Genomic DNA, 61,789 nt, shown 5'->3' on the forward strand with positions numbered 1-61,789 from the left:
GGGCAGTGCAAACCCCACACAAATTGTCTTATACTCAGGCACTAGTATAATCTATTCCTTGGAAAAGGAATATTCCCAGGTTTCCTACCATGAAAAGAGGAATTCTGGTCCTGACTTATAGAGTCTTACTTGAGTGAGACCTCCAAAGATATTGCATATGGGCAGAGAACTCAGTCTCTAGAAGACCATGTTTCACAAAGGGCTGCAGACTGAACCGGGCTGCTGTTGGCTATTTCAGGTATCTTCTTTCTTATCACTGAGAGACCCTAAATTGTCCTGAGAGAAAGGTGAGTCCTGGGAGATTTACTCTCTGGTGTTGGGTAGGGAAAACCAGGAGCACTCCTTCCCCTCGGGATACAAGAGAGAGCTACAGTGTTTCAGCTGGTACCCTTTTCTTCCCTCCTTGGGAGGCATGCGCCCTACTCTGTGTGCAGATGGAGGAATTGTTTCTCAATCCCTCTTACCTGAGCGCTGCAGAATCTCCTTCCCTATCTCCAGGTGCCTGAGTAGCCAAGCAATGCACTGGCCCTCAACGAAGTTTCTCCTGAACTCTGCTGCACGATTTGCCCCCCACTGTTGCAGGTGGATCTGAGCCTGAGCGTCCGCCACAGTCCAAGTTCTCATGTCCTCGTTCAGGCTGATGTAATCACGGCCATCAAAGGCATGTCTATAGTGCCCACGGAGGAAGAGTCGGTCTGGACCCACGTCGCAACCAATGAAACACTGGAAGGTATGAGAACCTGCCGCCACCCCCCAAAGTCAGCCCTGTCTACAAGGCTCAGCCCACCCACAGAATTTCCACCTAAAGTGAACCGGAAACCAGGTCTCAGTTCGGTGCTCTCCCGGGCCCAGGGTCTCTGTGGGCCCCCGCAGCCTTGGACCAAACTTAGGACCTGAGATCTGGGACAACTTGGGCCAGTCGGTGAAGACATACAGGGGTCACTCACCGTCATCGCTCTGGTTATAGATCTGGACTGTAAATCGCAGACTTTCTTGAGCCGAGCGTGATAAAACCTCCATATGCCTTCCCTCCTGTTCCCAATAATCCCGCCCCATCTGCTTCGCCCATGGCACTCGCGGCTCCATCTTAGTAGCCAATTCACTGTCGAAGAGCAGGATTTGCGTGTCGTCCACATAGCCAGCGACGAAGACTTGGAGATCTCGGAGACCCGTTCGAGACGCGGTCGCGGTTACTAAATAACTCAGCGAGTGTGAACCTGGGGACGGCGCGCAGTGAGACTAAGACCCTCCTCCTGGTACCCTAGGCAGGTACACGGGCCAAGAAGGGATCAGGGCGCAGGGCTGGAACACTGATGAAGAAGGGCGGGAGGGTCAGGGTGGGTGCTGGAAAAAGGTTTTTGGGATGCTGCCCTGGCCGGGAGCCCTGGCTCCTCCAGGCAGTGGCCCTTTCCTTCCTGACCCACACTCACCAGCCCCAGTCTGGATCTCGGTCTGGGTCAGACCCAGGAGTACTGAGAGCAGCAGGAGGGTGGGACTCAGAGCTGCAGACCCCATACTTGGTGTCTAGAAAACCTGGAGGGATTGAGACTTTGTTCCTCTCTGTGGGGTTTATAGCGTCGCGCATTGTGAGGGAGGTACCACAGAGAAGGTGAGTGGCTTTCTCCAGAATCCTGCGGTGTGAGTGAGAACATGTGTCCAGATCGAAGGACAGGACAGCTGACAGGGGTTGAAGGCTACAGAAAGGAATTCAGAGGCTGTGAGGGAATTCCAAACCTAAGACTTCCCCCCTCAAACACCTTGAAGGCAAAACCTCAGACCAGGGACTTATGGAAACCTCTTCCTCATGTAATTGGTGCTCTTTGTCACATCTACTCTCTCTGAGTCCTGATCAAGAGGAATGTCAAGATTCTGAATGTTTTGGTTTCAGGATCTCTTCTTTGTGCTTGTACATTATTAAGTACCTCAGAGTTTTGTGTAGGTTAAATCCAACGATATTTACTGTGTTAAAAGCTGCTCATGGTATCCGGCATCTTTAATTACAGCACTTAAGAGGCTGTGCTGAGGTAAGAGGTTTGATATATGTTTAAGCTACATGACACTGACATTTAAGAAAAGATTTTTTATGTATGTATGGGAGTGCGCATGCACGCGTATGCACGTGTGAATTTGTGTAAATATATGCCATGTGGCATGCCATGTGTGTGAGTCAGATTTCCTAGAACTGGAATTGCAGGTGTTTGTGAGCTGGGTGCAAGAAACTGAACTGGGGTCATCATAATGAATTTTGCCTTTTGCCTTGACTTGTACAACTTTCCATGAGATTCATACAGTGATTCCTACTGTATTCTTCTTTCTTGCATTTTTCTGAAATGCCCTTACTGATCTGTTTGTGCCGAGCCTTGTGTTATTTCCGTGTGCCAAATGGGTCTTGTGTTGTCAGCTTCTAATTGGAGACTGCCTTCCCACTCTGTGTAAGTTTCTGTGAACAGTGCAGTTTTGCACATTTGCATGGAAAATAATGTGAAGTAATAAAACAATTGAAAAGCAAAACAAATAAACAGCAACAACAGAAACAGTGTAAGCAAAGCATGATGGGGCATGCCTTGATCCCAGTACTCTGAAGGCTGAGACAGGCAGATTACCATGAATTTGAGTACATAGTGAGCTCCAGGACAGCCAGTATATGTGTGTGTGTGTGTGTGTGTGTGTGTGTGTGTGTGTGTGTGTGTGAGAGAGAGAGAGAGAGAGAGAGAGAGAGAGAGAGAACACCTTCCTCAAAAATATGAGGCAAAGAGACAAAAAATATCAGCATGCCAGAGTTCCTAGTTCCTGGACTCTGTCACTTCCCCTATCTCAAATTTCTCTACAAGTTTCACACAGAAGTTGGTAGCTGAGAAAAGGAAACTCAGACAAATAATCAATGGCAATAAATCTTCAAGCAGAGAAAAGAGTAAGTTACAATGTGACTAAGTAATCAGAAAACAATAAATCTAAGCACATTTCATCGAAATCCCATTAAACTAACTACTCCTAAAATAATTGAGTTACAAATGGTTTAACCTCATTTGTCTATTGAATATATATCTGTGTTTTAGGAAATACAGACCAAATCTCAGTATGATGACAGAGACTTGAAATCCCAGCACTTGAAAGGTGAGGCCAGTCTGACTGGTGTGTGTGTGTGTGTGTGTGTGTGTGTGTGTGTGTGTGTTGGACATTGCAAGGAGGGGGATCAATGATTAACCCACCAAGAGAAAAACACAAGGAAAGTGTTTCAAAGTTTTATCTTTCTGGGCAGTGGAGGCACAGACCATTAATACCAGCACTCAGGAGGCAGAAGCAGGCGGATCTATGAGTTCAAGGCCACCTTGGTCTAAAGAATGAGTTCCAGGACAGCTGGTCTAAAGAGCAGTTACAGAACAGACATGGCTACACAGAGAAACCCTGTCTTGAATAATAAATATAATAATAATAATAATAATAATAATAATAATAATAATAATGCAATAGCCTTATCTTTAGGAGGATTTTACAAAGAACACTATGAGAAGGGAAGTAGATGGAACCTGATCCATGACCTTGGGAAATGTCTGTCTACTTCATGGTGCTGTCTGCCTCTGGGGCTTGAGAAGTGGCCTGGCAATCTAAGGTCACTTGTAGGGCTGGCCCTCCAGTTGTCCTAATCTCCTTTGCTTTGATCCATATGAATCCAGGAGGATACTCTTCTTTCATTTGATGGGTGGTTTAGTGGTACTACATAAACTTCTTTCTGAGATAGGAACTCTGGGGGGAAAACCAATTTTTTTAGCCTCTCAACTATGAGGAGCACATATATCCTGTTTAATAGAAGATATACGGAAGACAAAATGTTAAAGGTCACAGGAAGTCCATTTGTCCAGACTTCTGCAGCATTTATCCTTTTCAGACTGTGGAACAAGGATAGTATTAGTCAGAGATAAATACAGGCTTATGAATTGGGTACAAAAACAATGGGGGCATTTGAGGATGCGTGTTTAGTATTTGCCAATGCATATATTCTTTTCCGGGGGGAGTTTCAAGGTAGAGTTTCTCTGAGTAGCCCTAGCTATCCTGGATCTCTGCAGACCAGCCTAAACTCAAACTCAGAGATTCTTCTGCCTCTACCTCTGGAGAGCTAGGATTAAAGGCCTGTGCCACCATCACCCAGCAGTTTTAGTTTCTTGGCTGTAGCAATCTTAGTGGGAAGGTGAACAACCTGTAAGAGAGCAGTCATGATGACATCAGCTGGTACATGGAGTACCAGCTGAAGGCAAGACTATGTAGGTACCAGATTATGCAAACTTCTTGGCAAACTTCATACTCATTATTGGAAGTAAATCTAATAGTGTTCGCATTTTCTTTTGCCAAAATAAAAGTTCTAGAAAGAGCAATATTCTTAATAGCCTTAATAGTCAGAGCATTCAGCAGGTCGAATCACTGGGAGAGGAAAGGAAAGAGTTAACTTCCAAAATGCTTGTGGCCAAGGATATCAGCTTTACCAAGCTAAAGCTGTTTGATTAACTCTAAAGCAAGCTTCTCTGACAGGCTGACTGCGTCTGCTGTGCTAGCCAAGCCACTTATGCTAATTGGAAATTAAAAGATGATCCTCCCCCACTTTATCCCAGCACTCAGGACCTATTTCTTCAGCTAAATCTCTCTCTCTCTCTCTCTCTCTCTCTCTCTCTCTCTCTCTCTCTCTTTCTCTCATCTCCCTGTCTCTTAGTAAATGTAGCCAAGGAACTCCCTGTTTTGTTTACAAAAGTCGTGAGCATTTCAGAAGTTCCCATTAACTCTATCGGGCCCCCGTCATAAAAAAAGGGGACACGGTTCTTCTGTAATTTGGGAAATTCCAACAGGTCTTTCAATCCATTTGGAGACGTCCTTGGATTAAAAGTTTGTTTTGTTTTTAAATCAGAACACTTTCTTTTAGAGTCTCTGCCTTTTTTTCTCCGTGCTCCCTGCTTAAAAATCTCACGTTTTCACTTGATATCTGCCCGCATCTCCATCCCTCCCCTTTCCTTCCGATTTCAGCGGGCTGGATCAGAAGCCGCAGGGTGCCGGCAGGCCTCTGAAACTTGAACTTCTCATCTAACCTAGAAAAATTTTCCTCTGCACAAATTGGAATAAACCTCCCCTACCCCTGTCACTCATGGAACTATTATTTTGATTTCTTTATTGCACCTATTTTATTTCATGATACACTATAAAAAGATTTATAAAATTAATAGTCTCCCTATATATTATATTTATGATTAAGAACTTTTTTTCCGTACTAAAAGAACCTCAATTCAAAATTGTTATTTTTAAGGCTAAACCTAACAGGGATGAAACATAAAGTTCGAAATTTATAAAAGCAACTAAATTAAACTATAAACTGTTAAGAATAAGTTTACTTGAATTGTAAACTATTAAAAATAATTAAGAATATAAGTTAACGACTAATCATCTAGCCACTAATTTACACTACAAACTCTTAAGGATAAGTTTTATTTAAATTGTAAGTTATTAAAGATCATTTAAAAATACAAACTAATTCTAGATCATCTAATAAATTATCAGATTCTCTAATGTATTCAAAATATATTTGTAAACATGCTAAGTATTAATATGATCAATTCCTTACTCAGCCTCCTGGCTTCAAGAATGTTTAAACTTCTTACAATGGACAAAATTATGCCCTTCCTTGAATGCTGCTACAGCTCTGTTTGTGCTGTGTACACTTTCAATTCCTTTGTCTGGTAAAATGGTGGGGTCAATTCCCCAAGTTACTCCTATACAGAAAAATCTCAGATCTAGATTTAATACCTAAAGACCATACAGACCTCTGGAGGGGGCTAAACATCTTATTAGCAAAGGTGATTTGAGGTATATAAGGAAAAAAATAAATAAAACTCTAATAAGATACTAATCTGGCTCTCAAAAAATGTCACCACTGATATCATAGGTACAAACTCAGGATTTTATATTCCCTCTAGTTATTTTTTAATGCAGACTTAAAATACTTCTTACAATAAAAACATCGTCCCACTCTATATACATATCTACTCCTCTAGACACACACATACACACAAAATTAAGATGTTACTGCTTTATACATTTATTTATTTATTTATTTATTTATTTATTTATTTATTTATTTTTCAAGACAGGGTTTCTCTGTAGTTTGGGATCCTGTCCTGGAATACACTCTGTAGACCAGACTGTACTCGAACTCACAGAGATCTGCCTCCTTCTGCCTCCTAAGTGTTGGAATTAAAGGCCTGTTTCGCCCCTGCCAACGATATTATTGCTTTTAGTCAAAACTATTTTAGGTTTCCAAACTTTTAGTATGACTCCAAATATGAGTCTCCTTACCTCTTCTACAGCATGGATTTCAACACAGCTACAAACAATAGTAATGCTAACATATCTGACATTTTTGCCTCTTAAAGACGATTCTTAAAAGTTTCAGGAGATCAACTTGGATCCACCAACACCCACAGGTCAAGACAGACTTGAAAAAAGCACTGTCAATCTATGGTTTGTTTCCCCACAGGTCTGTTTTCTTGGGTGAGTACCTCTCCCTCTCTGCCTGATTATTGGGATAACCCTCTCCTATCTGCTGGAATCATGGAAACTTCCTAATGCACACCTAAGAAAAAAATTTCACCCTTTAAAATTCCTTACCATCATGTTCTGACCAATAATATATATTTGTTCCAGCAAATTTCTAACTATTTAAAAGTTTCAGACTACTCTGCTGTCTTCTGAAGTGTTATGACACCTGCCCTCCGCCCTGCAGTTCATAATTTCTTTTCTTTCACTTATTTTTTAAAAAAGAAAACAAGCTATCTTTTTTCATTTTACATATCAATCCCAGTTCCCACTCTCTCTCCTTCCACTCCTCCCACTCCTTCTACCTACACCCCAACCCCACCCCCATCCACTCCTCAGAAAGAGTAAAGCACATTGCTTTGGGGAAGGTCCAAGGCCCTCCCTTTGGTACACCTTTAATATCACTGTCCCTGGCAGAGTGTCCAGCACTCTGCACTAACACACACACACACACACACACACACACACACACACACACACACACACACACACACGAACACACACATCTTTGCTTGACAGCCTGCACACCAAGGAGCCTCCCAGCTGCCCCTTGAAGTCCTGACTCACTCCCAGCTGTGCAGGCTGCAATTTCAACTTCCCTGTCAGCCAGAGCTCTACGTTCAAGAGAAACTGACATTTTTATAATTGTCAATCACAAAATGTTAGTTTAAAATGTTTATTACTTAGAAACATAGAATACAATGCACACTTTCTCTATTTTCTAGACTCCACAATAGTTTAACTTTATAGCCCCCTTTATAACCCTTTATAGGTTATCTCCTTAGTGGATAACAGAGTGGCTGGAACTTCTTTACAGCTGCAGCTGCTCCACTGATTAGGAAGCTGATAGATTTATTACACGTGTGCTATCAGAAACTCTGTTCCTTATCATTTACTTTAGAAATGAAATGTAAACTGCAAATGAAATTTATATTGCCTAAAGAATTTCTGTTGAATATATATTAGTTGTGTTTGACAAAGAGAGGGATGGATACAGAGATAGAAAAAATGAGAGTAACCTTCAGTACACATGTGCATCTCATTCTGTTTCTAAGCCCCTCAGATAAAAAAAAAAGTTATTCCTAAATCCTGCTACTTTGTAGCACTCTTTTGACAACCCTGGAGCAGCCTGGAAAGCTGGTCCTTCTGGTTGCATTAGCAGGGGCTGACTCCCTGGTGGGTTTAGTGTGTCCTAGGTAAACTGTGGCACAGCCAATTATAATCTATCTTCTAAAACTGCTTTCTAGGAGGTATCACCGCAGAGAAATAAATCTGGGTTATTTAAAGAGGCATCCAAGAGCCTCTTACAGCTTCACACCATTTTTATAACTGTGAGATGATCATGCTGTGGGAAAGAGGATCTCAGTCTAAGAGATGTATACAGACAGATGTAAAGTGTTAAGTGATATAAGATGATGAGGAATGTTGTTGACAGGAACTTTTCACAGGAGGTCTGCTGGCCCATAGATATTTTGTCCTAAGGACTTGTAAGGGGGTAGACACCGCAGCATTAAGAGCTGGGGGTGAATGAGGATCCTTGTATAAGAGGCTAGTGTTGTCAGTCAGGATGACTGTGCTGACACTGCACACAGACACTGGGGTCCATGTGTTGTGTTGGGGTCCAATCGTTATGAAAAGTCAGGCACTAGATGGACCTGATGAGGGAAGGGCTGTCAGGGAATCTTTCAGCAATCATTGTTTTCCTGGTAATATAGCTGAGAGGCTTATTTACCAAAATCATTCAAACTGCAGTTCAGAGATATGGACAGTGCTGGATGTAGGGTTTCACAGGAAGTAGAGCTTCAGAGAGAGAGAAAAGATCCTGAAATGGTGGGTGAGGGACAGAACAAGAGAGAGGAGGCTTAGGAATCCATTAGTGGCAGCCGGCATTTCCTAGAAATGTACCTGACTGCTTACTGTTTGGGAGAATAGAGTGAACAGAAATAATCAATGTTAGGCATTTTGAGGTGAGCTTTGGAGTTCGCCATGGTATGTTCTAAGCTAGAGCAGGGTTTTGCAGCCATTCACTTTAGATCTAGAGGCTTCAGGGTCTCCTCATTCAACAGGAGCTTTCTGACCAATGGGAATCTGTAAGGATTCTGTTTGTCTGTTATAAAACAAGAAATTATCAATGTGCTATGCAAAACTGGAGCCTTGGATAAAGGCTATGGAATCTGAACCATATTTAAGTATTGGTGAAAGTACTGAGGGAGATTCATGGTATACCTGGGGTATCAATGCCAGGCTAATTTTCTCTCTCTAAATACAAAACAAAGAGAAACAACAAGTCAGGTCCTAGGGGAATCTAAGAAAGATGAACAGAGGATGATACTGTAAACCATTACACAGCAGTACGGGGGGGAAACAAAATTTATGGCACTTAAATATTTTATAATTAATGGACTTGTATCCATTTGTTCATCTTCCTTTGTTGACAATGTTAGGGTTACAGGTGAGGAAGTGAAATTAGACATCCTGTTGAGAAGGGGAACTTTCTTCATCTTGTGAGAGGTGACCCTGGGCTTCTAAGGAGAAAGCTTTGTTCCTTTCCTAGGAGACATCATGGGTCTGTGGTCAGTGATGGTCCCACCCCGTGTGTGTGAATCCCACACTGGACGATACTTCCTGAAAGATGTCATTCTCTTCAGAGGGAATGGAGGAAGCTTGAGGTTGGTCTAGGGGTACAGAAATAAAATACTATTCTTTTTTAAACAACTGGGATGTGACTGTTGGGGATAAGAAACTTGTTAAAAGGGTTGCTAATGTCATGGATAGACAGACAACAGCATGGTGGGGTTCTGAGAGGAGTTCAGCACCAGAGACAGACAACATGTCTGAGGCCTCTGAAGAGAGGAATAAGTGCCCATGTGACAGAAGCAGGTGTACCATTTTATAGTTCTATGAGGATTGAGATGGTTGTAAGCACAAACCTGCAGCCAGGCTCTGAATCCCAGCAAGAGGCAGAGAAGGAAATGGGGAATAGAAGGTGTGGCCACTAATACCTACTTTGACACAATCTCACTTCCTCCTGTGAGAAATCCTGATACCTGAAAGTCTATTATCCAGAGATTCATAGACAGGGTCTTAGCAGTACCTCGGGGTGAGGATGGGGTTGGGGATGCTGCAGGAATTGTGGCCTGGCAGTAGCTGGATTCTAAAGAGGTTCACTACATAGCCCTGGCTGACCTGGAAATTGCTATGTAGACCACACTGGTCTTGAACTCACAGACCTCTGCCTCCTATGTTGTGGGATTAAAGGTGTGTGCCACCATGCCTGGCACTAATGTAACATTCTTACATCCTTATGATATTACAATGGTGGCATTAAACTTTCATAATAAAAATATTAAATGTTTAAATTTGTCTAAGAGTTGTGCTGGTGAAAATCCAGAAACCTAAAAGGCATGATAAGGGCCTAATGATACAGAAGTGATCTTACCATGGATACCTTGCTTTTAACTTTCCTAACCCTAGCCCATGAAATTCCTAGGAAAGGAATTTAGATGAGGAGTTGATGAGATGGATCAGTAGGTGAAGGGACTTGCTTTCAAGCCTGACAATCTGAATTTGATCCCAAGGATCCCCTCGGTGGAAGAAAAGAATCAATTCTCAAAAGTTATCTTCTCACATCTGGACACTGAGTATGTATATACATATATATACACACTCAGTGTGCAGACATACATACCAAACAATTACAGACATACATTCAAAAAATTATACACAAACATACATACAAAACAATTTAAAATTTAAAATCTAAGGGTCGTGTATGATGACAGAGGCACACTGATCTCTGATGTCAAGGCCAGCCTGGTCCACAAAGGAACTTCTGAGCCATAGGGGCTATAAAATGTCCCTATAAAGGAACCATTGTACCACTTTATAGTATAGGCAACCTTTATGAATTTATATAGTCTCTCAAGAAGGCAGCTTTTTTGGGAGGCCTTTTCTTTTCAAAGTGCTTGACGGGTTTGTATTTCTATACTTAAAGAAGCGGGCAATTACACATCTTTGTTATTTATCAGAAATCTTCCTTCAATACACATTCATACAAGGTTGATATGACTAAGTGTTGAAGTAGAAAAAAAACTCCTGGCAAGAGAAGAAAATCTCTGGGCTGTATGGAGACCTAGGATTACAGTTGGGCAGGATCATTCCTTGGCCTAAGGACACCCCTAGGAAGGTGTGCCCACCTTAATCCATGCTAAAGAGATAGGCAGAATCATATCCTCTAATGAGATACCATATTTCTTTCTCCCTAGAACTCTAGCCCTTAATGTAGTAGCTTTTGGGCCACAACCATGTGGGTTTCTAACTTTGCCTGATTCCTGAATTAGTCCTTTTCCCTTTCTTCTGTCTCTTTTCCAAGCATTCTTTCCTTAATACGTTAGATCTTCCCTTAACCATTTTCAGCTTCCTTCCTCCTTCTTTAAAGCCTCTTTCCTTGCCATGTGACTACTTGTCTGCCATGTGTCTGACCTCTGTGCTAGTTTAAAACGTCCTTTATCCCTCCTATGCTCCACTTTCCTCCTCCAGGAAGCTGTTGAGGTTTTACAGCTTGTTTGTCCTGAGGTTTTCCTTTTTATCTCTGATAAAATTGTCTTTGATAATCTTTTTGAGTCTATTCTTAAATTACTGTTTTACTGAGATCAAGAACCCCAAAAGGGGATACCTGTTTTCTAGTACATATCTCTATTTCTGTCTCCATAATAGATGGAGATAGAAGAATAAAGAGTTCAAGTCCAAATGGATCAAAGACCTCAACATAAAACCAGCCACACTGAACCTTACAGAAGAGAAAGTGAAAAGTACACTTGAATGCATTGGCACAGGGAACCACTTCCTAAATATAACTCCAGCAGCACAGACACTGAGAGAAACAATTAATAAATGGGACCTCCTGAAACTGAAAAGCTTCTGTAAAGCAAAGGACATGGTCAACAAGACAAAACGATAGTCTACAGAATGGAAAAGATCTTCACTAATCCCACATCAGACAAAGGTCTCATCTCCAAAATATACAAAGAATTCAATGAATTGAACACTGAAAGATCACATAATCCAATAAAAAAAATGGAGTACAGACCTAAACAGAAAACTCTAAACACAGAAATCTAAAGTGGCTGAAAGACACTTAAGGAAAGGTTCAACATCTTTAGTCATCAGAGAAATGCAAATCAAAACAACTCTGAGATTTCATCTTATACCCGAAAGACTGACCAAGATCAAAAACACTGATAACAACTTATGCTGGAGAGGATTTGGGGAAAAGGGAACACTTCTGCATTGCTGGTGGGAGTGCAAGCTGGCACAACCCCTTTGGATGTCAGTATGGCGATTTCTCAGAAAATTAGGAAACAACCCTTTCTCAAGACCCAATAATACCACTTTTGAGTATATATCCAAAGGATGTTCAATCGTGCCACAAGCATATGTGCTCACCTATGTTCATAGCAGCTTTGTTTGTCATATCCAGAACCTGGAAACAACCTAAATGTTCCTCAATCGAAGAATGGATAAGAAAGATGTGGACATTTACATAATGGAGTACTACACAGCAGAAAAAAATAACGACATCTTGAATTTTGCAGGAAAATGGAGGGAACTAGAAAACATTATTCTGAGTGAGGTAACCCAGACACAGAAAGACAATTATCACATGTACTCACTCATAGGTGGTTTTTAAACATAAAGTAAAGAAAGCCAGCCTACAAACCACAATTCCAGAGAACTTAGACAGCAATGAGGACACTAAAAGAGACTTACAAAGATCTAATGTACGTGGGAAGTAGAAAGTATAAAAAGACAAGATTTCCTGAGTAAATTGGGAGCATGGGGACCTTGGGGGTGAATTTCAGGGGGGAGAGGAGAGGCAGGGAGGAGAACAGAGGAAAATGTAGAGCTCAATAAACATCAATAAAAAAAGAAGAAGAAAGAGCTCAGCATTATCATCAACTACATAGCAAGAGTTTGAAGGCAGCCTTGACTACAAGATAGCCTGACTTAAGAACAAAAAAAATTAGTGGGTGAAGGTAGCACCTGCCTTTAACTATAGTACTCTAGAGGCAGAAGTCAGCCTTGTCTACAGACCTAGTTCCCAGACAGCCAGCGCTATGCAGAGAATCCCTGTCTCAAGAAAACAAAAACCAACAAACCAAACCCAAAACCACTCAAACAAACAAATAAAAACAAAACAGAAAAAAAACACAAGAAGGGGAACCCATGAGGTCCTAGCAACAGCACAGTCAGCACGACAGTGGAGCAAAGCAGTGACTAGGGCAAGATGAAGGAGATCCAGGTGTCTTCCTGACCTGTACCAGGTAGAACAGGGCTGTAGGACATCTGTCCCAAAGAAATTTATTAGAGTTTCAGATGTGTTTGAACGCAATGTATCTCTACACATATACAGACATGTTTGGGTGCATGTGGGTACATATGTTCATTTGTTTGTTTCCTTGCCTGCTTTTAGAACAGGTCTCACATATCCCAGCCTGACCTGGAATCTTCAGTCTTCCTGCCTCAGCCTCCTGGGTGCCAGTATTACAGGCATTTGTCACCAGGACTGGATTAATGGAGATCTGGATCCCGGGGAATAACTGTTTGAGAATGATTTTGTAGTAGGTGCGTTGTGGATAACGTTTGTTTGTGCTGCTACAACAAAATACCAGGGACTGCATAGTTCATACAGAGCAAAAGTTTATTTCTCATAGATCTGGAGGCTGGTAAATCCAAGGTCAATGTGATGGCGAATTCATTATCTACTGAGAGCTCACTGTCTTTTGCTAAATTCTCAACAAGGCAGACAAGGTAAAGGAGCTCCCTGGGTTCTCTGTTGTTAGAGGACTAATCCCATTCATTAAGGCTCCCCCATCCTGATCCCATTATCTCCAAAGTCCCTAACTTCAAATGCCATCACATCCAGGATTAGTATTAAACATAAACTTTTGTGTATAACTGATCTGCAGATAGTCTAAAGACACTTGTGTCCTTCCTTCTGAATACGTGACTGTGAATTAAGGTACCTCAAGGAACTGGAATTGTCCTCCTAGGAATCTCATGCTGATGGACATACACTGAAACCTGGTGCTAACCAGAGGAGGAACTTGTCCCCAGAAAAGGTCTTTCACATGCTTCTAATAACCCCACACTGTGGGGTGAAGCTGCAGACCAGACGATGGTGGGTTAAAGGACCACACCCTGGACTTGGGCAGACTAATTATGCACATCCCTCTTGTCTTCTGTTTAAAGGATGGCCTCAGGTGAGGACTCAGAAGGTAGACTTGGGAGCTGCTATTGTCCTCATCAATATGACCATATTAAATAAATCTACTTTCGGGCTGGAGAGATGGCTCAGATGTTAAGAGCATTGCCTGCTCTTCCAAAGGTCCTGAGTTCAGTTCCCAGAAACCACATAGTGGATCACAACCATCTGTAATGAGGTCTGGTGTCCTCTTCTGGCTTGCAGGCATGCATGCAGACAGAATATTGTATGCATAATACATAAAAATAAATCTACTTTCTTCCTTTTGTTTTACACTGCCTGGATTTTTTAATCACCTTGTTGAACAGACAGCTAGCTGACCATGGCTTGTCAGAGCTGTCAGGGGCACAGGCATCTTAACTCATGTAACAGCCTAGGCTAGCCTTAATCTGAATCTCAATCTCTCTTTCTCTCTCTTTGGGTTTTGAGATAGGATCTCAGTATGTAGCCTAGCTGGCCTGACTAACTCTAACCCTAACCCTTGCTTTGTAGACCAGGCTGGGCTCGGATTTACAGAGACCTGTCTCGGTATATGGGTATTTTGCCTGAATGTATGTCTGTGTACCATATGCTCACAATGCCAGAAGAAGGTGTCAGATCACCTCATCCTAAGTACAGGGACTTAGATCCTCTAAAAGAACAGTTTGTGCCCTTAATTGCTGAACCATCTCTCCGTCTCCTATTATTAGGACTTTATAAAGACTATTAAAGCTGTGATTTTAATAAGCTATGATTACCATTCCTTTATTGCATTGATTCCACATATGCCCCCATTAAATAATCATTTCCTTTCTATCTGCTTAATGTTGTAAACAGTTTCCCACTGTACCAGAGCTAAGGGGACGACCAGTCACTTTCTTATTAGATTTGAGGCCTGGCCCACAGGTGGGAATTCATATTTGGTACTGTAAACTAGGAGAAAATCCCATAGCAAAGGAACTATTAAACCCTAGGGAAGAGGTAGGACTCCACCTACTGCTGATGTGCTGCTAAATGGTAGTCCTGTCGAATGGCCTTCTAAATATTTATGTTGATTCCCACAGATTGCAGCTACTCTTAACCACGGTCAGAGAATCTTCTTTTTACAGCAAAGTAGAGTCTAACTGATCAAAACGCTGCACACAAGTGTCTATTGAAGTCCGTTCCTAACAGGACCTCTGCATCACTCCCTCTGATGCTTAGTAAACACCATGGCAAAAGAATGTTAGGGCTGGAAAATGGGCAGCTCTGTGAAATGCCATCTTGTGGACAATACATGGCCAATGCACTCAAGAACTCACAGCTCATGACAGTAGGTGGGGTACTGGTTGGGAAGCAGGGTACAGTGGGCACTGGAAGGGGATGAGACAGGGTAACTGTATACATGAAAATGATCAAAATGCATGTAAAAAGTGCATAATTGTTAAAGAATAAATAAATTAAGTTTACTAAAAAAAGAAATAGATGTTGTGGAAAAATGGCCCAGAGGCCTACAAAATAAATGATGTCATTTAAAGCAACAACATCAACACCTGGAGGTCAAACCCCAGCAAATTCCTCCCCTACTCCACCCCCCCAATCTCAATATGTAGCCCTGTCTGTCCTGGAACTCACTAACTCACTGGCCTCAATTCATAGCGATCTGCCTACGTCTGCCTCCCAAGTGCTGGCATTAAAGGTTTGTGCCACCGTGCACCACTGCTGACAACCGTTTTCTAGAGCCACACTCTACCTCCTAAATGTTCCAGTTTTTCTAAACAGCATCACTAGTGGGGGCCCAAGAGTTCAAGCACATGAGTCTATAGGGGATATTATAGTTAGTCCACAATCCTGAAACAATACAGAGTTCCAGGGATAAGCTCAGAAAATGTATAGAAATTTCCTCTTCCAGAGGGATCCATTCATCCCTGCTAAGATCCTCATTATTATTTAGCCTCTTTGAATCTGTGGATTGTAGTGTGACTATGCTTTATTTAACAGCTAATATCCACTTATAAGTGAGTTTGTGGGTGTGGCCAACCAATGACTGATCTAACTTGAGGCCCAAGCCATGAGAGGAAGCTGATGCTCTGACACTGGATGGTTAGGACCCAGAAGGAGGATAGCTCAGAGACTTAGGGTAGAAGCAAACACAAATGACAAAAAAAGTAAATGGAATTATTCCCAGTAATATTCTAATATTCTAGTATATTCATAGACTAGTGCCTAGCCCCAGTTGGCATCAGAAAGGCTTCCTCCAGCAACTGATGGGAGCAGATGCAGAGAAACACAACTAAATATTAGGGAACCTCAAAGAAGAGGGGGGGAAAGAATTAGAATTGTAGGAGTCAGAAATATCAAGGATGCCACAGAATCAACTAAACAGAGCTTATAGGGTCTCACAGAGACTGAAGTGGCAATCATGGAGCCTGCGTGGATCTGCACTAGTCTGCCGTGGTTGTCTAGCCTGGGGTATTTTTGTCTTTGACTCTTCTGCCCGCTTGTGGGACTCTTCTACTGTGTTGCCTTGTCCCTTCTTTATACGGGGGTATACACCTAGCCTTATTGTACCTGTTTAAGATATTTGGTTGGTATTATTGGGAGATTTGCTTTTGTATGAAGTGAATTGGGGGAAGAGTGGATCTGAGGGAGAGGGGAGGTTGTGGGGAACTGGGAGGAAGGGGAAGTTGTGGGGGACTGGCAGGGGAGGCTTTGGCTGGGATGTATTGTATGAGAAAAGACAAAAAAAGAAGAAGAAAAGGCACAGGAAGTCTCAACTTTCTTGTGTACAGAAGTCCCCTGGACATCTCAAGATTCAGAGTGTCTGAGCTGAGATTCTGTATAATAAGCTTGGACTGAGCCTGTTGATGTTCACACAAAGCTGCATGGAATGTAGACCAGGATGCCCTAGGCAATGCATGAGTCTACCTCACAGCTGGTAATAGGAGTCGTTCTTGGAGCAGACTGTATTCCCCTATACTTGCAATACCATCACTCAGGTTGAGGCAGGATAGTTTATGGAAGTAAAATTTGTACTCAGTTTTCTCATTAATGTAAAAGATAAAAACAAAGACAAAGACAAAAGAGCCTGAAAGAAGCAACTTAAGGCAAGAAGGACTTAACTTTGGTTTTTGATTTAAGAAGGCTCAACCCATCCTGGCAGGAAAGGCATGGTTGGGTTTATAGCAGCTGGAGCATGTGGCTGGAATGACTCATATCTCCAGGAATCAGGAAACAGAGAGTGGGGATGCTGTGGGATAATGCTCTTGTATGCTGTAAAGATTTGTCACTCATATTGGTTTAATAAAACACTGATTGGCCAGTAGCCAGGCAGGAAGTATAGGCAGGGCAACCAGAAAAGAAGAATTCTGGGAAGAGAAAAGTTGCACTCATCAGCCAGATACAGAGGAAGCAACATGAGATTGCCTTACTGACAAAAGGTACCAAGCCATGTGGCTAAACATAGACAAAAATTATGGATGAACCTAAGTTGTAAGAGAGAGTTAATAATAAGCTTGAGCTAATAGACCAAACAGTTTATAATTAATATAAGCCTCTGTTTATTTGGGATTGAATTTCATTGGAGCCAGACAAAACAGAAACTTCTGTCTACATAGAAATGCTGTCTCTTATCTGGATTTCTCCTTTTCTTCCCTTTTCTTCAGTCTAGGGGCCCAAATCATGGACTGCTGTTACCGACATTCAGTGTAGCCCTTTCCACCTCAGTTAATCTTCTCTGGTAACACCATCACAGACATTTCCAGAATTGCAAGTCCAGGAGCTTCTAAATCAAGAAGAGCTGTCACAGCTAATTAGTGCGTTCTAGGCCATCTTGGGATACATGGTGAGATCCTGTCAAAAAGAGAAAAAATCAGTAATAACTTGGCTCCCTGCTTTACAGTCTAAGACAGTGGAGTCTGGGAAGAGGCCTGAGAATTCTAGAAAAAGGTTTGAGGCCACTGATGTCAATCATCACAGTATCATGCACAGCAAAGAGTTCCAAATATCATCAGTCCTGAGCTGCCATGTTGACAGGTACATGTTGTTATCTCTGTTATGGGTTGTAGCCTCAGGAGTAAGAAATAGGAAGCAATATACACAATGTAACTGTCTGACTAATTGCTATCTGGAAATTCTCTAGACTGATTTGCAACTTATAGTCATAAATAATGGAATGTAAATTCTCACCGTTAAAACATAAGAAATTTTATAGATGAAATGAGAAGCTTACAAATTTTTTATTTTAGAAAAATAAAAATTCCCCAAACTTGAGTCCTCATATCTAAGGACAGAACATGAGAGCTCATCCACACTGGATGCACAAGGTACAGGTACACACTGGTGGAGCCAAGGACTCAAGCTGTGCTCAGCTGCAGGGATGTTTAGTAGAGTGATGGGGGACTAGGTCTCTGCTTCCTTTTTAGATTTTTCAGTGAGAAGACCAAGCAGTGGAAATAAAATGATAAAAGTTAACTACCTACACCCTTTTCGATCTCTGGGAGGATAAAGACAGAGAAGGATGCAGAATGAGTTGGTGTCGGAGAAAACTCCTAGCCCTAGACCACATAGATAATATTCCAGGGTTTGGTTGCAGACAGACCTAGAACAGGGTCAGAAAACATGAGAACAGGATCAAGTATCCTCCCAGCCATTTCCCCTCCTGGAGACTCCACCCCAGATTTGTGTCACATCATGAGAATCCTCAATTTTCAGGTGTTCCTTACAGAGTTAGAAAAAAGAAAAAAACCCGGGCGGTGGTGGCGCATGCCTTTAATCCCAGCACTTGGGAGGCAGAGGCAGGCAGATCCCTGTGAGTTTGAGGCCAGCCTGGTCTACAAGAGCTAGTTCCAGGACAGGCTCCAAAAAACTGCGGAGAAACCTTGTCTCAAAAATAAAAAAAAAAAAAGAAAAGAAAAGAAAAAAGAAAAAAGTCCCAAAGTGGACTATAGTAACAGATCATAGTAACAGAACATGGGCACATTTACATCCAGGGCTTGAAATTTCTAAGGAAGGTACAAATCTCAGACACTGCCCTTGTCCTACCTGTACTCTTCCTCATCACAATGGCAGCCACAGCTCCAGCGACCAACACTCCAAGGAGAATCAGCCCAGCAATGATGCCCATGATGGGGGTGGTGGGAGATGGAGGAGGCTCTGGGAGAGAGAGTAGGAGAGGATAGAGGTGAGGGACCCTGGCCCTGCTCAGGGTCTGCAGAAGGGCTCCTGCTTTCCCTAAGACAGACTCTGGGCCTACACACACCCCTTTACCCCATCTCAGGATGAGGGGCTCAGGCAGCCCCTCATGCAGCACATGGCATGTGTATCTCTGCTCTTCTCCTGAAGGCACCACCACAGCTGCCCACTTCTGGAAGGTTCCATCCCCTGCAGGTCTGGTCTCAATAAGATCCATGTTCTGGGTCAGGTCCTCCTCATCCCTCTGCCAGGTCAGGGTGATGTCTGCAGGATAGAAGCTCAGGGCCCAGCACTTCAGGGTGGCGCCTCCTTCAGGTCTGGGGTGATGAGTCACATTTGTTTTTGGAGGATCTGAGAAGAGTCAGAGAAAAACAAACTTCTGTTCCTTCCTGTAGACAACTTGAGCACTGATCATGTGCTCATCGCCTGAGTTGGGCTGGAGATGAAGAGAGCAGCACTTAAACTGTACAGACCAAGGATGATGGTGACTCAGCTCAGTTGCAAGTCTCTCTGCCCGCAGCAAAGGCCACACAGCTGCTGCCACTGTCTGCTGAGGATCCTGCCCAGTGCCCCACAGGTGTTATTCCTGGAGTTGCTGTGGTTGGTGCTCATGTGATAGACCTCATGCCATGTAGAGGAAGACAACTACCCTGGGCTTCCCAGCACTGACATCCATCCTCCTCAGATGGAGCAGTCTCAGAGGCCAATCTTATCATCCATGCCAAGGGCAGTGCAGCTCTCAGCTGCCATTCCACTCTACAGGGAGAAAGCAGGCCACATCAGCACTTCCCCCATGGATGGTTGAGCTTCATTTGCATGTTTTATATCCCATAGCAGGAACCATGAAATGGATCCTCCCAAACTCATCTTTGGTCCTGTTGAGTTCCCACTCAGGTGTCAAGTACCCTTGATAAGACTTCAGCAACAGACCAAAGGGAATCCATCCAAGTCTATCTTTACTATCTGACACTAATTTGGCAATTCCATAAATTTATTGGCAGGTACGTTTAGGCACATGGGTAAGGAGTTACTTAATATTCAAAAACAACTTCATCACATTAAAGTCCACTCCAGCATGAATGACAGCTCACAAAACCTGTCTCACTAGATTCTGCCACCAGTTTATCCCATGAGTTAAATTCTCCCCTTCCCCATCCTGACTATCCTGGAGTTGGCTGTGTAGATAAGGCTGGCCTCGAACTCACTCATCCTCCTACTCCTCAAATGCTGGGATTAGAGGCATCAGCCCCTGCACCCCACCCATCAATTAACCTTCTATCTCTTATATACACTAGTAACTCTGTACCAGGTGCAGCTGGTAGGATTCCTTGTGATTGGGGAACATAGGATGGTGTGAATGGCTAGAATCCCCAGCTACTCTGATTTTGAAGCAGCCCATGTCATGCCTGGGGACAATATTTCATAATAACTGGCTTAGGAATTAGTCCCCATTCTCTTTTCTTCCCATAAACTCTGCTCAAGTGCTGACAGAGTTACCCCCACGTACCTGCACGCTGCAGCACCTCCTTCCCTTCATCCAGGTATTTGAGAAGCCACTCCACGCATGTGCCCTCTAAGAAAGACCTCCATAACATTGCAGTACCAGCTGCCTCCCACTTGCGCCTGGTGATTTGGGCCTCCTTAGTATCCACCGCAATCCAGGAGTGCAGGTCCTTGGTCAGAGAGATGTAATCCTGGCCTTCATAACCAACATTCTTATACCCACGAAGGAAGCGGTGGTCTGGCCCTATGTCACAGCCACTCAGCCACTGGATAGTGTGAGATCCTGTTGCAGTCAGGGAAATCAGCAAGGTCTCCTAGGTTAGCCCCACTCATTGTACAATAGCTTTCATTTGATTAGTCAAAGCCTATTACCCAGTAAAATGAAACCCCAATAAATTTCTTCAGTCTTGTCTAGAATGACAGGAACTTCCAAATTTCTCTAATCCAAGGTATGTTTCCAGGGCCCTAGGAATATGTGGAGACTATAGACTAGCCTTCCGAGTCTAGGGTCACTCAACATTACCTTTCTGGCTATGGTAGCCAAACAGGGACCACAAGTCGACTTGGCCAGCTATTAAGATGCGCCTGCTGATGCGTGTCAGCTCCTCCAAATGCTCTCCGTCCTCTGCTATAAATGGAACCCGCGGCTCCACCCGCTGACTCGCCGCTTTGCTATCGAAGCTCAAGATCTGCGTGTTGTCCACGTAGCTCACGACAGTGATCCGAGGTTTACGGAACTCAGGATCGTACAAGGAGGTGGTGAAATACCGCAGGGAGTGTGAGCCTACCAGTGGCCCGAGCTGACTCTGAACCCGGCCGGACCGAGGAACCATTGCACCCGCTGGGAAAGGTGAAGGGCGCTGGGTTCCGGACACGGATTGGAGACGGGAGCTTGGCAGAGGCTGCCCATCTCGAGGAGAGGGGAGGTCTGGCTGGACGACGGTGGAGACATGGCTTTCTGGGTGTGGTCCCGGACGGGAGCCCTCGATCCTCCCCGCCGAGGTGGTTTCTCTCTCCACCCGGTCCTCGCCTGCGCTGTTCTGAGTTGGGGCTAGGGCATCTGCAAGCAACAGAACAAGAGCGCAGGGCACCGTGAACCTCATCTTCAGTGTTTGGAGAACCTGAAGGGTTTGGGTCTTTGTTCCTCTCTGTACAGTTTTATAGCGTTGTGGGTGTGTGGGGACGGATCACGATGATTCTGAGCGGTTCTCTGAAATTCTCACATACAGCAGAAATGAATGTGTGGGTGTCCAAACATTACTGGGGAGTAAGGGGTTCCCGTTTACGAATTCTTCTTTATTAAAAAGGAAAAAAATAAGGCTAAAAGCAAAAACAACAGCAAAACCAGACTCAGAAGGATGCTCTGGTACCATTTCATTTGTTTTGGCAGGGGTTGGGGCTGGGGTTGGGGGTAGAATGAGAACAGCTCTTGCAAGCCTTAATCTTGGAGTAATATAGAGAGGAGAGCAATGCCTTTGAGTTAGGATCAGTAAAGTAGAATTGTAAACAGCTGTAGAAAGTGTGGAGAAAAAATCATGCAGTTAAAACACCATTGCACATAAAATAAAAATAATAACAATTTTTTAAATAGAACACCAGGCCACGTGGTGGTGGCACATGTCTTTAATCCCAGCACTTTGAGGCAGAGGCAGGGGGATCACTGTGAGTTTGAGGCCAACCAGTGTGGAGACACAGATCTGGTTTAGAGTGCAGGCTCCTCCTGGACATGAGATGAAGGTGAAAAATGACTGCTTGGCAGACCAAGGATAGACAGAAGCATACTTTCTCTGCTCATTTCTCAAAGTTCTGTCAGAATCTGTACCCTTGATAAGGAAGTGGTGTTAGAGCTCAGTCCATCATGCTCCACCAGATATAGATTAAGAAAGTGCTTTGCTTCTGCATACTTTTTGCTTTGTTTCTTTATACTTCTTTTTATTCTGTATACTGCTTTTTATTGAGACATTGTTTCATGCAGGGTGAGGTGAGAGTATCTCATGATCATCTACATGGGTAAGGAGGGTTTGAGGGTTGAGGTACTGTTTTTTAGACTGTATAAAAGACCATGCAAAATAAAGCTTGTTATTCAATTGTTCATACTCTGTGTCCCCCGTGTCCTGATTTGTGTGAGACCCTTACTCAGGCATCCAAACGCACTAGACATTGACAAGCCAGGACTGCCAAGCAAACAAACAAAAAACCCAAACATCTGTATTGTGGACTGATTAGATTGGTTTGTGGACTGATTAGATTGGTTAGATTGTCACTGATACAGAGAGCCAAAATGTCTTGTGCTATTCTAGACCCTTAAATATCCATTATTAATCCCCTCTCCATGTAACCTGACATCCTTGTGATAATTAGGTAAATTGTTTTGGCATGTACAAACAGACAGACTCCTAGCATCAACCAAACCATGTCATCAGATAACATCTGAGGTCTGTAGCAGAGTTCCCTACATTGATATAACCTGCATGCCAGATGTTTCCACAAATATATTTTAAGATGTGTTGTTTATGCCTTTTTTTGTTCTGTTACTATGTAAACTTTATAAAATTGCTATTATTTTAGAACAAGGAATTTGTTCTAAAGTAACTGAAATCTGTGTCCCAGGCTATTATCCCTTACATTTGACTCCAGAATAAACTCCCTTTGAGTTGTGATCTGTGTTTTTATTTTTCATATTCACAGTGTATCATGACTATTTTATTTACATAAGAAACATAGATGACTATGACTGTGTCTTTCCACTGTAGTGGGATCTAGTAGAGTTTCTAGGACGAACATTAGAATGTGATAATTGTTTCTCCCGGTATCTAGCATATCTAGTTGAACGTATCTAGATCTCGAAGAAATCATGGTAGAGAACAGTGATGGTTTTCTATGATTATGCTTTTCTGATGAAGTTTTCAGTCCCTTGCATGACTTTGGTCACAAGACTGTCTGGGCACACTTGGAGGTCTTGAGTTACTTACTGGGTACTGCAACAGTACACAACATGGATTAAAGTTGTGGGAGATGGTTTTCTTTAGAGAACATATAGTAAAGGGGCTTTGGTATGAGGAACTTGTTGTGCTCTAAACATAACCTTTGTGTACAAGCAACAAATACTCTCTGAACAGAGGTTTGAGGTTCAGTTCTCAGAAACTGTTCCCCTGACACCAGAGAGCCTAAAATCACATTCAGGGCTCACTCTCCTTCTGTGAACACCCAACATTCTACAGTGTCACAATTAGTAAAAATAAATTCATTAAGTGTGATGGTTTCTATTTTAGGAGTTTGGCACATAGTCCTGCTTTTCTTGTTACTCTAATTGAAGCAAACACATGCTCTTTTATTGTAATCTTAATTACTAATATTAACTGAAATATGACACATCACACAGTAAATATAAGTATATAAGGGTTACAGGATAGATAGATACAAAGGTTAAGGAGGCTGCAATAGCATTTCATAATGCTTCAGAAGTGAGTTTATAGAAATGTAAATAGAGGACTAGGGAGATGGCTCAGGTTAAGAGCATTCACTGCTTTTGTAGAGTGATTCTCAGCACTCACATGGTGGCTCACAAGCATCTGTAACTCCAGTTCCAGGGTATCTGATGCCCTCTTCTGGCCTCTGCAGGCACCAGGGATATACCTGGTGCATGCACATACACACAAACAAAATATTCATACACAGAAAATAAAAATAACCCTTAAAGAAATGTAAAGAGTCTTTTTAATATGGTAGGGAACCCAAACGATGCACAGAAGAAGCTGCTGCTCTAGAGTCAGACACTGAGCAGAAGACTGAGAAATGACTCTAGCTGCAGAGGTAAAAGGTGGGATTAGATCTAGGGAAAGGAATGGACAGATGGATGGACAGAGATCTAGATGGATGAAAGAAATATGGGAAAATTATAGCAAAATAGTCCACATCAGCATAACTGAGCTGAAGCCCCAGGGACAGTGTGGAGTTCTCTGTCAGTCACTGATCCACACACTATCAATTGACAGATTCGTGTAAGGCTAATGACATTACACTGTTGGGTGTACACATTTTTCTGGGATTTTGATGAAGATATATCGTTGACTGAAGTTTTCATTATGCCCAGTCCTGCAGCCATTCAGTCCCAAAGTAACACACAGAGGCCTACACTAATTTTAAACTGGTTGGCCTCTTAGTTCAGGCTTCTTATTAATTAACTCTTATATCTTACATTAACCAATAATTCTTGTCTGTGTTAGCCATGCTCTTGTTACCTTTTATCAGTGAAGCATTCTCATCTTGCTTCCTCTGCATCTGAGTGATAACTACAGACTGAGCCTTTCTTCTTCTCAGAATTCTCCTTTTCTTGTCACTCTGACTATACTTCCTGCCTGGCTACTGGCCAATCAGAGTTTAATTAAACCAATACAAGTGATAAATCTTTAGAGGATACAAAACCATTATCACACAGTACTCCCACTCCCCTTTATTTTTCTTTTTAAAACAAGAACTCTGAATCTAATTCCCTTGTTTAGCTTTTTTTCCTGACCATTATCCATAACAACTTGTATCTAACACTCTAAACCAAGGAAAAATAGATCTATAATCTATTTTTCTGCAATGTGGGCATAGTTTTCTAGAATACTTCCTGCTGATTGGGGGGTGCTGATAATCTCATGGGGACCTAAGGAAAATTTAGGATTATGATCAAGTCCTGACTGGAATAGTCTGTGAAACTTGATCATCTCAGCCAGGAGTTCTGGATGTAGAACTCAGAGGAAACGCCAACAGAGGTCCTCTGAAATGTTGGATCATCTGGGTCATTCACACCTACTGGAGATTTTTTAGGGCATCTTCCTTAATAAAACCGGATTTTTCTTAACCCAGAATGAATCCATAGTCCCACATTTCCCATGGAAACAAAAGCGAAACCTCTTTTCCAAAGTAACATATCTTTTGACTTCAATTTTGAAGTCAAGGCATTTTCAAAATATGTTATGTTGAATTAATCCAGTAGCATTTATAATCAGAAACGCTGATACAAAGAAGCCATGCTTAACTCTCTTCTTTTGTGTCTAGGATTATTTCCCAAGCTTTCTCAGGCTTTCTGTGGATGTAGTTGTCCACGATGATGCCATTTCTTGACAGAGGTTTCTGTCACATCTGGTCCCACAGTCATTCAGTACCAAAGTAACACAGGAGGCCTACATTAATTTTAAACTAGTTAGCCTCTAAGCACAGGCTTCTTATTAATTAACTCTTATACCTTACATAAACCTGCAATTCTTGTCTATGTTAGCCATGTGGCTTGGTACCTTTTATTAGTGAGGCATTCTCAACTTCCTTCCTCTGAATCTGGGTGACAACTAAAGCCTGAGCCTTTTTCTCTTCCCAGAATTCTCCTATTCTGGTAGCCCTGCCTATACTTCCTGCCTGGCTACTGGCCAATCAGAGTTTTATTAAACCAATACAAGTGACAAATCCTTACAGGGGACAAGACCATTGTTTCATAGCAATGTACCCTTTCATTGACTGGGTGTGTCCCATAAGTTCTTGGGCCTGGTTCCTCTGATATGATTCTAATATACAGACACACTCCCACAGTCTCAATTCATCTCAATACATTTGTAGAAGATTATATTCCCCACATTTGCAACACCAGCTCTCAGAGGGAGACAGGATGATTTTGGGGAGTAGAAGGTCAACCCAAACTGTTCTGTCACTCAGTTTTCTCTTTCTTATAAATCAAACAACAACAAACCTGAAAGAAGACAGAGCAGCTTAAGGCAAGAAGGATTATTTTGGTTTTGGATTTAAGAATGCTCAGTGCATCCTGGCAGGAAAGGCATGGCTGGGTTCATGGCAGCTGGAGCTGTGACTGGGATGACTCAAATTTCCATGTATCAGGAAGCAGAGTGTGGGGACACTGGCTCTTATCTGGCTTTCTCATTTTCCTCCCTTTTCTTCAGTCTGGCCCCCAGATCATGGAGTGGTGTTACCCACATTCAGTGCAGCTCTTCTCTTGCTACATCCACGGCTGTCACGCCAGTTTAGCAGAAATGCTGACTGGGCAGGCAAATATTGCCGGATGGGTTAGGATTCATGCTTCTCGGAGCTGTGTGTTCCAGGTGGTCCCTTGGCAATCAGTTGTGGTGTAATGCTACCTGAGTCGCCATCTGTACTAACTCGACTTCGCTGTCCTTGGAGCCATAATGTGTGTCTTTTCCTTTGTCTGTGTGTTCTTTGTGATCCTTACATATTGCTAACAGATCAGACTATTCCAGGCAGTTGTGGATATAAACAAGACTGCTGAGGACATTTTTGAATTTTGTTCCACTATTAATTAAAGCCTTAAAAAAGTAGCCAGTTCTGGGAATTGCCAGAGTTATCATTAGGACAATTCCTTGATGATGTGGAATAAAAGGAGTTAATCTTAGCAGAAAAAACCTTAGAGCCTTCTACAGGAAAACAGCATTAGGCATTTATGTGCAACTTAACAGGAGGCCTATGCAACCTTCCTTATGGCCAGAAAACCTAGGCTAATTACAACATCTGACCCTGAGAGTTGGGAAGGGAAAGGAGTTGAGATTAATGGTACAAAATGAGTCTCAGAAAGTTTTTCCAGGAAGATAGTAGCCTTCTTCTTTCTCACCCAAACACACAAGGTCACTTAGCTGAGCCCAGCCAGCCACCTGGTACAAGCTGATAAAGGTGGGCTAACTCAAGAACAATGGTCTCTCTAATAACAAGAAAAAAGAAGGGGTAACTTTACAAATGTAAGGAAGCAAAAGTCCTTGTACTCATGCCAAAGCATCTTTAAAGATTCTCTTTGTAAAACTGTTTTATGCCGTTCTTTTCTATTTTATGATCTGATGTTGTATGCCTTTGCCAAGTTCTTTGTTTGTAATAATATAAAAACCTCGCCCTGAATAAGTAAAGTACAACAGCATGTCTCAACATTGAGAGTGTCTGTGTGTCACTTTCCTCACCGTATCCTGATTTCTCCTGTGCCTTCGCCCTGATTCCCTTACGGTCTGAGTGGCTCCCTTGAACCGGTCTGTAGCATCCTCTCCTCAGTTAATTTCTGGAAACACCCTTCACAGACAAATCCAGAATTGCAAGTCCTGGGAGATTCTAAATCCTGTCAAGTTGACACTGAAGATTAGCTGTCACATGGTGAGTTCCAGGCCAAACTGATCCACTGCGTGAGACCCTGTCAAAGAGAGAGAGAAAAAGTATATCCAGGCTCCCTGATATTCAGTCTAAGACAGTGGGGTCTGAGAAGAGGCCTGGGAATTCTAGAAAAAGGTTTGAGGCCACTGATGTCAATCATCACAGTAGCAACCACAATGGAGAACAGTTCCAAATGTCATCAGTTCTGATTGCCATTTTGACAAGGACATATTCTTTCTCTCCTATGAGGTGTAGCCTCAGGTATGAGAAATAGGAAGTGATTAACACAATGTCAGTCTCTGACTGATTGTTATCTGAAAATATTCTAGACTCATTTGTAATTTAGAGACACAAATAATAGAATCCACATTCTTGTCATTTATTCATAAAGTAATTTTATATGTGAAATTAGAGGCTTACAATTTTTTTATCTTAGTAAAATGAAAAACCGCAAACTTAAGTCTTCATATCTAAGGACAGAACACAAAAATCCATCAACACTGCGTCCTGCACAAGGTACAGGTACACACTGGTAGAGCCAAGGACTCAAGCTGTGCTTAGCTGCAGGAATGTTTAGCAGAGTGATGGGGGGACTTGTTCTCTGATTGCTTTCCATACAAGAAAGGAGAAAGGAGTTCTAATGCCAGGACAGGAGGCCAAGGGGTAGAAATAAAATAAAAGTTCTAACTACACACTATTCCCTCTCTGGGAGGATAAAGACAGAGAAGGATGAAGAACCAGTTGGTGCCAGAGGAAACTCCTAGTCCTAGATCTCAAATAATAGTTCAGATAATAGAACAGGGTCAGGAAACCTGAGAACAGGATCAAGTATCCTCCCAGCTATTTCCCTGTCCTGAGGACTTGACCTCAGATTTGTGTCACATCACCGGGAACCCCAATGTGAAATATTTGTTCTCTATTTCCAGTTTTTCCTTACAGAAAAACATAATGATGATGATGATAATAATAATAGTCCCAAAGTGGCTAAGCACTCATCAATGGACACACTTTATAGTAACAATACAGAAAATGGGTATGTTTACATCCAGGGCTCAGTAAGGCCCAAGTCTCAGACACTGCCCTTGTCCTACCTGTACTCTTCCTCATCACAATGGCAGCCACAGCTCCTGCAACCAACACTCCAAGGAGAATCAGCCCAGCAATGATTCCCATGATAAGGCTGATGGGAGACAAAGGAGGCTCTGGGAGAGAGAGTAGGAGAGGACAGAGGTGAGGGACCCTGGCCCTGCTCAGGGTCTGCAGAAGGGCTCCTGCTTTCCCTAAGACAGACTCTGGGCCTACACACACCCCTTTCCCCCATTTCAGGACGAGGGGCTCAGGCAGCCCCTCATGCAGCACATGGCATGTGTATCTCTGCTCTTCTCCTGCAGGCACCACCACAGCTGCCCACTTCTGGAAGGTTCCATCCCCTGCAGGTCTGGTCTCAATAAGATCCATGTCCTGGGTCAGGTCCTCCTCATCCCTCTGCCAGGTCAGCGTGATGTCTGCAGGATAGAAGCTCAGGGCCCAGCACTTCAGGGTGGCGCCTCCTTCAGGTCTGGGGTGATGAGTCACATTTGTTTTTGGAGGATCTGAGAAGAATCAGAGAAGAACAAACGTCTGATCCTTCCTGAGGACAACTTGACCTCTGATCATATGAGTTGGGTTGGAGATCTAGAGAGCAGCACTTAAGCTGTATGGGCCCAGGATAAAAAAACTCTGTATTCCTTGGAAAGTTCTAGAATAAAGGGCTGAACCTGTACACCCCCAAGTGGAGTACAACCCAGTGACTGAGTAACTATAGCTGGTCTGTGAACACTGGCAGAAACGGGCTGAGATCAAAAGGGAACTGACACTCACCCCTTTCAGAGTTGGTTCCTCTCCATGCCTGAATAGATGGGATCTCTGTTATGGTTTAAATAGAAAATATTTCCCCATGTCTCAGGAATATGAAACCTTGGTTTGTATCTGGTGACACTGACTATTCTATTGGGATATTTAGGAATGTAGGGTCTAACCAGAGCGATTTAATCACTGGAAGGTGGACCTTGAAGTTTATGGGCTGTTTCTAGCTCCTCTCAGTTTCCTGATCTGCCCAAATGTGAGCAAGGTTTCTAGGCTGTGGCCCTGAATGGCTCCCACCATCACGTGCCCCTTATGAACTATTAGTCAAAGGTTGGAGAGCCGCAGTGCTTCAGTTTTCCTCCCTGAAGTTGCTTCTTCTTAAAAAATTTGTCACAGGAATGAAAGAAGCAAGTCATACATCATTGAAAGAAGGGTGGATTCTGTGGGATCTGGGAATCAGGGAGGCTCCCCTGCTCCAAATCAAAGACAAAAGGGTGGTCATTTTCTGGAGTGGCATAGATCTGGAACCGATGTCAAGTGTCTTCCTACTGCCCTAGTGTTATGACAAGACACCATGGCCAAGGTCACTTAAAAAAGGAAGGGAGCAAGCTAAGTGGATGGCATGGGCTTTTGAAATATCAAAGCTCCTCCTTCAAAAGAACCACAGCTCATGATGCTTCCTTTACAGTTCACACTGAAAACCAAACTTTCAAATTGTGTGTGTGTGTGTGTGTGTGTGTGTGTGTGTGTGTGTGTGTGTACACACCTGCACATGTGCAACACACATCTCAAGGTCAGAGGACAACTTGTGGGAGTCGGTTTTCTCCTTCTACCATGTGTGCCCAGGGTTTCAGACTCAGGTTGTCAGGCTTCATGGCAAGCATCAAGCACTGAGATATCTTGCTGTCCTAATGATCCTTTCATCCGCATCAGATTGTGCAGCCTTTGTCCCATAGCGGGTTGAGCAGTTACAGTGCTCACTTTATCTACTTCCATAGCTCAGATCTTATCTACATCTATGTTCCACAGTCTTGGGTACTCAGTGTGTGTGCTATTTTATTTTTTTAAAGTATTTTTGTTTGTTTCTTTGTTTTAACAAGTTTAGATGGAGAATATCCCCGATTATCAAGGTTTCCCATACTGAATCACTGCTAAGGCCCTGTATGTATGCTGAATCGTAGTCTTTTCCCTGAGTTAAAGGTGGGCCTGAAGGCAATTCTATTACTTTTACCTTACTTTCTCTCTCTTTACTGTCTTATTCTTTCCTTCATTTCCAGGTTTTTGGATTGCAGAAGCAGACATCTAATTCCTGCTCTTTCCTTTATGCCTGCTTCACATTCCCCAGCTATAAGAAATGGTGAGCCAGTTTATCACAAAGGCAGCATTTGCACATGTTTTTCACATTGTCATTCTTCCCTTAGACAAGTCCTTCCTGGGTAGGTGACTCAGCTCAGTTGCAAGTCTCTCTGCCCACAGCAAAGACCACACAGCTGCTGCCACTGTCTGCTGAGGATCCTACCCAGTGCCCCACAGGTGTTATTCCTGGAGTTGCTGTGGTTGGTGCTCATGTGATAGACCTCATGCCATGCAGAGGAAGACAACTACCCTGGGCTTCCCAGCACTGACATCCATCCTCCTCAGATGGAGCAGTCTCAGAGGCCAGTCTTATCATCCATGCCAAGGGCAGTGCAGCTCTCAGCTGCCATTCCACTCCACAGGGAGAAAGCAGGCCACATCAGCACTTTCCCTGCGTCGATGGTTTAGCTTCATTTGCATGTTTTATATTCCATAGCAGGAAACATGAAATGGATCCTCCCAAACTCATCTTTGGTCTTGCTGAGTTCCCACTCAGGTGTCAAGTACCCTTGATAAGACTCCAGCAACAGACCAAAGGGGATTCCATCCAAGTCTATCTTTACCATCTAACACTAGTTTGGCAATCCCATAAATTTATTGGCAGTTACTTAGAGGCACATGGGTGTGGAGTTACTTAATACTTACTCAAAAACACCTTCATCACATTAAAGTCCACTCCAGCATGAATGACAGCTCACAAAACCTGCCTCACTGGAGCCTGCCACCAGTTAACTTCTCCCCTCCCCCATCCCGACTGTCCTGAAGTTGGCTGTGTAGACAAGACTGGCCTCAAACTCTCTCACCATCCTACTCCTCAAATGCTGGGAGTAAAGGCATCAGCCCCTGCACCCTGCCCATCAATTAACCTTCTAACTCCTGTACACACTAGTAACTCTGTACCAGGTGCAGCTGGTAGGATTCAGGATTCCTTGTGTTTGGGGAACAACATGGGAGGTGGGTGTGAATGACTAGAATCCCCAGTGAGGGTCATCACAACCACACTGATTTTGAAACATTAATAACCTGTTTTGCGCCTGGGGGACAGACAGTATTTCACGATAGGTGGCTTAAAACTTGGACCCGTGTTGTTTTCTCCCCATAAACTCAAGAGTAGACAGAAAATACCCTATCCCTCTTATCTGCACATTGCAGAATCTCCTTCCCTTTTTCCAGGTATTTGAGAAGCTTAGTTTTGGCTGAGGTTGGGGTAAGGGTGGAGCGACAACAGCACTCAAAAGCCTAATATTAGCAGCTGCTGTCTGGAGTAACAGAGAGGAGGGTAATGCCTTTGAGTTAGGGTCAAAACTGTAAGCAACTGTAGAAAAAGTGTGGAGGAAAAGAGCCCAGACTGTCAAAGTAAGCGTACTGGAGATTTTGTTCTGGATCAAAAGAAGAGACAGAAAGGGGAAACGAAAAAAAAAGTTAACCTTTTTGAGTTAGAAATCAGGAAAACAGCAGGATGGTGGCGGTGCACGCCTTTAATCCAAGCACTCGGGAGGCAGAGGTAGGCAGATCTCTGTGAGTTCGAGGCCAGCCTGGTCTACAAGAGCTAGTTCCAGGACAGGCTCCAAAGCTACAGAGAAACCCTGTCTTGAAAAGCCAAAAAATAAAAAATAAAAAATGTAACACCCGATTCTGTGTTACCCCCTCGGTACAGTTCGCAGGCCAATGTACTGTATGCGAGTCCGGCAAGGGCCTGGAGATTGAAAGAACACACAAGAGACCTGGGTCATTCGAAAGGAGATCAGCCGAATGCCATTTATTCAACTTTGGGGAAATCCTTATATGCCTAGCTGCTGCACAAGGATTTCCACCCAGGCAGGTGGGAAATTACCACACCAAAGATGAAACAATGCCCTACAGCTAATCACCAGGCTAGGCAGAGGGAGCACAGGAACAAACAGGATGTTTTAGCTGGCTGACCAGAAATTGTCCTCAAGATGCACCCCAGGAGCAAGGGAAGACCCAGGCCCTACAGAAAAAAAAAAGGAAAGAGAGAAAGGAAAAAAGAAAAGAAATCAGGAAAGCAATAGGCTTAGCAGTGAATATCTGCAAAAACTGAATTGAGAGAGGGCCTCCAGGGATGTAGTAAGGAATTATCTCACTTGGGGTATTATTATTCTTCCCATTTCGTTTTTTGTTTTCTTTTTGTTTGTTTATTTGTTTTTCGAGACAGGGTTATTCAGTAGCTGTAGAGCTAGTCCTGGAACTTGCTCTGTAGATCATATTGGCTTAGAACTCACAGAGATCCACCTGCCTCTGCCTCCCGAGTACTGGGATTAAAGGTGTGTTGTACCACAATCCACCACTGCCGAATTTCTTTGTGTATTTTCAAATGACCAGCTTTCTAGAAGGGTTGTCTGCCGACCAGGTGATTGACAGTACTAGTTAGATTAACTCTTAAGAGAGCTGACATTGGTGGGCATATTCTGGTCTTAGGGACAGATCAGTGTGTGTGTGTGAGTGTGTGTGTGTGTGTGTGTGTGTGTGTGTGTGTGTATGTGTGTATAGTCTCCACCCTTGGTCAGATGTGGAAATTAGATTCCATTCTATTGACCAAATAGAAGTTACCCCAAAGCCCTGATACCTTCACCTTTTCATATGGCAAACGGGGATATGGGGGTTGGGGTAGGAGGCATAGGTAGAGGCTGAGGATGTCCACAAGTTCAAGGGCAGCCTGGTCTATATAATGAGTTCTAGGACAGCTAGAGCCACACACTGAGACTCTGTTGTTTACTGTGGTCCAGGGAATTGGTAGTGTGCTTATTGTGCAAGCTTGAGATCCTGAGATCGACCCCCAGAGTGGTATGGCTTGTAGTCCAGTACTATGGAGATAGTGACAGGTGGGTCCCTCAGACTCACTGCCAGCCCACCTAGTCCCGTGGGTGAACTTCTGGCTATTTAGTGACTGCCTCAAAAAGAGGTGGATTTTTTTCTATAACAAAGAATTGGTGTGTTCCTTTCCCACCAGTCTCCAAATCTAGTGTAAATGTGACTGATGGCTGTGGGACAGTTTCACACCTGATAATGATAAAATGAGAACTGTGTAAAAATACAAGGACATAAGGACTCAGATATGAACTAACATCAGCGTATCTCAAATCATCTTATAAAATAGAACGGGAAGCAGTACTACCAAAAGCATTTTTTAAGACCACAATTATCCTGATATCAAAACTGGGTAAAGACACAGAACAAAATTATAGCTCAATTTCCATGATGAACTTGGATGTGGACATTTTCAAAACAATACTTGCAAGCATAAGTCTACAACACATCAAGATATCATATACCACGACCAAATTGGCATTATTCCAAGGATTTAAGAATGACTCAATATATTCAGTCAATAACTGTGATATGGCACCTAAGTCGATGCAAGGACAGAAATCATGTGACGGGGAGTTCAGCCAATCACATTCTGTCCGTGGGGCGTGTTGCCCTAAGGCAAAAATTTACCTATAAACCTGGTGGGTGCGCTTCCCTGCACTCTCTCGCTTGGCCCCTGCATTCTTGGATGGACCTTTGGGACTCTGGTGTAAGTTTTCCTTCTGTTTATTAAAGCTATATTTTTATATTAATCTAGTTTGGTTGATCTTTAATTACTGATCGAGTGCGCCCCTTCAATCATGGGGTCACCTCAACATATTCAGAAGGGGTCTTTGACAAAGTTCAACATCTTTTGGGATAAATTTAAATCCTGAGGAGACTAGGGATAAAAATAATGTATTTCAACACTATAAATGCTATAAGTAAGAAAATTCTATTCAGCATAATACTAAATGGTTGAAACAGCATTTCCTCTAAAATTAAGATGACACAAGGGTGTCTATTTTCTCCACTCCTGTTTAATATAGTTCTTGATGTCTTAGAAAACAATGAGGAAAGAGAAAGAAAGAAAAGGGAAAGCGGATATAAAGCAAGTGGTATAGAAGGTCCTTCTGTCTTTGTGTTGCTTTCATTGGTTAATAAAGAAACTGCTTTGGGCCCCTGAAAGGGCAGAACTTAGGTAGGCCGAGAAAACGAAACTGAATATTGGAAGGGAGAAAGCAGACTCAGAGGGACGCCATGGATCTGTGGCCAGAGGTAGATGTGCTGAAACTTTGTTGATAGGCCATGACCTTGTGGTGATATACAGATTGATAGAAATGGGTTAAATAAAGATGTAGGAGTGGGGCTAGAGAGATAGCTCAGAGGTTAAGAGCATTGCCTGCTCTTCTAAAAGTCCTGAGTTCAATTCCCAGCAACCACATTGTGGCTCACAATCATCTGTAATGGGGTCTGGTGCTCTCTTCTGGCCTGTAGGCGTATATACAGACAGAATATTATATACATAATAAATAAATAAATATTTAAAAAATAAAGATGTAGGAGTTAGCCAATAAGAAGTTAGAGCTAATGGGCCAAGCAATGTCTTAATTAATACAGTTTCTGTGTGGTTATTTCAGGGCTAAGCTAGCCGAGATGAACAAGCAGCACCCTGCAATAAGCAAGAAGTTAAATGATTTTTATTTGTCAGTGATACGATCCTATGTTTAAAATCTAAAATAATTTCAACAAAGTAGCAGGATGTAAAGTCCAATACAAAAGTCAGCAGCTTTTTAATATACCAACAACAAACATGGTGAGAAATGTCATGAAAACAATCCCAGACATAATGGTTTTAGAAACAGAAAAAAACAATTAGATACCTAGGAATATACATGAGGGGGTTAAAGACATGAACAATAATGTTTTGAAACACTACATAAGGGAGGCCATGATGGCTTTTATGTCTGTAATCCAATGCTCAGCAGGCACAAGAAAGGGGATTGTGGCAACTTTGGGGCTAGCCTGGTTTATATAGTGAGAACTTATCTCAAAAACTAAAACTAACCAAACGATAACAAAGAAAGAAAGAAAGAAAGAAAGAAAGGAAGGAAGGAAGGAAGGAAGGAAGGAAGGAAGGAAGGAAGGAAGGGAAGATCTATAGAATATATAGAAAGATCTACTATGCCCATGAATACTCAAGATTAATATTGCAAATATGACTATGGTCATGAAATAAATCTAGAAGTTCAACGCAATTCCCAATGGCATTCTTTAAAGAACTAGAAAAAAAACTAAATTTATAAGGATGCAGAAAAAAACTGCTAATAGCCAAAGAAGTTCTTAACAGGAAGAGAATACTAGAAGAGTTAAAATACTATTTCAAATTCTATTACAGAAACATGGTTTTACAAAAGAAAAAGCAAGAAGGCATGGTACAGGTACAGAAATAGACACGGACCAATGGAACAGAATAGAGGACTCAGATATAATCTATAGTTACAGTTTTAGAACAACCCACATTCTAGAAGCGATGCTTCCCCATCCCCCACCCAGTCTTCTAGGACTCAGGGCCAGCATCCCTGTCATCACAATGGGACACATTTCCACTGTGCCAAGGTTTCATATGCTCATGTTCCATACCCACTGTAAAGTCTGCGTCATCATCCCTCTCATTCTCTCTCCCCTCTCACTCTTTCCCTTCCTTCTTCCTCTCTCCCTTCCTCCCTCCCTCCCTCCTTAGCTCCCTCTCTCTCCTCCCTGACCATCTCTCACATCCCCACTCAGAGGCACCCTTTTTGCCATCCCAATAAATCCCTTGTGTGAAGTCTGCTGCATGGTGCAATTTTTGTGCCATTCCTTGGCCCTCCGATACCACAAAAACACTTATACACCATTTTTTATTTTCAACCACAATGCCTAAAATGGTCATGGGGGCAGGGACGATACAAATCCATTCAGAAAATGGTGTTGGGAAAACTTTATACTCCATGTAGAAGAACAAAATTACATCTCTATCTCTCACCTTGAGAAAATAATCTCAAAGACCTTAAATGTAATGCAGAACTCTGAAATCTGCTAGAGGAAAACCCTTTTGATAGATGCACAGACCGTCTGTTAGGATGGTCTGAAAGGATTTATAACTCAAGAAACAATAACAAGAGCTGACAAATGGGTTGCATGAAATGAAAAACTTCTGCCCTGCAGAGGAAAAAATTAGAGGGTGCAAAGACAGTCTAAGGAAAGGAAGAAAATATAAACCAACTATAAATCTGAAACAGGATTGATACGTATAATACATAAATAATTCAAAAACAGCAAAACCCAAGAGCCAGGTATTGTGGTGCATACCTGGAAGCCGACGAACTGTGAAGCAGACTCATGAGACTACAAGTCCAGCTTCATGGACTGTGTTGCAAAAACAAACAAACAAAATCATTCCGGTGGAGAACTGAATGAACTCATTAGAAGTAAGCAAGACAACGGAGGAAGGAATTGGAAATTTATTTAGTAGTTCAGACAAAGGACACAGGTCGTTTTTCCTCAAGGTGTGAGCAAGACAAAACAGTGCAAAGAAATTGAATTTTGGATTCATTTAAAACATGGACATTACAATATTTCCTATTGGTTAAATCTGGACTACAGGATGAAGTAAGGCGATAACAAAACTTCAGGATTACACAGGCAGCAGAGTAGATTTGCTGTTTGCAGACAGGGAAATGCACGTAAAGCAGCCAGACTGACGGGACAGATGAGCCTGGAGATGTACTTACCTGGGCTGGAGAAACTTATTTGGGAGGTGGTCTTAAATGGTATTTCAAACCTTAACAAGAAAAAGGTCAGGCTTGATGACACAGGTTTTTAATCTCAGCAATTTGGGCAGAGATCAGTGCCTCCTCTCCTAGAACCTCTCTGAGTTCAAGGCCAGCCTGGTCTTCAAGTAGAGCAAGTTCCAGGACAGCCGAGGTCACGTATTGAGACTGTTTCAACAAACAAAAAATCAAAACAAAACCCCCAAACAAAACAAAAGACTTTGGAAGTATGGTGGAAAGCCAAGAATCTCTGTATTTATAACAAAGTGGGTGCAGAGGCAGCTGTTATTCAGATCATGGAGCTGCAAGGATGTAGACAGGAGCTCCCAGGCTGGGCATCAGCCTCACTAGCAGCAGGTTACATAGAATTTCCTGCTGCCAGGTATTGTGGCTCATATATGTAATTCTAACACTGCAAGAAGGGGAATGAGGATTGATTGCAGGTATTTCAAAGCCCACATAGAATTTTATTTATTACTGTTTTTTCATTGTGTGACAAAATACCGAGCAGAGCAACTTAAAGGATGAAAGGTTTATTCTGATTCATGATTATAGAGGGCACAGTCACTCTCAGCATGAGGCATAATAGAGTATAGGGCAGCAGGAGCGTGGGGCTGGGAGTCCTCAAACTTCAGTAGATCAGGAAGTAGAGTATAGGGATCCTCCCATCTGGTTTTCTTCTGTTCTTCCTCTTATCCTTGTTTCGCAGGGTGTGTCTTCAAACCTCAATTAATTTCTGGAAACACTCTTACAGATGTGATTCTAAATCCAGTCAAGCTGACACTGAAGATTAGTCATCACAGCTACATAGTGAGTTCTAGACCAGCCTGGGATACAGTGTGAGATTCTGGTTACAGAAAAAAAAAAATGAGTCATGGGCTACATTCTGAGCCTAAGGAATATAAATGAGGAATCTGGAAAGAGTCTGAGTATTTTGGAAGAAGATTTATGGTCATTGATGTTAGTGATGAGAATGCATCCATGATGGAAAAGAGTTTTATGTGGGCATTCCATTTTGGGGAGGGGTTGAGAGAGACAAGGGAGAATATACATGATCAGGCCTGAGTTGTCACATTAACAGATACATATTGTTTTCTCTCCCATGAAGTATAGCCTCAGAGAGGAAATACAGGAAGAAATTATATAGAGACTCTGACTGGCTACTATCTGAAAATTCCCTAGACTGATTTCTTACTTTTAGATATAAAGAATAGAAACCAAACTCTTGTCCTTTAAAAGCAAAGGAATTTATTATATGATATTGGAAGGTTGGTGATTATTTTATTTTGGAAAAAGTCAATGAATCAAATCCAAGACTTCACAGCTGGGAACAGGACTGACAAGTCCATCAACATCAGGTCCCACAAGGATCCTCTGAGCAAAGGAATCACTGAGGCCCTGGAGCTGGTCTCTGTGGGACGCTTTCCTGCTACTCTGGGAACTGGATGTGCAGTGTTACCACAGCCCAGTTCATTCCTGCAGTCCCAGCTTTTCCTTCTCACCATGTGCTCACTCAGCTGGGGGCTGAGGAGGACTCTGTGGTGTCCAGTTGCAGGAAAGCTTGGGAAAGGGAAAGTGACTCAGGGACTTGCTGTGTAACCTTTCTGTGCCCTTACTAGGTGTTCCCTTGATGTGTAAAGAGACCTCAAGAGCTGGGAGATGATGGTAAAAGGTGGAAATACAATGATGAAAATAGATTCCTGGAAAAGTTTTCTGAGTAACTACATTGTAGGAAAGAAAAAGAGTAATAGAGATTCAGGATAATGATGTTCTAGAGTCCTCCCATAGACCTGGACTAGAAGGAGGAGGATGAGAAGGAGATGAAAGGAAAATGAGTAGGAAGAAGGAGAAAGAGGAGAAAGAAGAAGAAAAGAAAAGGAGGAAGAAGAAAAGGAGGAGGAGGAAGAGGAGGAGGAGAGGAAAGAAAGAAGGAAAGAAGGATAGAGAAAAAGAAAGAAGACTAAAATACAGTGGCAGTATACAGAGTGCGTAAACACTCAAACATAAATCTGTGTCATAGCAACAATGTAGGCAATGAGCACATTTCCACCCATGGCTTCATCTCTGTAGAAAACCCTCAGACACCAATCTCCTCCCTACCTGCTCTTTTCTTCCTCAGCATCACAACAGCAGCCACAGCTACAGTGACCACAAGTCCAAGGAGAACCACACCAACCGTCATTCCAATCATGAGCCAAGAAGATGGTTCTGGAAAGAGAGAATAAAATTGAGGGGCCCTAACCCCCAACTGACTCTACTTAAGGTCTCCAGAAGGTCACCTGCTTTCCTTGACATCAGGTTCTGTGCTCACACACACCCTTACCCCATTTCAGGACAAGGGGCTCAGGCAGCCCCTCATGCAGCACATGGCATGTGTATCTCTGCTCCTCCCCAGAAGGCACCACCACAGCTGCCCACTTCTGGAAGGTTCCATCTCCTGCAGGCCTGGTCTCCACAAGGTCCATGTCCTGGGTCTGATCCTCTCCATCTCTCTGCCAGGTCAGGTTGATGTCAGCAGGGTAGAAACTCAGGGCCCAGCACCTCAGGGTGACATACCCTCCAGGTCTAGGGTGATGGGTTACATGTGCCTTTGGGGGGTCTGAGGAGAAAATTTAGAAAATTCAAGTATTTAATATTCTTTCTTGGGACTTAAGCAGTATTCATGTCCCTATCCTGGCAATGAACAGGAGAATCAAGGTGAAGAGGGATGCAAACTCCAAACAAGTAGCCTTTACTCAGGCAGCAGTTTAACCTATTCCTTGGAAATTTCTAGTTATGATAATGTAGCCCAAAGCATAAAACCCCCAAGTTTCCCACCATGAAAAGAGGATTTCTGTCCTGACCTGGGTGGGGGACTTAAAGACTCAGCGTCTCTAGAGTCAGACCTCCAAGACAGCGGGTGTTAGCAAAGAACCTAACCTATGGGATACCATAGTTCACAACAGGATGCAGGTTGAAGGGAGGACTCTCCTGCCATCCTGTGAGACTGAACTGCCCAGAGAGAAGAGTGTCCTAGGACAATCACTTTCTGGTGTTGGGTCAGGAAAACAAAGATCACCCTTTCCCTCTATGCAAAAGAGAGCGGCAATATGTCAGCAGGTCCCATTTTACTTCCTCCTTGGAGGCATGTGCCCTACCCTGAGTACGGATAGAAGAGTTGCTTTTCAGGCTCTGGTACCTGAGCGTTGTAGAGTCTCCTTCCCTATCTCCAGGTGCCTGAGTAGCCATTTAACGCAGGAGACCTCCAAGAAATAGTTGAAGGTCTCTGCAACACCATCTGCCTCCCACTGTCGCCTGGTGATCTGAGCCGTCGAGTCAGCCACAGTCCAAGTTCTCAGGTCCGCGTTCAGGCTGATGTAATCACGACCATCAAAGGCATGATTATAGTGCGAACGGAGGAGGAGTTGGTCTGGCCTCATGTCGCAACCAATTAAACACTGGAAAGTATGAGAGACTGCCACGCCCCAAAGTCAGCCCCGCGCACACACAGTCCTACAAACTCACGGAATTTCCACAGCTGAACCGGAAACCGGGCCTCTGTCCTAAACTCTCCTGGGTCGAGGGTGTCTGTGGATCCCACAACCTCGGGCGGAACCTAGGACCTGGAACCCAGGGTGACTCCAGCCAGTCAGTGGAGACGTGAAGGGGTGGGTTACTCACCGTTATCGCTCTGATTATAGACCTGGATTGCGAATCGCAGGTTTTCTCGGGCCCTGTGTGAATATCTCTCCATATTTCTTTTTTCCATCTCCAAATACTCGGGCCCCATCTTCTTCACCCAAGGCCCGCGTGCCTGGATCCTCTGAGTATCGGCGTCACTGTCGAAGCGCATGAACGGCACGTGATCCACAGAGGCAACGATGAAGACGTGAAAATCTCGGAGACCCGATCGAGACGCGGTCGTGGTTACTAAATACCGCAGTGAGTGTGAGCCTGTGGGCGGCAAGCGGTGAGACCCCGACCCTCCTCCCAGGACCTCTGTCAGGTGTGCGGGCCTAGAAGGGAACAGAACAAAGTGCTCTGAACGTGGGATGGAGATGGGAGCTGGTGGATTTGGCAGAATGGTAAAAAGAAGAAGCGCCAGGACACTACCCATGCCCGGCGCCCGCGCGCTCCTCCTGGCGGAGGCTGCTTTCTTTCTGATCCACACTCACCTACGAGGCCCTGGGTCTCGGTCTGGGTCAGAGTCTGGAGTACTGAGAGCAAAAGGAGAATGGGACATGGCTCTGCAGCCACCATCCTCGGTGTCTGAAGGACCTGGAGGGATTGAGCATTGTTCCTCTCTATGGATTTTACAGCGTTGTGGTTTGTGGGGAGATACCACAGTGATTGTGAGTGGCTTTCTCGAGAACTCAGACATGCAGCAGGAGTGAGAATATGGGTCCATATGGAAAGACCGGATAGCTGACACAGGTTGTGGGCTGCAGGAAGATGAGGCAACTCCCAACCTGTTTCTTTGTCTCCTCAGACATCTTGAGGACAAAACTTCAGACCAGGGGCTTATGAGGAACCTTCACCTTGTACCTAGTGCTCCTTATCTCTCCTTCTTTTGAGTTCTGTTTGGAACTGTGTCATACAAGATTCTGAATGTTTTGGTTTCAGATCCCTTGTTTGTGCTTACACATTATTAAAGACTTCAAAGAGTTATTATGTAGATTACATCTAATGACATTTACCATGTCAAACAATGTCACTTAAATAGTTTCTGGTGGCACACTTGTAATCCCAGCATTTAAGAGGCTGTGCTGAGGCAGGTGGTTTGACATGAGTTTGGGGCTCATTTAAATTAATGATAAATTAAATAATAAATTATTTTTAAAATAATTAAAAAAAGATGTAATTTTATTTGTAGGTGAATTGTATAAATGTATGCTGCTCATGTGAGGGTGTCCATGAAGGCCAGAAGAAGGAGTCAGATTCCTTGGTGCTGGAAATACAGGTGTCTGTGAGCTGGGTGTTGCAAAACTGTGATCACGTACAAGAGCAATAAGCATTTTTGACTACTGAACCATCTCTTCAGTCCACTGAGACTCTGAAAAAAAAGTGAGACTGCTAGTAAGTGTGGTTGAAGAAAATAATAGCTCAGGCTGGGTAGATAGATGGCTCAGAGGTTAAGAGCATTGCCTGCTCTTCCAAAGGTCCTGAGTTCAATTCCCAGCAACCACATGGTGGCTCACAACCATCTGTAACGAGGTCTGGTGCCCTCTTCTGGCCTTCAGGCATACACACAGACAGAATATTCTATACATAATAAATAAATAAGTATAAAAAAGAAAGAAAATAATAACTCCTACTAATTAATTTGTTCTTCATAGCCTTGATTCAGACTAAGGTGTCAACAGATTAACTCACTGTCAAGCACACTACAGTAAATATGGCAAGTAAATCTTGAAACATAAAAGTATATTTGACCTCATACATCTCAAGAAAGTGTCTAAATAACCTCATGGGTTCCATTCAGTTTCAAAAGCTATTTTTGTTGTTGTTGTTGTTGTTGTTGTTGTTGGAGACACATAGTGTATTTCCACCATTCAAGAGGCTGAGGCAGGCGGGCTTCCAGGATTTGAGGGATGACCTAGACTATATCATTTTTCTGTATGGGAAGAAAAGAATTGAGAATGTCAGTACGGTGGTTTGAATTCAATTGGCTCTCATAATTTCATAGAGTGACACTATTAGGAGACGTGGCTTTGTTGGAATAGGTAAGGACTTGTTTGCGCAAGTGTGTCACTGTTGGGGCAGGCTTTGAGGTTTTCTATGCTCAGGATATCACCCAGTATCTCATCAACTTCCTGTTGCCTGCAAGATGTAGGACTCTCAGCTACTCCTCCAGCACCACATCTGTCTGCATGCTGACTATCATGCTCCCACCATGATGATAATGGACTGAACCTCTGAAACTGTAAACAAGCCACCTCATTTAAATGTTTTACTTATAAGAGTTGTCATGGTCTTGATGTCTCTTCCCAGGAATAAAAACCTTAACTAAGACAGTTGGGCTGGGCAGTGGTGGCCCACGCTTTTAATCCCAGCACTCGGGAGGCAGAGACAGGCAGATCTCTGTGAGTTTGAGGCCAAGCCTGGTCTACAGAGCTAGTTCCAGGACAGGCTCCAAAGCTACAGAGAAACCCTGTCTCGAAAAACTAAAAACCCAAAACAGAAGGACAGTTGGGGGATAGTAAATGATTTTTATAGAAAGTCAATGGGCTTAGAGAGCAAGTAATTGCCTCTTGGACACAGAGAACAGATGAGTTTGTAAATGGTTCGAAATTATTTTCTTTGAAGCGTTGTATGGGACTGAAGTAAATGATGATGGTATGTGGCAAAAGTCTGTCCAGAATGGCGACAGGCTTCTTGCCATAAAAGACCACTAATAAAACTCAGGGAGAGTACTAGCAGTATAGAACATTAGGCAAATTAGAGAAGAGAAGAGTAAAGCCCTTGGGCAGCATCTACTGCTACCTTCCTTTACTGCAGGGGCAGGTGGATCTCTGAGAGTTCAAGACAAGCCTGGGCTACAAAGCCAGATCCAGGACAGATCTCTGTTAAATAGAGAAACCCTGTCTGAAAAATAATAATAATAATAATAATAATAATAATAATAATAATAATAATAAGAAGAAGAAGAAGAAGAAGAAGAAGAAGAGATGAAAGAAGAAGACTGTGAGAAGGAGGTTGATGGATCCTGATCCACAACCTTGGGAAATGTTTGTCTACTTCATGGCACTGTCTGCCTCTGCTTGAGAACTGGCCTGGCAATCTAGGGTCACCTGTAAAGATAGCCCTCCAATTGTTCTGATTGTATTCACTTTGATCCACATGAATCCAGGAGAAATTTTATTTTCATCTTGATGTCAGTTGAGTGGTTAGTAGTATTACATAGAGTTCCTTCTGGTATAGAAACTAGGGCAGAACCTAATGTGTTTTAGTTTTTTTAAGTATCTCTCAAAACACTTATATCCATTTATAGAAGATATGTGAAAGTCAAAATGTTAGAGATCACAGGAAATCCATTTGGTCAGACTCCTTAATGATCATTTTAGACCCTTTTATATTCATTTATCCTTTTAAGACTATGAGAAATTAACATTACTAGTCAGAGATAAATACAAGCTTATGATTTTGGGTTCAAAAAGAGTGGGAACATTACAGGATTCATGTTTACCACCTACCAGGCATCTAACTTGCTATGCATATAGTTAGATTTTTTTTCCATTGGCAGGGTTTCTCTGTGTAACAGCCCTTGCCCTTCTCTGTCCCGGAACTCACTTTGTAGAACAGGCTGGCTTCAAACTCACAAAGATCCACCTGCATCTACTTCCTGATTACTGGAATTAAAGGCATGTGCCACCACGGACATCCTGTTCTAAAACTGCTTCCTAAGAGGCATCACCACAGAGAAATAAATTTGGGTTATTTGAAGAGGCATCTGAGAGCCTCTTGTTGCTTCACACCATTATTGTAGCTGTGAGGTGATCATGCTGCGGGAAAGAGGATCTAGGTCTAAGAGGACTCTCTATCTATCTGTCTGTCTGTCTGTGTGTCTGTCTGTCTGTCTATCTATCTATCTACCTATTCTATATATTAGATATAGATATTATATATTAGATTTTTAGATATCTATATCTTTATATTGGATATAGATAGATAGAAACGAGATAGATAGATAGATAGATGATAGATATAGATAGATAGATAGATAGATAGATAGATAGATAGATAGATAGACAGACAAATGTCAAGTGTTAAGTGACACAAGATGATGAGGAATGTTGTTGACAGGACCTCTTCACAGGAGGTCTGCTGGCCCATAGATATTTTGTCTTAAGGACTTGTAAGGGGGTAGACACCGCAGCATTAAGAGCTGGGGGTGAATGAGGATCCTTGTATAAGAGGCTAGTGTTGTCAGTCAGGATGACTGTGCTGACACTGCACACAGACACTGGGGTCCATGTGTTGTGTTGGGGTCCAATTGTTGTGAAAAGTCAGGCACTAGATGGACCTGGTAAGGGAAGGGCTGTCAGGGAAGCTTTCAGCAACCATTGTTTTCCTGGTAATAGAGCTGAGAGGCTTATTTATCAAAATCATTCAAACTGCAGTTCAGAGATATGGACAGTGCTGGATGTAGAGTTTCACAGGAAGTAGAGCTTCAGAGAGAGAGAAAAGATCCTGAAATGGTGGGTGAGGGAGAGAACAAGAGAGAGGAGGCTTAGGAATCCGTTAGTGGCAGCCGGCATTTCCTAGAAATGTACCTGACTGCTTGCTGTTTGGAAGAATAGAGTGAACAGAAATAATCAGTGTTAGACATTTTGAGGTGAGTTTTGGAGTTCGCCATGGTATGTTCTAAGCTAGAGCAGGGTTTTGCAGCCATTGACTTTAAGATCTAGAGGCTTCAGGGCCTCCTCATTCAACAGGAGCTTTCTGAACAATGGGTATCTGTAAGGACTCTGTCTGTTATAAAACAAGAAATTATCAATGTGCTATGCAAAACTGGAGCCTTGGATAAAGGCTATGGAATCTGAACCATAATTAAGGATTGGTGAAAGTACTGAGGGAGATTCATAGTATACCTGGGGTGTTCAATGCCAGGTTACTTTTCTCCCTCTAAATAGAAAGCAAAGAGAAACAACAAGTCAGGGCCTAGGGAAATCTAAGAAAGATGAACAGAGGATGATACTGTAAACCATTACACAGCAGTACGGGGGATAACAGAATTTATGGCACCTAAAGATTTTATAATTAATGGACTTGTATCCATTTGTTCATCTTCCTTTGTTGAAAATGTTGGGGTTGGAGGTGAGGAAGTGAAATTAGACATCCTGTTGAGAAGCGGAATTTTCTTCGTCTTGTGAGAGGTGACCCCGGGCTTCTAAGGGGAAAGCTTTGTTCCTTTCCTAGGAGACATCATGGGTCTGTGGTCAGTGATGGTCCCACCCCGTGTGTGTGAATCCCACACTGGACGATACTTCCTGTAAGATGTCATTCTCTTCAGAGGGAATGGAGGAAGCTTGAGGTTGGTCTAGGGGTACAGAAATAAAATGCTTCTTCTTCTTTTTTTTTTTTTTTTAAAACAACTGGGATGTGAATTCAAGACAGACACTGAGAATGACTGTTGGGGATAAGGAACTTGTTAAAACGTTTGTTAATGTCATGGATAGACAGACAACAGCATGGTTTAGAGGAGTTCAGGCCCTAGCACCAGAGACAGACAACATGTCTGAGGCCTCTGAAGAGAGGAATAAGTGCCCATGTGACAGAAGCAGGTGTACCATTTTATAGATCTCTGAGGATTGAAATGGTTGCACAGCACAAACCTGCAGCCAGGCTCTGAATCCCAGCAAGAGGCAGAGAAGGAAATGGGGAACAGAAGGCCACAAATACCTACTTTGACATAAACTCACTTCCTCCTGTGAGAAATCCTGATACCTGAAAGTCTGTTATCCAGAGATTCATAGACAGGGTCTTAGCAGTACCTCGGGGTGAGGATGGGGTTGTGGATGCTGCAGGAATTGTGGCCTGCCAGTAGCTGGATTCTAACGAGGCTCACTAGATAGCCCTGGCTGACCTGGAAGTTGCTATGTAGACCAAACTGGTCTTGAACTCACAGACCTCTGCCTCCTATGTTCTGGGATTAAAGGTGTGTGCCACCATGCCTGGCACTAATGTAACATTCCTACATCCTTATGATATTACAACGGTGGCATTAAACTTCCATAACAAAAATGTTAAATGTTTAAATTTGTTAAGAGTTGTGCTGGTGAAAATCCAGAAACCTAAAAGGCATGATAAGGGCCTATTGATACAGAGGAGATCTTACCACAGATATCTTGCTCTTAACTGTCCTAACCATAGTCCATGTACTTCCCAGCAAGGGAATTCAGATGAGGGGCCAATGAGATGAATCAGTAGGTGAAGGGACCTGCTCGTAGCACAATAATAAAACCCAGAGACAGCTATTGGGGTTCAACCTGAAAACCAGAAAAGCAAAGCAGCCAAGCCACTAGAAAAGGCTTACCTCTACCAAGGCTGGGCGACTGCAGACTAAGCTGACAGAGCCTCTCTCTCCTCTCACTTTATCTTCCCTCTAGGGCTGGGATTTAGGTGTGGGGCACCACCACCTGGATTTATTTCTGCATTGATCTTGTGTAGCCCAAGGTGGCCTTGAACTCACAGAGATCCACACTGTGGAAGGAGAGAATCAATTCCCAAAAGTTATCTTCTCACATCTGCACATTGAGTGTATACACACAGATATACATACACAATAAATTAAAATGTAAGGGTCCAGCATGGTGGCTGAGGAAGACTGATCTCTGAGTTCAAGGCCAGCCTGCTCTACAAAGCAACTTCTGGACCATGTGAGCTATACAAGGAACCATTGTACCACTTTATAATATAGACAGACTTTATGTATTTCTATAGTCTCCAGAGAAAGCAGCTTTTCTGGGAGGTCTTTTCTTGTCAAAGTGGTTGGCAGGTTTGTATTTCTACCCTTACAAAAGCGAGCAATTGCACGTCTTTGTTCTTTATGAGAAATCCTCTTTCAATACATGTTCATACAAGGTTGATATGACTAAGTGTTGGAGTAGAAAAAAAATCCTGGCAAGAGAGCAGAATCTCTGGGCTGTATGGAGACCTAGGATTACAGTTGGGTAGGATCATTCCTTCGCCAAAGAACACCCCTAGGAAGGTATGCTCAGAAGAAAAATTAGTCCGCAATGAGACACCATGTTTCTTTCTCCCCAGAACCCCAACCCCTAGTGCAGTAGCTCATGGGACACAACTATGTAGTTTTGCAAGATGATTCCTGAATTAGTCCTTTTCCCTTTCTTCTGTCTCTTCTCCAAGCATTCTTTCCTTAACACGTTAGGAAACTTTTCAGCTTCCTTCCTCTTTCTTTAAAGCCTCCTTCCTTGCCATGTGACTGCTTGTATGCCATGTGTCTGATCTCCATGCCAGTTTAAAATGTCCCTTTCCTGGGGCTGGAGAGTTGGCTCAGTGGTTAAGAACATTGCCTGCTCTTCCAAAGGTCCTGAGTTTAATTCCCGGCAACCGCGTGGTGGCTCACAACCATCTGTAATGAGGTCCAGTGCCCTCTTCTGGCCTGCAGACATACACACAGACAGAATATTGTATACATAATAAATAAATAGATATTTTAAAAAAAATAAGTCCCTTTCCCTTCTATGCTCCACTCTCCTCCTCCAGGAAGCTGTCAAGGCTTTGCAGTTTGCTTACCCTGAGGTTCCTTTTTAACTGATATAATTGTCTCTGATCTTCTTTTTGAATCTATTTTTCAATGACTTTGTTGCTAAGACCAAGAACCCCAAAGGGGAGCACAATTCTGCCTATATCATTGGCATACACATATAATCCTAGCACATGGGAGGTGGAGGCAGAAGAATAAAGAGTTCAGCATTATCTTCAACTACATAGCAAGAGTCTGAAGTCAGTTTGGGTGATGGTAGCACATAGGGAAAGAGGCTAGCGTGGTCTACCGAGCTAGTTCCAGTACAGACAAGGCTATGCAGAGCAACCCTGTTTCAAACAAAACAAAAAACTAAAAACCAAACAAGGGGGCTGGAGAGATGGCTCAGCAGTTAAGAGCATTGCCTGCTCTTCCAGAGCTCCTGAGTTCAATTCCCAGCAACCACATGGTGGTTCACAGCCATCAGTAATGAGATCTGGTTCCCTCTTCTGGTCTGCAGACAGAATATTGTATACATAATAAGTAAATAAATAAATATAAACAAAACAAACATACAGGAAGGAAGGAAGGAAGGAAGGAAGGAAGGAAGGAAGGAAGGAAGGAGAAGGAAGGAGAAGGAAAGAAAACACAGCAAAAACAAGAAGGGAAACCCATGAGGTCCTAACAACAGCACAGTCAGCACGACAGTGGAGCAAAGGGGTGACTAGGGTAAGATGGAGGAGATCCAGGTGTCTGCCTGCCCTGAACCAGGTAGGACAGAGCTGTAGGACATCTGTCACAAAGAAAGTTGGTGGAGTTCCAGATGGATTTGAACACAATGTGTCCCTACACATATACAGACATGTTTGGGTGCATGTGGGTACATATGTTCATTTGTTTCCTTACCTGCTTTTAGACCAGGTCTCAAATATCCCAGCCTGACCTGGAATCTTCAGTCTTCCTGCCTCAGCCTCCTGGGTGCCAGTATTACAGGCATTTGTCACCAGGACTGGATTAATGGAGATCTGGATCCCGGGGAATAACTGTTTGAGAATGATTTTGTAGTAGGTGCTTTGAGGATAAGGTTTATTTGTTTGTGCTGCCAACAAAATACCAGGGACTGCATAGCTCATACAGAGCAAAAGTTTATTTCTCATAGCTCTGGAGGCTGGTAGATCCAAGATCAGGTACTGTCTAATTCAGAATCTGGCTACTGTCCTCTACTGGTTGGTACAGGACACTGTCCTTTTGCTAAGTTCTCAACAAGGCAGACAAGGAAAAGGAGCTCCCTGGGTTCTCTGGAGTTAGAAGACTAATCCCATTCATTAAGGCTGCCCCATCCTGATCCCATTATCTCTAAAGTCCCTAACCTCAAATGCTGTCACATCCAGGAAATATAAACTTTTGTATATAACTGGTCTGCAGTTAGTCTAAAGACACTTGTGTCCTTCCTTCTGAATATGTGATTGTGAAGTAAGGTACCTCGGGGAACTGGAATTGTCCTCCTTGAAATCTCATACTGACAACTGTTTTCTAGAGCCACCCTCTCCCTCCTAAATGTTCCAAACATTTCTGAACAGCATCACCAGCTGGGGCCCAAGAGTTCAAGCACACGAGCCTATAGGGAATGTTATAGTTAGACCCCAATCCTGAAACAATACACGGTTCCAGGGATAAGCTTAGAAAATGTATGGAAATTTCCCCCTCAGGGATATCCATCCATCCCCCATAAGGTCCTTGTTCTTTAGTGTCTCTGAATCTGTGGATTGTAGTGTGATTATTCTTTATTTAATAGCTAAAATTCATTTATAAGTGAGCTTGCAGATACGACCAAGCAATGACTAATCTAACTTGAGGCCCAAGCCATGAGAGGGAGCTCATGCCTGACCCTACCTGGATGACCAGAAACCAGAAGATGGATATCTCTGTGATTTAGGGTAGAACCAAACACAAATGAAAAATAAAATAAAATAAAATATGGTGCGGGAGAATTGTCTGTATTCTGTCAATCATGTTTTAAATAAACGCTGGTTGGCCAGGCAGGAGGTGTAGGCGGGAAAACCAGATAGGAAGTTCAAAGGATGCAAAGAGTGCAGGAGAATTCTGGGGAGGAGGAAGCTGATTCCTCCCACGCCTGCCTAGATCACCGAAGCAGTAGGATGTGAGCTGCCCCACTGAAAAAGGTACTGAGCCACATGGCTAACATAGATCAGAAACTGGGTTAATCAAGATGTAAGAGAATGCTAATAAGTAGCCTGACCTAATGGGCCAATCAGCTTTATAACTTACAGAGATCTCAGGTTGATTTTCTTTGGGCTTGCCAGCTGTGGGGTACTGGGCGGGACAGAAAACCCCAACAAGCAGGCCCGGCCTTTCATGTTACAAAAATAAAATAAAAAGCAAATGAAACGATTCCCAATAATATTCTAGTATACTCATAGGTTGGTGCCTCGTCCAGTCGGCATCAGAGAGGCTTCCTCCAGTAGCTGATGGTAGCAGTAGCAGAGACCCACAGTCAAACATTAGGGGACCTCAAAGAAGAGGGGAAAGAAGGATTAAGAGCCAGAGGGGTCAAGGACACGGGGAGAACACAGCCACAGAGTCAGCCAGGCAGGGCTCGTAGGGCCTCACAGAGACTGAGCGGCAATCATGGAGCCTGCGTGGATCTGCACGAGGTCCTCTGCATACATGCTGTGGTTCTTCATCCTGTTTTGCTTGTGGGGTTCCTAACAGTGGGAGTGGGGGTGTCTCTGACTCTTTTACCTGGTGTGGGGCCTGCCAGTGGTACTCTGATCCTTCTACTGAGTTGCTTTTTCCAACATTGGTATGATGGTGTATGTCTAATCTAATGCACCTTCTTATGATATTTGGTTGGTATCATTGGGAGGCTTTTGTACAGAGTGAACTGGAGGAAGAGGAGATCTGAGGGAAGGGGAGGTTATGGGGAACCGGGAGGAGGGGAAGTTGTGGGGGATGGCAAGGGAGGCTTTGGTTGGGATGTATTGTACGAGAAAAGAAAAAGAGGGAAAAAAAGGCACAGAAAGTCTCAACTTTCCTGTGTACAGGAGTCCCTGGGACATCTCAAGATTCAGAGTGTCTTAGCTGAGATTCTGTATAATAAGCTTGGACTGAGTTTCTGTTAGTGAATCTTGGGGACAGATGAGAATGTAAGGACAGATCAGTATATATATATATATATACACACACACACCAACACACACACACACACACGTGTGTGTGTGTGTGTGTGTGTGTGTGTGTGTGTGTGTTTAGTCTGTAGCCTTGGTCAGATGTGGAAATTAGATTCCATTCTTTTGGTCAAATAGAAGTTACCCCAAAGCCCTGATACCTTCACCTTTTCATATGGCAAACGGGGATATGGGGGTTGGGGTAGGAGGCATAGGTAGAGGCTGAGGATGTCCACAAGTTCAAGGGCAGCCTGGTCTATAGAATGAGTTCTAGGACAGCTAGAGCTACACACTGAGACTCTGTTGTTTACTGTGGTCCAGGGAATTGGTAGTGTGCTTATCGTGCAAGCATGAGATCCTGAGATCGATCCCCAGAGTGGTATGGCTTGTAGTCCAGCACTGTGGAGATAGTGACAGGTGGGTCCCTCAGACTCACTGCCAGCCCACCTACTTCCGTGGATGAACTTCTGGCTGCCTCAATAAGAGGTGGATTTTTTTTCTGTAACAAAGAATTGGTGTGTTCTTTTCCCACCATTCTTCAAATCTAGTGTAAATGTGATTGGTGACTGTGGGACAGTTTCACACCTGATAATGATAAAACAAGAACCGTGTAAAAACACAAGGACGTATGGACTCAGATATGAACTATCTCAAATCATCTCATAAAATAGAAAGGGAAGCAGTACTACCAAAAGGATTTTTTAAGACTACTATTATTCTTGTATCAAAACTAGGTACAGACACAAAACAGAAAATTATAGGCCAATTTCTGTGATGAACATGGATGTGAACATTTTCAATACAATACTTGCAAGAGTCCACAATACATTAAAATGTCATATATCACAATGTTGATGGAGAGAGGGCCTGCTTTTCATCCCTACTGCCCAGCTAGATTACACCCAAAATAATCACACAGAAACTGTATTCATTTAAACACTGCCTGACCTATTATCTCTAGCCTCTTATTGGCTAACTCTCACATCTTGATTTAACCCATTTCTAATAATCTGTGTTCACCACAAGGTCGTGGCTTACTGGAAAAGATTCAGCATATCTGACCTGTCAGCTCCATGGTGGCTCTTTCTTTCTGCCTGTGCTTCCTTCTTCCCAAAATTCAGTTCTGTCTTCTCTGCCTACCCAAGTTCCACCCTATCAGACCAAGCAGTTTCTTTATCGATTAACCAATGAAAGCAACACATAAACAGAAGGACCTCCTACACCACCACAACCAAATTGAGATCATTGAAGGGATATAAGGATGACTCAATATATTCAGTCAATAACTGTGATATGGCACATAAGTAGACACAAGGACAGAAATCACAGGGTCACCTCAATGTATGCAGAAAAGGTTTTTGACAAAGTTCAGCATCTTCTATGATAAACTTAAACCCTGAAGAAACTAGGGATAAAAGTAACATATATCAATATAATAAATGCTATAAGTAAGAAAATTCTATTCAGCATAGTATGAAATTGTTGAAACAGTGTTTCCTCTAAAATTAAGATGAGACAAAGGGTGTCTATTTTCTCCACTCCTGTTTATATTTTTTGATGTCTTAAGAGCAATAAAGCAAGAGAAAGAAGCTAAATGATCCTCATTTGTAAGTGATATGATCCTATGTTTCATCAAAGCAGGAGGATACAAAGTGCATATAAGGGCGGCAGCTTTCAACATACCAACAACAAACGTGGTGAGAAATATCGGGAAAACAATCTCAGCTATAATTGCTTTAGAAACAAAACAAGACAATTAAATACTAGGAATATACATGAGGCTGTTAAGGAAACCAATAACAAAGCTTTAAAACACTAAATAAGGCTGTAATCCAACACTCAGCAGGCAGAAGAAGGGGATTGCTGCAACTTTGGGGCCAGCATGATTTACATAGTGAGACCCTGTTTCAAAAAAATAACCAAACAACAATAAAGGAAGGAAGGAAGGAAGGAAGGAAAGAAGAAAGGAAGGAAGGAAAGAAGGAAGGAAGGAAGGAAGGAAGGAAGAAAGAAAGGAAGGAAGGAGACACTAGAAGATATGAAAAGGTCTACCATGCTCATGAATAAGCAGAATTAATATTGCAAATATGGCTAAAGTTCTAGAAATTCAATGCAATTCCCAACGACATTCTTTAAAGAACTAGAGAAAAATCCTAGTTTATATAGATGCAGAAAAAACTCCTAATAGCCAAAGTGTTCTTAGTTGAAAGAGCAATATAGAAGAGTTAAAGCACTATTTCAAATCCTATTACAGAGACTTGGTTTTAAAAAAGAAGAAGCAAAAAGGTGTGGTACTGGCACTGAAATATACACAGACCAATGGGACAGAATAGAGGACTCAGATACAATCTATAGTTACAGTGTTAGGACAACCCACATTCCAGAAGTGATGCTTCCCCATCCCAAACCAGTCTTCTAGGACTCAGGGCCAGCATCCCTGTCATCACAATGGGACACATTTCCACCGAGCCAAGGTCCCTTAAGCTTATACTCCATACCCACTGTAAAGTCTGAGCCATCCCCTCTCCCTCTTTTCCTCTCTTTCTCTCTCTTTCCCCCCACCACCCACCACAACCCTGTCTCACATATCATCACTCAGAGGCAGCCTTTTCGTCCCCCTCCCAGTAAATCCATGTAAAGTCTGTTTCATGGTGTGATTTTTGTGGCATTTCTTGGACCTCTGATAACACAAAAACACGTATACACAGTTATCTTATTTTCAACCACAATACCTAAAACACGTATTGTAGAAAAAAAAATCCATTCAGCAAATGGTGTTGGGAAAACTTTATATCCCCATGTAGAAGAACAAAATTACATCTCTATCTCTTGTCCTGTAGAAAAATAATCTCAAAGACCTTAAATGTGACACAAAACTCTGAAATCTGTTACAGGAAAACCCTTTTGATAGATACACAGACCGTCTGTCTGGATGGTGTGAAATGATTTACAGCTCAAGAAACATTAACAAGAGCTGACAAATGGGTTGCATGAAATGAAAAGCTGCCCAGCAAAGGAAGCAATTAGAGTGTGAAGAGACAGTCTAAGGAAAAGGAGAAAATATTTACCAGTTATAAATATGAAAGAGGATTAATGTCTATAATCTTTAAATAATTTAGAAACAGCAAAACCAAGAGCCAGGTGTTGTGGTGCATACCTGGAAGCCCACGAACTAGGAAGCAGACTCATGAGACCACAAGTCCAGCTTCATGGATTGTGTTGCAAAAACAAACAAACAAACAAAAATCATTCTGTTTGAGAACTGAATGAATTTGTTAGAAGTAAGAGGGAGGAATTGGAAACTCATTAAGTAGTTTAGGCAAGAGACACAAGTTGCTTTTCCTTAAGGTGTGAGCAGAGAAAGAGTGCAAAGAAATTGAATTTTGGATTCATTTAAAACATGGACATTACAATATTTCCCACTGGTTAAGTCTGGACTACAGAATGAAGAAAGGCGATAACAGAACTTCAGGACTGCACAGGCAGCAGAGTAGATTTGCTGTTTGCACACAGGGAAATGCACGCAAAGCAGCCAGACTGACAAGGACAGATGATCCTAAAGATGTATTTCCCTGGCTGGAGAAACTTATTTGGGAGGCGGTCTTAAATGGTATTTCAAACCTTGGAGTTGAATAAAATCGCCAAAAGAATGTTAGTAGTAGGTGAGAAACAGAACAGAACCGGCCCCTCCAGTGCCCAGTGATCTCATTAGAGCACACACCTTGAGTAGACTGTGCAGCTCTGGGCTTGTGTCTAGAAGTCCCAAAGATCAGAGATTCCCAGACTTCCCTGTGCACAGGAATCCTCTGGACTTCGCAACAAGAAAAAGGTCAGGCTTGATGACACAGGTTTCTAATCTCAGCACTCTGGGCAGAGATCAGTGCCTCCTCTCCTAGGACCTCTCTGAGTTCAAGGCCAGCCTGGTCTACAAGTATAGCAAGTTCCAGGCCAGTCAAGGTCACGTATTGAGACTGTTTCAACAAACAAAAAATCAAGACAAAACCCCCAAACAAAAATAAAAGACTTTGGAAGTCTGGTGGAGAGCTAAGAATTTCTGGATTTATAGCAAAGTGGGCACAGAGGCAGCTGTTACTCAGATCATGGAGCTGCAAGGATGTAGACAGGAGCTCCCAGGCTGGGCATCAGCCTCACTAGCAGCAGGTTACAGAGAATTTCCTGCTGCCAGGTATTGTGGCTCATATGTGTAGTTCTAACACTGCAAGAAGGGAAAAGAGGATTAATTACAGTTATTTCAAAGCCCATATGGATTTTTATTTATTTCTTATTTAAATTGCGTGACAAACTACTCAGCAAAAGCTACTTAAAGAATGAAAGGTTTCTTCTGATTTATGGTTAAAGAGGCCATAGTCACTCTCAGCATGGGGCATGATGGAGTACACAGCAGCAGGAACATGTGGCTGGGATTCCTCAAACTTCAGTAGATCAGGAAGTAGAGTGTAGGGATCCTCTTATCTGGCTTTCTCCTCTTCTTCCTTTTTCCTTGGGCCCCAGGGTGTGTCTTCAAACCTCAATTAATCTCTGGAAACACTGTTACAGATGGGACCAGAATTGGATCTCCTAGGAGATTCTAAATCCAGCCAAACTGACACTGAAGATTAGCCATCACAGCTACTTAGTGAGTTCTAGGCCAGCATGGGATACAGTGTGAGATGCTGTTAACAGAGAAACAGAAAAAGGAAGAGTGAGTCCTGGGCTACATTCTGAGCAATGTAAATGAGGGATCTGGAAAGAGTCTGAATATTTTAGCACAAGATTTATGGTCTCTGATGTTAATGGTGAGAATGGCATCCATGATGAAAAAGGGTTCTATGTGGACATTCCATTTGGGGGAGGGGTTGAGAGAGACAAGTGAGAATATACAAGATCAGGCCTGAGTTATTGTGTTGACAGATACATATTGTTTTCTCTCCCATGAAGTATAGCCTCAGAGAGGAAATACAGGAATCAATTATATAGAGACTCTGACTGGCTGCTCTCTGAAAATTCCCTAGACTGATTTCTTACTTTTAGACATAAATAATAGAATCCAAACTCTTATCCTTTAAAAGCAAAGGAATTTAATATGTGATATTGGAGGGTTGGTGATTATTTTATTTTGGAAAAAGCCAATGAACCAAATTCAAGGCTTCACAGCCAGGAACAGAACTGACTAGTCCATCAACATCAGGTCCCACAGGGATCCTCTGAACACAGGAATCACTGAGGCCCTGGAGCTGGTCTCTGTGGGACAGCTTTCCTGCTACTCTGGGAACTGGATGTGCAGTGTTACCTCAGCCCAGTTCATTCCTGCAGTCCCAGCTTTTCCTTCTCACCATGTGCTCATTCAGCTGGGGGCTGAGGAGGACTCTGTTGTGCCCAGCTGCAGGAATGCTTGGGAAAGGGAGAGTGACTGAGGGACTTGTTCTGCTTCCTTTCTGTGCCCTTACTAGGTGTTCCTGATGTGTAAGGAGAACTCAAGAGCTGGGAGAAGATGGTAAAAGGTGGAAATACAATGATGAAAGTAGATTCCTGGAAAAGTTATCTGAGTAGCTACATCAGGGGAAATTAAAAGCCTGATAGATCCAGGATAATGACGATCTAGCTTACTGGTAGCCCTGGACTTTAAAAAGTGGTAACACCACAGGGCATGGCGGCACACAACTTTAATCCTAGCACCTGGGAAACAGAGGCAGGTGGATTTCTGAGTTCGAGGCCAGCAAGGCCTACATAATAGGTTCTAGGACAGTCAGGGCTATGTAAAGATACCTTGCCTTCAGAGCAAGCAAGCAAGTGAGCGAGCAAACAAACAGAAAACAAAATCTGCCAGTTCACTGAGTCCCGGGTCAGGTAAGCAGTCACACATGGTGTGTCTCACGCTAACAAAGCAGGAGATGAGCACATTTCCACCCATGGCTTCATCTCTACAGAAAACCCTCAGACACCAATCCCCTCCCTACCTGTGCTTTTCTTCCTCAGCATCACAATGGCAACCACTGCTCCAGTGACCACAACTCCAAGGAGAACCACACCAACTATCACTCCAGTTGGGGACCAAGGAGGTGGCTCTGGGAAGAGAAGGTAAAATTTAGGGGCCCTAACCCCCAGCTCAGCACTGATCCTACCTTGGGTCTCCAGAAGGTCACCTGCTTTCCTTGACAACAGGCTTCATGCTCACACCCCTCCTTACCCCATCTCAGGGTCAGAGGCTCAGGCAGCGCTTTATGGTACACATGGCATGTGTATCTCTGCTCCTCCCCGGAAGGCATCACCACAGCTGCCCACTTCTGGAAGGTTCCATCCCCTGAAGGCCTGGTGTCCACCAGCTCTGTGTCCTGGGTCTGGTCTTCCCCGTCCCTCTGCCAGGTCAGGGTTATCTCAGTTGGGTAGAATTCAAGAGCCCAGCACCTCAAGGTGACATCTCCTTCAGGTCTAGGGTGATGGGTTATATGTGCCCTTGGAGGATCTGAGGAGAAGAGTTAGAAACTTCAAACATCTTTTAAACTTTTTCTGGGGACTTAAACTATATACATGTGCCTACCTAGCAATGTTCAGAAGAATCAAGATGCAGGGGGTGTCACATGGTATAAACCCCACAAGTTGCCTATACTCAGGCACTAGTATGATCTATTTCTTAGAAAAGGAAGATTCCCAATTTTCCACCATGAATACAGGATTTCTGGTCCTGACTTGGGTGGAAGAATGAGGAACTAACTCATCATCACTTGAGTGAGACCTCCAAAAACACTGGGTGTGGGCAGACAGCTCAACCTCTGGGAGGCCATGGTTCTTTACAGGCTGCAGAATGAATGGGGCTGCTATTGGTTATTTCAGGGATCTTCTTTCCTATCATCCCAAGAGACTCTAATCTCTCCTGAGAGAAGGGCAAGTCCTGGGATAGTCATTCTTTGTTGTTGGATCAGGAAAACCAGGAGCACACCGCCGCTCCAGATACAAGAGAGAGCTACAGTATTACAGATTGTCCCATTTTCCTTCCTTCTTGGAGACAGGAGCCCTTCTCTGAGTGCAGATGGAGGAATTGCTTCTCAGTTCCTCTTACCTGAGCGATCCAAAATCTCCTTCCCTAGCTCCAGGTGCAAGAGTAGAGTAACAATGCATCGGGTCTCACAGAAGGTCTTCCAGAACTCTGCTAAATGTTGTGCCTCCCACTGTCGCTTGGTGATCTGAGCGGTCCTGTCTGCCACAGTCCAAGTTCTCAGGTCCTCGTTCAGGCTGATGTAATCACGGCCATCAAAGGCATGTCTATAGTACCCACGGAGGAGGTGTCCATCTGGACCCACGTCGCAACCAATGAAACACTGAAAGGTATGAGAGCCTGCAGACGCCCCCAAAGTCAGCCCCCTCTACAGAACTCAGCCCACCCACAGAATTCCCACTTAAATGAACCGGAAACTGGGTCTCAGGGCATTGCTCTTCCTGATCCAGGTCTCTCCGCCCCCCCCGCCCCGCCCCCGCAACCTCAGTTGGAACCTAGGACCTGGGACTCTGGGCACCTGGGGGAGTCCGTGGGGGACATGTAGGGGTCACTCACCGTCATCGCTCTGGTTATAGATCCGGATTGCAAATCTCAGGTTTTCTCGGGCCGTGTTTGCATAACCCTCTAAACCGTTTCTCATCTGCTTCCAATAATCGTGCCCCATCTGCTTCGCCCATGGCACGAGGGTCTCCATTTTAGTAACCACGTCACTGTCGAAGCGCAGGATTTGGGTGTCGTCCACATAGCTAACGGCGGAGACTTGGAGATCTCGGAGACGCGTTCGAGGCGCTGTCGTGCTTATCAAATACCTCAAGGAATGTGAACCTGGGGGCGGTGCGCAGTGAGACCCCGATCCCCCTCCCGGTACCCCGGGCAGGTGCACGGGCTGGAGAGCATCAGGGCACAGGGCTCGGAATGCTGGTGGAGAAGGGCTTGGAGGGTCTGTGTGGGTGATGACAAACTGCTTTGGGGATGCTGCCCAGCCCGGGCACCCTGGCTCCTCCTGGCTGAGGACGTTTCCTTCCTGACCCACACTCACCAGCACCACTCTGGATCTCAGTCTGGATCAGAGCCAGGAGTACTGAGAGCAGCAGGAGGGTGGAACACCGAGTTGCAGTCCCCATCCTTGGTGTCTGGAAAACCTGGAGGGTTTGAGACTTTGTTCCTCTCTGAGGAGTTTATAGCGTGGTGGTTTGTGAGAAGATACCACAATGACTGTGAGTTCCTTTCTCCAGAATTCCGACCTACAGTGGGAGTGAGAACATGTGTCCAGATCGAAGGACAGGACTGCTGACTCGGGTTGTAAGCAACAGAAAGGAATTCAGAGGCAATGAGGGAATTCCCAACCTATGGCTTCCCCACCTCAACCACCTTGAAGACAAAACCTCAGACCAGAGATTTATGGAGACCTCTTCCTCCTGTAATTGGTGCTCTTTGTCACATCTGCTCTCTCTGAGTCCTGTTCAGGAGGTCTGCTGAGATTCTGAATGTTTTGGTCTCAGGATGTCTTATTTGTGCTTGTACATTGTTCAGTACCTGAAAGTTTTATGTAGGTCAAATCCAACGACATTTACTGTTAAAAGTTGCTCATGGAAGCTAAATAAGAAGACGATCCTGATGAAGATTATTTAGCTATCCGCCAGGAGGTAGGAAATAGTCAAGAGTCCCAGGTAACCTTGGGTGCATGGGGGGGGGGGTGGGAGGGTTGTTGGAAGGGGAGAGGGTTAGAGAGAAGGGAGTAGGGGAGGAATGGAGAAAGCTCGGTTGACCGGGATGGGGGGAAGGGAGGAAGGATGAATAAGGGATCAGGGAAGAATATATTTCAACTAAGGGAGTCATTTTAGGGTTTATAGGAAACTTGATTATATATGGGATCCCAGGTCCAAGGAGAGATCCCCAGATTGTTCTCTGGACAGAGGAGAGGGTGCCTGAACCGGCCTTGGCCCACAACCATACTGATGAATATTTTGCATGTCACCATAGAACCCTCATCTGGCGATGGATGGAGATGGAGGCGGAGAACCACGTTGGAACACTGGACCTAGCTCCCTAGGTCCAAATGAGAGGCAGAAGGAAAGAGATCGTGAGCAATGAAGGCAAGGGCACAGGAAACCTTCATCCGACGTTGGATGGTGATACAGATGGAGACCCATATTGGAACACCGAACTGAGCACTCCACAGTCCAAATGAGGAACAGAATGATGAAGAAAATAAAAAAAAGTAATCAGGACTGCGAGGGATGCGAGCACCCACTGATACAAGGGGACTGATATAATGGGAGTTCACCAAGGCCTGTTGGACTGGGACTGAACGAGGACATGATCCAGCCAGATTCTCTGAATGTGGCTGGCCCGGAGCCTTTTTGAAAAGCCGTTGACAATGACACTGGGACTTGCTTCCTCTGCATGTACTGGATTTTGGCACTCCAGTCTGTTTGGACTCTCACCTTCCCTGGACCTGGAGGGAGGGGGGAGGAACTCGGGCTTCCCACAGGGCAGGAAACCCTGACTGCTCTGGGGGATGGAGAGGGAGGGGGAGAGGGAGTGGGGGGAGTGGGAGGGTGGTGGGAGGAGGGGCTGAAATGGAAACTTTTATAATTTAATAATAATAAAAAAAACAAAAAAAAACAAAAAAAAAACAAAAACAAAACAAAAAAAAAGTTGCTCATGGTGACATATGTAATCCCAGCACTTAGGAGGCTGTGCTGAGACAAGGACTTTAAAATGAGTTTAAAACCAGTTTAACTACATGACACTGACATTAAAAAAAGAGATTTATTTTGTGTGTGTGTGTGTGTGTGTGTGTGTGTGTGTGTGGTGTTAATCTGACTAGTGTGTGAGGATGTCATGGAGGTCAGAAGAACTAGATTCTTAGAACAATTCCCTAGAACTTGAATTACAGGTGTTTGTGAGGTGGGTGCTAGAAACTGAACTGGGTCATCTACAGGAGCAGTGAACACTCTTAAC

At 43.4% G+C, this 61,789-nt stretch overlaps 4 protein-coding genes and 1 pseudogene across 4 annotated transcripts in view; all 5 read right to left on the minus strand.

Moving 5' to 3' along the window:
* LOC148119275 (patr class I histocompatibility antigen, A-2 alpha chain-like) overlaps window positions 1–1,515 on the minus strand; it is a 3,843-nt gene extending 2,328 nt beyond the window's left edge. The window contains exons 1-3 of the mRNA XM_087897815.1: window positions 1,431–1,515; window positions 948–1,217; window positions 465–740 (exon numbers count right to left, since the gene is read on the minus strand). Of these exons, the coding sequence (XP_087753941.1) occupies window positions 465–740; window positions 948–1,217; window positions 1,431–1,515 (631 nt within the window). The remainder of the gene's footprint in view (window positions 1–464; window positions 741–947; window positions 1,218–1,430) is intronic.
* A 15,829-nt stretch (window positions 1,516–17,344) lies between these two features.
* Window positions 17,345–21,599, minus strand: LOC125408463 (HLA class I histocompatibility antigen, alpha chain G-like). Its single transcript, XM_087898676.1, has 5 exons — window positions 21,010–21,599; window positions 20,496–20,805; window positions 19,064–19,339; window positions 18,839–18,949; window positions 17,345–17,647 (listed from the first exon to the last, which is right to left on the minus strand). Exons 1-5 carry the CDS (start codon window positions 21,592–21,594, stop codon window positions 17,604–17,606), a joined length of 1,326 nt encoding a protein of 441 aa, XP_087754802.1. The 5' UTR covers window positions 21,595–21,599; the 3' UTR covers window positions 17,345–17,603.
* A 6,715-nt stretch (window positions 21,600–28,314) lies between these two features.
* On the minus strand, window positions 28,315–29,233 carry LOC148119276 (patr class I histocompatibility antigen, A-126 alpha chain pseudogene; annotated as a pseudogene).
* An 8,736-nt stretch (window positions 29,234–37,969) lies between these two features.
* Window positions 37,970–41,693, minus strand: LOC148119277 (HLA class I histocompatibility antigen, alpha chain G-like). The gene is made up of 6 exons (XM_087898677.1): window positions 41,607–41,693; window positions 41,113–41,385; window positions 40,631–40,906; window positions 39,776–40,051; window positions 39,553–39,660; window positions 37,970–38,299 (listed from the first exon to the last, which is right to left on the minus strand). The coding sequence occupies exons 1-6, from the start codon at window positions 41,689–41,691 to the stop codon at window positions 38,256–38,258; spliced, it is 1,062 nt and encodes a 353-aa protein (XP_087754803.1). The 5' UTR covers window positions 41,692–41,693; the 3' UTR covers window positions 37,970–38,255.
* A 14,382-nt stretch (window positions 41,694–56,075) lies between these two features.
* On the minus strand, window positions 56,076–60,217 carry LOC148119278 (patr class I histocompatibility antigen, CH28 alpha chain-like). Its single transcript, XM_087898678.1, has 6 exons — window positions 59,862–60,217; window positions 59,378–59,647; window positions 58,886–59,161; window positions 58,016–58,291; window positions 57,786–57,893; window positions 56,076–56,501 (listed from the first exon to the last, which is right to left on the minus strand). The coding sequence occupies exons 1-6, from the start codon at window positions 59,944–59,946 to the stop codon at window positions 56,458–56,460; spliced, it is 1,059 nt and encodes a 352-aa protein (XP_087754804.1). The 5' UTR covers window positions 59,947–60,217; the 3' UTR covers window positions 56,076–56,457.
* Between the last annotated feature and the right edge of the window lie 1,572 nt (window positions 60,218–61,789).

This window comes from Myodes glareolus, chromosome 18, assembly GCF_982192425.1.
Source record: "Myodes glareolus chromosome 18, mMyoGla1.1, whole genome shotgun sequence".
Classification (NCBI taxonomy): domain Eukaryota; kingdom Metazoa; phylum Chordata; class Mammalia; order Rodentia; family Cricetidae; genus Myodes; species Myodes glareolus.

Coding starts and splice junctions, on each gene's coding strand:
- LOC148119278 (XM_087898678.1), bottom strand. CDS start 59,946: ATGGGGACTGCAACTCGGTGTTCCACCCTCCTGCTGCTCTCAGTACTC. Junction 59,162..59,377: donor CTATAACCAGAGCGATGACG/GTGAGTGACCCC, acceptor GGGCGTCTGCAG/GCTCTCATACCTTTCAGTGT. Junction 56,502..57,785: donor GCTGAGGAAGAAAAGCACAG/GTAGGGAGGGGA, acceptor CTCTGTTAACAG/CATCTCACACTGTATCCCAT.
- LOC148119277 (XM_087898677.1), bottom strand. CDS start 41,691: ATGGTGGCTGCAGAGCCATGTCCCATTCTCCTTTTGCTCTCAGTACTC. Junction 41,386..41,606: donor CGAGACCCAGGGCCTCGTAG/GTGAGTGTGGAT, acceptor TGCCGCCCACAG/GCTCACACTCACTGCGGTAT. Junction 40,052..40,630: donor GGAGACTCTACAACGCTCAG/GTACCAGAGCCT, acceptor TTTTCTCCTCAG/ACCCCCCAAAGGCACATGTA.
- LOC125408463 (XM_087898676.1), bottom strand. CDS start 21,594: ATGAGGTTCACGGTGCCCTGCGCTCTTGTTCTGTTGCTTGCAGATGCC. Junction 20,806..21,009: donor ACCATAGCCAGAAAGGTAAT/GTTGAGTGACCC, acceptor GGGCTAACCTAG/GAGACCTTGCTGATTTCCCT. Junction 19,340..20,495: donor GGAGGTGCTGCAGCGTGCAG/GTACGTGGGGGT, acceptor GACTCTTCTCAG/ATCCTCCAAAAACAAATGTG.